General features: G+C 37.2%; 1 protein-coding gene and 3 long non-coding RNA genes across 4 annotated transcripts; 2 read left to right on the top strand and 2 right to left on the bottom strand.

Annotated features, from left to right (window-relative positions):
* Window positions 1–29,911: 29,911 nt before the first annotated feature.
* On the bottom strand, window positions 29,912–39,550 carry LOC129737698 (uncharacterized). The gene is made up of 3 exons (XM_055728859.1): window positions 38,993–39,550; window positions 34,841–35,764; window positions 29,912–34,120 (listed from the first exon to the last, which is right to left on the bottom strand). Exons 1-3 carry the CDS (start codon window positions 39,548–39,550, stop codon window positions 29,912–29,914), a joined length of 5,691 nt encoding a protein of 1,896 aa, XP_055584834.1.
* A 4,941-nt stretch (window positions 39,551–44,491) lies between these two features.
* On the top strand, window positions 44,492–44,966 carry LOC129739439 (uncharacterized). The gene is made up of 3 exons (XR_008735864.1): window positions 44,492–44,611; window positions 44,679–44,750; window positions 44,815–44,966. It is a non-coding gene; the product is annotated as an uncharacterized LOC129739439 (long non-coding RNA).
* Window positions 44,967–48,044: 3,078 nt separating this feature from the next.
* On the top strand, window positions 48,045–48,519 carry LOC129739438 (uncharacterized). Its single transcript, XR_008735863.1, has 3 exons — window positions 48,045–48,164; window positions 48,232–48,303; window positions 48,368–48,519. It is a non-coding gene; the product is annotated as an uncharacterized LOC129739438 (long non-coding RNA).
* A 5,104-nt stretch (window positions 48,520–53,623) lies between these two features.
* Window positions 53,624–55,739, bottom strand: LOC129739437 (uncharacterized). The gene is made up of 3 exons (XR_008735862.1): window positions 55,250–55,739; window positions 53,873–55,189; window positions 53,624–53,811 (listed from the first exon to the last, which is right to left on the bottom strand). It is a non-coding gene; the product is annotated as an uncharacterized LOC129739437 (long non-coding RNA).
* Between the last annotated feature and the right edge of the window lie 16,350 nt (window positions 55,740–72,089).

The raw sequence follows: 72,089 nt of genomic DNA, 5'->3' as shown, positions 1-72,089 counted from the left end.
AAATGTACTGAGGTTAAAGAAAAACACTAGTGAATACAATATGAGTAGAAATAAAACATAAGGTTAAGTGTAGTAAATATAATTAAAAATACGTTTCAATTTTAAATTGAATCATCACATACTTATTGTTATTTCAATTAATTATCAATTATTGAACCATCTGAACTTCTGTGAATCAGCCAATAATCTTCAATACATTCAAAATCAACGAAGTGCCCTACCTGACGCAATGTTATATATGCTTTGCGCTTGGTTAGCTTTTTTTATCGTTTCTGTCAAATCGATGAACTTGGGTTTCAAATGGTCGCAAGTGATTTTACATAAACTATCTCATTTCATTTGAAAAAATTAATCAAGTTAAAAATTACCTTTAATCATGTGACTTGTCATTGTTTTCAGCATAGGGATATTCTCCAAAATATTCTCTTCAAGATTTTATAAATAAAAACATGTAGCATTTGAATTAAAATCCAAACCTCCAATTTTGCAATCTATGAAGAATTGCATTCATTAATTTTTAATAAAAAAAAAGCTCAAAGAATTGTAACGCATATTGGAAAAACCATTTGTTAAATCAAATAAGATGTTTAATGTAAATCACTTACGACCATTTGAAAACCAAATTCATTAATTTGACAAAAACGATAAAAACGCACAAATCGAGACCCGCAAGCGCGAGAACTACACAATAGCTTCGTTCAACGGTTGGTAAAAATCGGTTTCAACTGGTTTCCGTCAACTGGTAGATGTTCAACGAAACAATGTTTTGGTCGAAACTCGTCAGGTCGATGTTCAATGGAGCAAGTTGAAACTAGTGGAAACTAATCCAGCTCGGCAGCAGGATTGGTTTCGACCTGGTAGAAATCGGTCGAAGTCAATTGGAAAGAGACAGGTGATCAACTGTCAATCCATTTCTACTTGTTTCGACCCATTTCGACTAGGTTCCATTGAACAGACTTAATAATAATAATAATGAAAAAAAAATTCTGTGTTAATAATAATAAAACCTACTAGAAGCTGCGAATAAGTCAAGGGAAAAATGTCTGGAAAACTTCCTTAACATTTTTTTTACTTCCTTAATAATTAGTTTATTCTATTCTTAGAATAAAGTGAGAGTGAGCCCAGTGTTTCATTTTGTTTTTCAAATGTACATTAAATCTTATACTTTCAGATGGTTTTTTCATTGATGATATAAATATAATTTTCAATTAAACGCTGGATGAGAAATTCAATATTATTAACAACTGATCTGCTCGTGAGTACCTGTTCTGTTACAAAATAAGAGACGATAAAAACAACCAAAAAGAGCGTTTCTTCATAATAATGAAATAATTCTTTTTCAGTTGCGCTTAGATAGCAAGATGCCAGGAATCACCGTGAAAGATCCCGACCAGGACAAATTTTTTTGGGATATTGCCCACTTTCTGAAGAAACCAAGTAAACTAGGGACCAGATTACACCGAGCAAACACAACAAATTCAAAGAATTAGTCCCGACCGATTGAGTTTGGTCCGTTCCGTTGTGCGTCGCTCGTTTCATCAGAGCTCTATGGGTTGGTTCCAACTGCATTTACAGTGGCTGTCAGGAAGTGCATACGTACCACTTAAATTGACCCTTAAAACCGTCGAGCGGCTCAATATGATCGAAAAACTTTCAAAAGGTTTTTTTTTTAAATAGTTAGCGGGATCTGGACCGTTTACCGCCCAGGTCTCGATTATAATGAAACTGCTAGACTAGAGTTGTCGTAAAACGGAGTTTTGATGGTGCGAATCGTTTAGTGTTCAAATCCACTTTAAGATGGATGTACAATAAGTTTATTAATGACACAAGTGGTAATTACGTGAACAGATACTATTTATAAATCGAAGTCAACATATAGATATCAACTACATCCTCTAGCGGATTTGAAAATGTATCCCAAAATAATCATCCAAATAAGGATATGGTGGTCAGATTTTATCCAGGGTTGGCCGGTGTTAATTCCTGTACACTTGTAAACTTGAAATTTTTCAAAAATAACTTGAATTTACCCACCGCTAAACTTTAATGTTAGGAAAATCTTTTCAATTATTTAAAATTGTGCATCATTAAATTTCTTTTATAATAATGTTATTTTATTTTTATACATAACCATTGTTTAGTCCACGATATTTTTAGAAAAAAAATAGAATTATAATTTATCTTACAGAATTGAGGCCAATTTTACATATCAGATTAATCGAATTATAAAAAACGACTATTAATCGTAAAATGCATCAGGGATGATAACTTTTGAAAAACTAGATGGAAAACTTGGAAATAAAGTCTTGTTACAATATGGCGTAAATAACCAAAATTCTGAATTAGCTGATTAAAAAATAAAAAAATGCAAAATAAAATAAACGTGTGGCTTTAAAACTTTTGAATCCGAAAGCTCGTATCGTCAAACATTTGTACGACGTACTGTTTTTTCTGAAACAATCTAATTTTATGCTAAAAACGATGCTTCGCTTTTGTGCATCAAATTTGATCGAAGTTTACATCATCGATGATGTAATTTTGTGTCCAAATTTACACCAAAAACTTAATAGTGTGTAGTATGTACGATGCAATATTATATCACCAATGATCTAAATTTATGTCAATAACGATGCTACGCTTTTGTGCGTCCTACTTGACGTAAATTTACATCACTGATGATGTAATATTATGTCGAATGTGCTATTCAATTATAGCCAGAAATGTTATGTCTTCAAGCGTTTCTGTATTTTCCAGTGTAATTTTATGTCAAAAGTGATGCTTCTTTTTTGTGCATCCTTTTTGACATAAATTTACACCAAAAAATTAATAGTGTGTAGCTTGTTCTAAAAGTAAAATGGCGAGCGTGAACGTTCAGTCGTGCGTCAAGTGCAAGAAAAATATTAATTCTAGAAATGGAAAACCACTACAGTGCGATGGAAAGTGCAAACAATGGTTCCACAAGGCATGTGCATCTGTCTCCGATGCTGATTATCAGCAAATAATCACAGTTCCGGATAAATTTTGGCTTTGTGCTCCATGCAAAGAAAGCCGAAACAAAAGCAGAAGGAGTACGCTGAACATGGTGGAATGTTCTTTGTCTATACCGATATCAACCTGCAAGTCTGCTGTAGTATCGTCCAATCTGGAGGCCACAATCGATCGTATCGAGTCAAAGCTACACACTATTAATTTTTTGGTGTAAATTTATGTCAAAAAGGATGCACAAAAAAGAAGCATCACTTTTGACATAAAATTACACTGGAAAATACAGAAACGCTTGAAGACATAACATTTCTGGCTATAATTGAATAGCACATTCGACATAATATTACATCATCAGTGATGTAAATTTACGTCAAGTAGGACGCACAAAAGCGTAGCATCGTTATTGACATAAATTTAGATCATTGGTGATATAATATTGCATCGTACATACTACACACTATTAAGTTTTTGGTGTAAATTTGGACACAAAATTACATCATCGATGATGTAAACTTCGATCAAATTTGATGCACAAAAGCGAAGCATCGTTTTTAGCATAAAATTAGATTGTTTCAGAAAAAACAGTACGTCGTACAAATGTTTGACGATACGAGCTTTCGGATTCAAAAGTTTTAAAGCCACACGTTTATTTTATTTTGCATTTTTTTATTTTTTAATCAGCTAATTCAGAATTTTGGTTATTTACGCCATATTGTAACAAGACTTTATTTCCAAGTTTTCCATCTAGTTTTTCAAAAGTTATCATCCCTGATGCATTTTACGATTAATAGTCGTTTTTTATAATTCGATTAATCTGATATGTAAAATTGGCCTCAATTCTGTAAGATAAATTATAATTCTAATTTTTTTCTAAAAATATCGTGGACTAAACAATGGTTATGTATAAAAATAAAATAACATTATTATAAAAGAAATTTAATGATGCACAATTTTAAATAATTGAAAAGATTTTCCTAACATTAAAGTTTAGCGGTGGGTAAATTCAAGTTATTTTTGAAAAATTTCAAGTTTACAAGTGTACAGGAATTAACACCGGCCAACCCTGGATAAAATCTGACCACCATATCCTTATTTGGATGATTATTTTGGGATACATTTTCAAATCCGCTAGAGGATGTAGTTGATATCTATATGTTGACTTCGATTTATAAATAGTATCTGTTCACGTAATTACCACTTGTGTCATTAATAAACTTATTGTACATCCATCTTAAAGTGGATTTGAACACTAAACGATTCGCACCATCAAAACTCCGTTTTACGACAACTCTAGTCTAGCAGTTTCATTATAATCGAGACCTGGGCGGTAAACGGTCCAGATCCCGCTAACTATTTAAAAAAAAACCTTTTGAAAGTTTTTCGATCATATTGAGCCGCTCGACGGTTTTAAGGGTCAATTTAAGTGGTACGTATGCACTTCCTGACAGCCACTGTAAATGCAGTTGGAACCAACCCATAGAGCTCTGATGAAACGAGCGACGCACAACGGAACGGACCAAACTCAATCGGTCGGGACTAATTCTTTGAATTTGTTGTGTTTGCTCGGTGTAATCTGGTCCCTAGTTTACTTGGTTTCTTCAGAAAGTGGGCAATATCCCAAAAAAATTTGTCCTGGTCGGGATCTTTCACGGTGATTCCTGGCATCTTGCTATCTAAGCGCAACTGAAAAAGAATTATTTCATTATTATGAAGAAACGCTCTTTTTGGTTGTTTTTATCGTCTCTTATTTTGTAACAGAACAGGTACTCACGAGCAGATCAGTTGTTAATAATATTGAATTTCTCATCCAGCGTTTAATTGAAAATTATATTTATATCATCAATGAAAAAACCATCTGAAAGTATAAGATTTAATGTACATTTGAAAAACAAAATGAAACACTGGGCTCACTCTCACTTTATTCTAAGAATAGAATAAACTAATTATTAAGGAAGTAAAAAAAATGTTAAGGAAGTTTTCCAGACATTTTTCCCTTGACTTATTCGCAGCTTCTAGTAGGTTTTATTATTATTAACACAGAATTTTTTTTTCATTATTATTATTATTAAGTCTGTTCAATGGAACCTAGTCGAAATGGGTCGAAACAAGTAGAAATGGATTGACAGTTGATCACCTGTCTCTTTCCAATTGACTTCGACCGATTTCTACCAGGTCGAAACCAATCCTGCTGCCGAGCTGGATTAGTTTCCACTAGTTTCAACTTGCTCCATTGAACATCGACCTGACGAGTTTCGACCAAAACATTGTTTCGTTGAACATCTACCAGTTGACGGAAACCAGTTGAAACCGATTTTTACCAACCGTTGAACGAAGCTATTGTGTAGTTCTCGCGCTTGCACTGAACCAAATCTGGAAATAAAATCTACTAGGTCATTCCAATAATTTTTAAAGTTAATCGCTCATATACAAAGTAATGATTTATCCTGTACAAGTTTTTGGAAAATTCAATAAATTCTGCAAGTGTATTTTATCGATGAAAAATATACTAAAAAGTATAGGAAAATCTAATGAATACCATGAGCCTAATAATCTTAATCAAATGTATTAAAAAATTCAGTAATTTTCAAATGTTTATATTTATATAGAATTTATATTTAGCATATCTGATAAATTCACTAACAATTCGCATCGACTCGACCTCGACTGATTTGTAAGATTTGGTTTGATAAGAAAACCTGTAAAGTGGCCAAAAAAGTACTGAAAACTGTACGCACCAAGGCCGAAAAGATCGCTAGCGATGAAGGTAAGTGGAAAAACTGTTTTATTTGGCGATAATTTTAATTTTTTCTAACCCCCGTACAGCTCGCAGTATATGCAAAAAAAAACTCTACCATCCGGCCGGACAAACGCCGGAACAGTTCCAGCGGCGAACGAGGTGAAAACGGGGCAGAAACGACCATGCATTCACATCATGAACAGCAATACTTGGCGGAAAAAAACATCACTCATCCAGTTCCTCAATCATGATTGCAAAAACATAACCAATCACAACATTCCGAAGGCTGGAGGAAGAGATATCAACACCACAGAAGCAGCTACCAGGAGCCAGTTTTTTTCACCTACGGCGGAAGCGCACTAAGCCGTCGCTGATCGTATCACCATCGCCACCACCAGCGGCAACAGCAGCACCACCAGCGGCAACAGCAGCACCACCAGCGACAACAGCAGCACCACCAAATCCAAAAGCTGATATCCGCCGGTAACGTTTCTCGCATCGCATCAACCAAACTCCTGTAAGTTGTAATTTTTTCTTCTCCCACGGTGGAAGTGGAAAGGAGATATAAATAAAATATTATAATGCTTCAAGCCAAGATGTTTTATTTTTCATAACAAATCCATTTAAATATCGAAAGTAGAATTACATACATTCATTTCATTGTCTAGAATAATCATTTTTATCAAATTACGATTAAATTACTTTCATTGGAAATTCCTATAAAATTTATCGGAACGCTAAACTATATGCGCAAAATTTTGCGCTCATATATAAAAAGTATTGGATTTTCTAGTAGTGCAAAAATACTAAAATTTCCGATACTGTTTATAGCCCGATTTTGCTCAGTGTGGGTCTCGATTTGTGCGTTTTTATCGTTTTTGTCAAATTAATGAATTTGGTTTTCAAATGGTCGTAAGTGATTTACATTAAACATCTTATTTGATTTAACAAATGGTTTTTCCAATATGCGTTACAATTCTTTGAGCTTTTTTTTTATTAAAAATTAATGAATGCAATTCTTCATAGATTGCAAAATTGGAGGTTTGGATTTTAATTCAAATGCTACATGTTTTTATTTATAAAATCTTGAAGAGAATATTTTGGAGAATATCCCTATGCTGAAAACAATGACAAGTCACATGATTAAAGGTAATTTTTAACTTGATTAATTTTTTCAAATGAAATGAGATAGTTTATGTAAAATCACTTGCGACCATTTGAAACCCAAGTTCATCGATTTGACAGAAACGATAAAAAAAGCTAACCAAGCGCAAAGCATATATAACATTGCGTCAGGTAGGGCACTTCGTTGATTTTGAATGTATTGAAGATTATTGGCTGATTCACAGAAGTTCAGATGGTTCAATAATTGATAATTAATTGAAATAACAATAAGTATGTGATGATTCAATTTAAAATTGAAACGTATTTTTAATTATATTTACTACACTTAACCTTATGTTTTATTTCTACTCATATTGTATTCACTAGTGTTTTTCTTTAACCTCAGTACATTTTCCAATGAGTTTTTACTGGCGATTTATGGGAACATTTTTCTGAACCAGTCTATGCATTTCCATGTTTTTTTTTTCAAGTTTGTACCAATACATACGTATGCAGCGGAATAGATGACCTGAATATTTCTTGTAAATTATTTCGATTTCATATTTTTTCAATTTTTTTATTTTGATAAATTCAAGCCTAAAAGTAATGTAATTTTGAAGAATCAAACCGTCGCGGTAAGTAACGTATGTATGGTAAATTTATTGAATGCATAAGCTTTATACATTGATGAATTTATTGCAGATTTTGTCTAAAGAGGAAATGAATTTTATAAAAAAACATTTAGAGCTACAGAATTGGTGTTACCAAGTAATTTGAACTGATTTATTCTCATCTTGGAAATCCGAGACGACCATAGAGAAAAAGGTTAGTATATTTCACTATAAGAGAATGGTTTACGCATTAAAAAAAAATCAAGATAATGATTTTATGATTTAAAAAGAAAAATTTTCGGCATACGGTATTTAATTATTTAGATATAAACAAATGCAGTAAATGATGATACCTGACAATGAAGAAACCAGATTTGTAGATTCATTGGTAATTTTTTTTTCACAAATTGTAAAAAAGTAATAAATACTGATAGTCGGCTTCTCATGTTGAAGGAATTGTAATGAGTTTTCATCGTGTAAATATTAGGTTCTTTTTTTGTACAAATCTAACTTCTATCTAACTAAATGGAAGGACGATAATAAGCAGTATTCAAAAGGAAATTTATAAAATATTTTAAATACTTACTGTTGATCAAGCTGGGCGTTCATAAAACCGAAAATTTTGCTGTTGCTTAAGAACGCTTGTATTTAGATGTTGTTGATATCTAAACAGTCCCCGGTGACTTTCGGTTTATTTACTAAACAAAAAAAACACGATTGAGAACAAGTTTTTTATATTTATTCAATAGAACAACTTACGCCATGGATACCTTCCATCGTTGCAATTGTTTTTCATCTCTGTAGCGTATCTTCTTCTAGAACTTTGTTAACAAAAAATGCTAACTTGAACGATTAACCAAACACAACAGTTCTAAATTCACTATGGCACAGTTAAACATATATTTGATACACTTTAGCTAAAGAGTGTTTGAACAATGTAAAGCAAGTTCAAACAAAAGTTAGGGCATAAATTTTACTATTTTAAGCACCATTTTACCAACTAAAATTTCAAAAACTTACGGAATCAATGTTTTTGAATCAGCTCTTACGTTTTGCGCTTTTATTTTTAAAAACATAATTTTACATCTTTATGACATATAATTCTGTTCAAAAATTGAATTTAGATGCAAATTGATGTAGAATTAGATCCTTTCATGATTGGATCAAAAAACCTTTAGGTTTTTAAGCGTTTCTGGCACGTGTAAAATTATAAAATTTTTGGTGTGTAGACCGGCTGATAAGCTGGCAGCAGGAAGTCGTTGCGGAAGTAAGAGGAATCCAAATTACCCTTGAAGAGCTACGTACAACAACAGAAACCCTTATGGATGAACAACAGCAGCTTCGTGACAGCAACGCGTTGTTGCAAAAACAATTGGAAAACAATGAAATTGAAATTGATAGGCTGAAACAGGACAAATTTCGAAAATCCTTTGAAATATCGAATGTTCCAGCCCAGGAAGGGGAAAACTTGCTTGACATAGCAACCAAAATATGTCAGGCAATGGACGTCCCATTGGAAGCTGATGAGGTACAGGAAATCTTGAGGGCACCTAGTAATCTGTCTTTCAAGTCTAAAATTCCCCCCTCAATACAGCTTAAATTGAAGTGCAAGGAAAAAAGAGACGAGATTTTAGCTAGAAGAAGAGAAAAGAAAAATTTAACCACTGCGATATTGAACATGGCAACCGAAAATTCGCAAAATACTAACATCTACATCAACGAGGTGTTAACTAAGCGCAATCGGTACTTGTTCAAACTAGCAAGAGATCTGAAACACAAAGGCAAAATAAAATTTGCTTGGTTTAAAGAAGGCAGACTTCTAGTTAGGAAAATAGAGAAGGGCAAAGTACACGAAATATCATCCGCAATAGCACTAAATGAATTCGCTCAATGATCCTAACTTCCATCTGCCATTTACACCAAGTACCAGATCAATCTCTTCAATAGCTAATTTAAAGTTTAAAAACAACAAAAGTTTGAAGGCATTCTACTTCAACGCTAGAAGCCTTAATGAAAAACTTACCGAGCTTGAGTTCCTTTTGGATGAAACAAAATCTAAAATTGACATTCTGCTTATCTCCGAAACATGGACAAAAAAAGGTATGGAAACCGACTCAACACTACACAACTACAACTGCTATTTTGCCTCAAGGTCAAACCGCAGAGGCGGTGGTTCTGCGATTTTTGTCCATAAAGATTTCTCCAGCACCCTTCTATATTCGGCATGTGATGAGCACAACAGCATTGTCGCAGTGGAAATCAATGATCCCGAAAAAACAACACTCGTCAGCATATATCGTCCACCAGAAACTTTATCACTTCAAATAGATAGTTTCCTACAGCTGTTGGAAACTTTCTTCACGAAATGTCACTCCAAAACCGTTATTATGGTTGGCGATTTCAATTTTGACCTGCGCACATCAAACATCAACGTAGACAGATACAAGAATGCTGTACACTCCAATGGATTCTATTTCTGCAACCAACAACCTACCCGATACGAAGCCTGTTTAGACCACGTCCTCTCGAATAGAACTGACCTTGTTTTCACCATTCAGCAGCTGCAATACAATCTGTTTGACCACGATGCACTTTTTATCGAGGTTGGCCAAATTATTACTCGACCAAGAGTGACCGGTGAGTTCTATACGAGAGTCAACGAAGTTCATCTGCGAGAATACCTCTCCAACAACCCAATCGACACAAGTTCCTACCTGGATGCTGAGTCCATCTACAACTGTTTTCTCTCGCAGCTCAAAGTTGGTGTGGAGCGTTCCTCTAAAAAAGTTAAATTCACCCGAAGCAAAACCAGGAACTCAAAACCTTGGATCGATAGTGAGATGATCGATTGCATTCGCTGCAAAAACTACTGGTACTCCAAACGTCGTCGTAACCCTACCGACGATTTTCTCCGGGACATGTATGTGTCTTGGTCAAACCGGGTCACCAAAATGAAAAGAACAAAAAAGAAAGCTTATTTTGCTGGTAAATTCTCACAAGCTGGGAATGATCTCACCAAAACGTGGAACGTGATAAAGGAGATACTAGGAATAAAAAATAAGCAAACTCAACAGTTGACTTCAGCTCTTAGTACACATTCCGACAAACAACAACTACTGGATGATATCAATACCTTTTTTGTTTCTGCTTGTGAGGATTTAGCGAACAGCATACCGTATACAGCTGTTCCACCCATCGATCTGCAAACAAACTGTATTTTTGCTCTCCGACCAGTTACTATCGACGAGCTACGAAAGACGTTGTACGCAATGAAAAACTCCAATTCATCAGGATACGACGGAATCCCATCACGTATGTTAAAATCATGTTCTTCTCAACTACTTAACGGCATGGTTCATGTTGTTAACAGCTCAATTGTACAAAACTGTGTCCCCAACTCTATGAAAATATCTAAAGTAGTAGCTATACCTAAACAACCAAGAGTGAAACAGTTTGCTGATTATCGACCAATTAACATTCCCAGTGTCATTGACAAAGTTCTACAAAAAATGGTTAATAACCAATTCACAAATTACCTAGAAAACAGAAAACTGATTTCATCTCGTCAATACGGTTTTAGACGCAGTTCAAACACGGAATCAGCACTCTTTGATGTCGTGTCAGAAATACAAACGCAATGCGACAATAGAAACAAAGTTGCGGCATTGTTTTTAGACCTCAGCAAAGCCTTTGATACTTGTGACAGGCGTATTTTGCTCAGAAAACTGAATGAACTGGGTGTGAATGGATCTGCTATGGAATGGTTCAAAAGTTTCTTAAACCATAGAGCACAGTTTGTTCAAGAAGGTGAATTGAAAAGCGAGCAGAGAGAAATCCATTATGGCGTGGTTCAAGGAAGCACCCTAGGACCAACCCTTTTCAACTGTTATGTTAACAGTATTCAGAATCTCCCCTTGCGTGGAACCCTCTACATGTTTGCAGACGATATTGTTCTCGTTTATGCTGGCGCATTCCTCGATCAACTTGAACGCGGAATGAATGAAGACCTGCGAATCCTTCATAGATGGATGAACCAACATAAACTAACAGTGAATGTTTCTAATAGAGAATTCGTTTTCGTGTGGTGGTGCACCGGGGCACTACCGGTAGTGCACTTTTTGCTGTTTTCATGCTCGTTTTCAGGATGGGTAGTCCACTGGTAGTGCACCATAAAGTGGACGGTGGAACACTCTGAAAATATTCGGTGTTGCTTGCGCTCTCACCAATACTATCATGAATTTTGACAGCACATGCTTCCCGATGTAAACACATATCAGCTGGTTGGTTTATTTCTATACCGTATAAATTGCGTTCGAGTTGTTTTTTTCTCTTTATTATCCCGAAGAACGGAAACTTGTTCCGGATTCAATACCAGTGCCGTTTCCAACAGAGGCGAAGAATTTCACCTGGATGGCACGTTCCAAAGCAAACAACGCTTCCAAGAAGAAATGTGCCCAGAAGGCTTGCTGCAATCAGTTCCAGGCGATGCCGAAAAAGAGCAGCAAATCCGAGTGCAAAAAGGCCAACTCAAAGATCTGGTGGAATCGCCCAAATCGAAAAGTTTTCTTGTTCGGAAGGGTCCTCTAAGTTGGTCTCCACAGCAAGAAGCGTTCAGCTGCATCGAAGCTACTCTGCTTCGAGCTGTGCCTTAGGATGATGATGCTCGGTTGCGCCAAGTCCCGGATTCCCACCCGTTGCCCTTCAAAAACGGTAGTTCGAGACTACACCCGCATCGGGAGCTTGAATTTCGTTTCGGTCTGTTAGCTAAATTTTCTCCCCCGATTTCCGCGATCTGAGTTCGCCAATTTGACTTCCAAGAATTTTTCTTTTGTCATCTGAAAACGGAAATAGGTACTCGAGGTATTTGCGAGGAATAAACGTTCAAAATACCGGAACCTTCAAGCTGGGGTAACTGCAGTCTAGCAGCAGCAAACATAGACCACCCAGAATCAGCTGGTATTGCAGTTATCATCAGAGCCAGAGGCGAATCTATCAAGCAAAATAAATCTGAAATCTTCACAATTCAACATAGTATATAAATTCATGCTAAAATTTTCATATTATTTAAAAGATAATGATCAACTTAAGTAAATTTCATTTCAATTTTCGAAGTCAAACGAAAACAAATACCAGCTGTAATGGATTTTTGACAGCTTGATGTTTTCTGTTGACACTGCCGATTTCACGTACACCAACAAAGGTGGGTGCGAAACTCGATGCATGCTCGTTTTCAGCTTGGAAGGTGCAACACTTTCGGGTGGTGAAAACAAATACGGTATAAGACTAAATACATGTTATTTAACACAGTTGAAAATCGTCGATTGGAAATAGTTTACAACGAAAAGCAAGTAGAAAATGTCTCGAGCTACAAATATTTGGGAATTTGGTTAGACTCTGGACTAAGATGGAATGTGCATATACGACATTTATGTACGAAGCTGTCACAAATTGCCGGAATATTTCGTAAGATGTGTGATTCAGTTCCGGAGACCACAAAACGCAGCTTATTCTTCTCGTTATTCCATTCCCATCTTTGCTATGGCATAGCGGTATGGGGTTCAGCCAACAGAACAGCCATGCGACCAGTTCAAATTCTTCAAAATAAGGCCATCAAAAATTTGTTTGGCTATAATCAACGAACGGGCACCGAGTACATTCATAGAAAGCACAATCTGCTTTCTGTAGAGAACGTGTATGCAGTCGCGGCTTGCGAGCAAGTTCACCGAATTTCGAAAGGCACGATACACACGAACACAACACTCAGCAGAGTATCACAAGTGCATCATCATAACACCAGGAGCAGGCACCTTTTAACCGTCAACAGAAGTTATTCGACAGTCTACGGTTTGAATTCGGTTCTGGTACGAGCCTCAACTATGTACAACACGTTACCACCCACCATGAAGGACTTAAGTGATAAACAGTTTAAACAAAAGATAAAGCTACTCAAGCTCAATGAACTATAAATCTTAAAATTTTCCTTGTCTTGTCAAAAAAATAATTCATTTTCCTCTATAAAAATCAAATAGATCAGTTTTTTTTTGCATCTCATTATGAAAATTATGAAATTGTAACATTGAAATGTAAAACTAGTTAGTCTTTAAGAGCCAGCAAGGCTCATAGATAATCAATAAATCAAAATCAAATCAAAATCAAAAGCTCCTGACTGAGAAAACAGCTGTCAAAAAAACTTTATTCATAACAACCGAAGCAATTGCTTTAAGCGACTGCTCGACTGCTCGATTCAGTTTAGCAAAAGCAATTATTAAGTTTTTTTCATACCACCCAGTTAGTGGTATGAATAAGGTTTAGCAATTGCTACGGTAGCTTTTACTTAGCTCGAAATCAAGCAAAGCAAAAGCCAAAAGCATTTGCTTAGTTTGGTATGAATAAACATTTGCTTAGCAGTATGTGTACTAAAGTCTTAGAACATAGCTTTTGCTTCGAAAAATAGAGCTATCCAACCAGCAGAATCTGAAGTTTTCTAAAGTAAAATGAAAGAAGACGATCAGAAAATTGAAAAGTACGACTAAAATTGCCATGAAATCGACGGTGCGGGTGGTGGGTGTAAGAACGATCGGAAAAATTTAAGTCAATACATGCTCGTATGTTGATGTTTAAAGAAAATTGATTATTGTCAAAAAAAAAAAATGGCCTAGCTTTTTAACATTTATCATAAGCTCTCCCACACGTTTTCGGATCGGGATAATCCGATATATAAAAAAAATAGGCAATAGGCGCGCATCTTAACTTAGATGTTTTTTTTAAATCTTTGAATTATAAAAAAATCATATAAATTTGAGAGATCGGAATTATGTTTTAAATTATTACAACTTTCTTACAACTTCAAGCCGATTGGGACTTCTTCAACTGTAGCCGGATTTTTTTTTTTTAATTTTGGGGATTTTGGCAACCCTGCTTAGCGTATGTTGTGTTTCATTGCGGTGAAATTTTGTATGTGAAAATAATGTGGAAATTGATTTTCATATTGTGAAAAGAGCATTTGGTTTTGATTAATAGTGTTTTATCGTCCGAATGATGTTGGAGATCGGTACCCGGAAGTGTTTTGGACGCAGAGAAGTGATAAAAAGGAAATGCAATCCGGAGTTTCTTTTCTTCTTTTTTTTCTTTTCGTTGTGTTTTGGGAGAACATTGCAACCCATAAAGCAAATAAAATCAGCTTCATGCCCATGAATCATATCCCGCAAATATTCATGAATACGAGTGTTACCCACTTTGGGTGATTCCGAATGAGAGTGTTTGCAAGTTGCTGCATACACTGAACCTCGAAAATACCCAAACTTGAGAACTTTCCCCGCCAACCCGAATGAAACTCCCTCCCTACAGGTTTGGCTATTAGAGGCATAACCCAAAGATAAGCTATTAAAGGAGAACTCATCCCCCAAAATCTGATACCGCAATAAAATGGAAATCAAAATAAAAAAAAATCTACAGGTACAGGAATCACACCCATACCTGCAATGGCTTTGCTATTACCATCTCAGGATGCTAACCGCTCGACCACCGGAGAGTTGATGAGAGAGGCAACTACTTCATCGTATATGCGAGACTTTCTGCGAATGAAGCGGGAATAAAAGTTATCCCCCAAAAAAAAAAACAGTTCTTCGCTTTGAACTTACCCCCCAAACCTAAATCGATGGAGGTAACAGAATCAGATGCGCTTACAACAAAAACCCCCCAAAAAACAGTTCTCCGCTTGAAGGACAAGTTTGGCGTATTGGCAAGCTGTGATTTTTCACAAACTTAAGTTGTAAATCTTGAACTTTGGTTTGGCGGGTGGCAGTTCTCAAGTTTGGGTATTTTCGATTTTCAGTGTAGGCTTCAAGGCCTGCTCGCTTTAAGAAGAAAAAGAAGGTTGGCTTAAGGAAAAGAAGAAGAGAGATGTTTCTTCCTCTTTGCCATGCTTCGGCTAGCTCATTAAATTTGGCCAACAAGGGAACTTGTGGTGATTTCAGAATGATATCACGAAAACATGAGATTTTAATGTTCATTTTATAACATAGCCTTTAGCAAATCATTTTATTTTTGGCTCCAATGGTCCATGGTCGAAATCATCGTGGGTGGGTAAGTAAACAAAGCATCAAATCATTGATTTCGACTTACGTACAAAAACTGCATTCTGTCGCACTCGGTGGATGGCTCGCTGACCCGGAGTTTTTCTGTGCGTAGATCTCCTGCTGCCCTGCTGTCATCCTCGGACCAAACATCACGCTCGCCACCAGGAAATGCGCTTCCAGGAACCGGCTAACACACCCCGGTGGCTCACGGAGCAAGCGACCGTCTATCGCTGTTGCTGCTTGAATCGCTACGAGTCTTCGAAACCCGCCACCAGGTGTCGCGATTGCCTCGCCCGATGAACTTTGTGGATTCTGGCCACCAGATGTCGTGCTGGTCACCACTGGCCTTTCCCACACGATACCGATTCTTCCGGAACGGGACTGCTCCCGCTGCCTGCCTGAGATCGATTCAGCACTGCACCCGGCGGGTGCCAAGTGCTCTGTCGACGGATCTACTCGATGCACACAAACTTTCGGCCAGAGAAGCGAAGTTTCTGGAACCACGTGAAAGCCGGTTGACCTTGACTCCCCTCGTTCTTTCCGACGACTCCTGTGTGACCGGGCCTCCGGTTCCAGTCGCTTCCGGAGAGATTTCCCCCGAATGTGGAAGATTCTTCTGTCTGGATCCAGGTTTCGTCCATTCACCGTGCCCTTTGCCAGAACGCTAGTCGAGAAGGAAAAAGAAAAAGAGAACAAGGAAAAAGAGCCCCTTCTTTGGGGGCTCTTTTGCTGTTTTCCTGATTCCGGCCTCTTTTTTCTTGTTTCGCACTGGCGCGTGGCCACGATTGCCTGACCGCAAAACTGCCGTTTGTTAAATCCTCCACCTTCCTCGGTTTTTTCTGCCGTTTGTTTCCGACCGCAGGGCAAAATTGTTCGCGGCGTCACTTTTTCGGACTCGCACGGTTAACAACGCTCCCGGAACTTTGCGGTTTTTTCTATCGCTAGCGTCTGGCTTTGTTTTTTTGTTTTCTCGATGTTGGCAATATGGGTACACGGTGTTTCGGAATTTGTTTACCTCACTGTATTTGGGTTCTCGTTTACCCAATTTATTGCACTGAGAGTAATTTGCGTCGATTATAGTTTGCAATGTTTTGAACATTTATTCCGAATTGGTTTAAGCACAGAATAAACCAAGTATAATATTTAATTGTTACACAGCATTGCCACAACAGAAAATTTTTTTCATGAGACGGTTTAAGGCGGCTCATGAAAAAAATTACAACTTTCTCGGAAAATGGTCGGAGATTATATTGATCAGAAGGCTTGAGCTAAACTCCAAATAAATACTTATCAACTAACTTAGTTGCGTGGCCCTAAAGGCACACCAGAAGTAGTGCACATAGTACAAAACGAAGATACTTATTCTAACCAAAGTAATACCAGCGAATTCTGGCAAATGGTGATCAAGATTGCGTGACTGAAGTGTGACAAAGTCACCGACCAATATCTTAAACTTGCTTCTCTCAAAGAATTTCTGCTGCAGCAAACACGCAGAAACGATCAAAAATCTTTAGTAAGCAAAAGGGTTTAGATCGAACGATGATTACGAAACTAAACGATACTATGTACAAGTATTTACAGAGAAACATGATGGTTTTATTTTCAGGTTCGTGGTAATTCGCAGAGTTCCAGGTAAAGGAGGATTTAGTCTCCTAAATCAGAAAGAGCCCAGAGTAGAGGTTTTACCGCGCCTCCAATTCGCGTTCCTTTTGAATTTTCTTACTGACCCCCGAAAATTTCTACGAATGTTTGTATTTGGATTTTTTGGATAATAAGAGTTATACCGTATTCGTTTTCACCACCCGAAAGTTTTGCACCATCCACGCTGAAAACGAGCATGAATCGAGTTTTGCACTCACCTTTGTAGGTGTGCGTGAAATCGGCAGTGTCAACAAAAAACACCAAGCTGTCAAAAATCCATTACAGCTGGTATTTGTTTTCGTTCTTCTTCGAAAATTGAAATGAAATTTACTTTGGTTGATCATTGTCTTTTAAACAATATGAAAATTTTAGCATGAATTTTTATCTTATGTTGAATGGTTAAGATTTCAGATTTATTTTGCTTAGTAGATTCGCCTCTGGCTCTGATGAACTGCAATACCGGCTGATTCTGGGCGGTCTATGTTTGCTGCTGCTAGACTGCAGTTACCGCAGCTTGAAGGTTCCGGTATTTTGAACGTTTATTTCTCGCAAATCTCATCTTGGTTCGAGTACCTATTTCCATTCTTGGAACTCGGATCGCGGAAGTCGGGGAAGAAAATTTTGCTAACAGACCGAAACGAACGAAATTCTTGCTCCCAATGCGGGTGTAGTATCGAACTACCGTTTTTGAAGGGCAACGGGTGGGAATCCGGGACTTGGCGCAACCGAGCATCGTCACCCTGAGGCACAGCTCGAAGCTGGCTGGTAGCAGAGTAGCTTCGATGCAGCTGAACGCTTCTTGCTGTAAAGACCAACTTATAGGACCCTCCCGAACAAGAATACTTTTCGGTTTGGGCGATTCCACCAGATCTTTGGGTTGGCCTTTTTGCACTCTGGTTTGCTGCTCTTTTTCGGCATCGACTGGAAACGATTGCAGCAAGCCTTCTGGGCACATTTCTTCTTGGGAGCGTTGTTTGCTTTTGAACGTGCCATCCAGGTGAAATTCTCCTCTGTTGGAAACGGCACTTGAATCCGGAACAAGTTTCCGTTCTTCGAGATAATAAAGTGAAAAAAAAACAGCTCGAATGCAATTTTTGCGGTATAGAAATAAACCAACCAGCTGATATTTGTTTACATCGGGAAGCACGTGCTGTCAAAATTCATGATAGTATTGGTGAGAGCGCAAGCAACACCAAATATTTTCAGAGTGTTCCACCGTCCACTTTATGGTGCACTACCAGTGCACTACTCATCGTGAAAACGAGCATGAAAACGATAAAAAGTGCACTACCGGTAGTGCACCGGTGCACCACCACTTGAAAACGAATTCTCTATTAGGCTGATGTCATGCTGAAGCAACTAGCAACGCGACCTACAACGCAACGTTCACACGACTAACCAGCTCTCATTTGATCTCCATGGAAATCGCGCAGACCTGTCATACTGGTCGCTTTGTGTAGCGCGACCAATCTGATGCCAATGTGTTTAGTAGCGCGACTAGTAGGAAATCCAATAGGAACATTGTTTTTTCTCGATTTGAAGCAGTGATTCCGGGTTTTAAGCACAATAGTACGAAGATCTGTCCGAACTTGTGATAATAAACTAAAAACAATCTTAATCGGCGAGAAAATTTTCATGAATTCTTAGTTCCGGCAAAAAAAACAAGGAATTTTGTCGGTTCAAATTTCGGCATTCTTGCAATCCGGGTCGTGATTTGATGAGTTTTTGATGGCTCCGGAAAGAAAGGAGACGATTCGAAGCATTATCAGATGTAGAGAAGTGATGATTTGTAGAGAATTTCAAAGTGACAGGTCGCGCCAGCATGACATACCAATGCAATGCAACGCAATCTTATTGGAACGTTGCGTTGCGTTGCGTTGCTAGTTGTTCCAGCATGACATCAGCCTTATTGATAGAGAAAGTAGCTTCAAATCCTCTACGTAGTACAAATACAAAGAGATTGTGATGGTTGTCGCTTTCGGTATGCACGGTTTGTCTCGTCCGGCGAACGGTTTCTTCTTCTTCAGTACTTTTTTCTATTCGTCATCGGTTTGTAGTCTTCATGGCTGTGTGTCAGTTTGTCACGATCTGAGAACGGCTAAGTGTTGTTGCTCTTGATTTCTTGTTCTGTCAAGCTTGGTTCTTTCCTGTATCAATGATGGTTGTGGTACTTGTTAACATTTTCTGGTGGAGAGGTGATTGCAGAGAATTTTTGTTGCTCATCACACCATTTATGTTGTTTTTGGAGATTTCTCTTAGTTGACCGGCATGGCCGTGTTCACATAGCTTGATTTCTTAGTGCATTGTGCTTTCGGCAGTTTGCGAGAGTCGATATGGAAGTAGCGACCGTCATAATGTCTACAGGGCTGGTAGCGAGTCACTTTTTAGTGACTTGGTCACTTTTCTTGGGTCAGTCACTGAAAAGTCACTTTTTTCATCATTTGGTCACTAAAGTCACTATTTTCCGAAAAATGGTCACTTTTATCACCAAAAGTCACTTTTTTCACCGATAATAAACCAATGAAAGAGTAATTTGAATTACGCGTGTTAATATTGACGGTAGTAACGGTAAATTACTTGATTGTCAGTCAGAAATTTTTTTCGCCTCCGGCGGAATTTCGGCATGAATCACCCTTGGCTTGAGACATTTCGATCTACGACATTATTTGACGTTCGTGAATTGAAACTAACTTTGATTGTAGATTCTAGTTTTTAGTTCAATCAACCTTTTGTATAGGAACTCAAAACTTGATATACAAAAACCCTATCTCGTCTTTAGTTAGAATGGGTTTTTATTAAGAAGTGTAACTAAGATTGAGATTGAAACGAACCATTTTTTTTATGAAAAAAAATCTTATATGTCATAACAAATGTTATGATGATATGAAATATTCTTTAAAAAACAATTTCAGACTCAATTTTATTTCGTGTTTTTTGTTCTTCTAAATACTTAAAAAAGGGTTGTAAAAATTTACACAAGGCCACAAAAATTACTTTTTTTTAGGTGCAATGAATTTAAACGGTAATTTCAACTAATTTGGGTTCCCCGAATCTAAATATGTATGCAATATTTCTATCAGCTTTTATATTTATTATTAACTAGGAAATTCTTCTTAAGTCTATTTTAAAACGACGTTTGCACATATTAAAAATTAAACAAATTATACACTAAATTAAAAAGTTCACAACACTTTTCAATAGGGTGGTTTTGGCCATAGGCAGTTCGGAGGTGAGGAATTGAAAGAAACTGACGTTGTCGAAGTGTTCTCGTTGGTACATAAATGTTAACACGTTGTAGAATGTAAGCACAGTCAATACGGTTGGTCAATGTGTCGAATATAAAACCTTGCTGCAGTTCGACGCGCCGCTTTTCGAGTGAGGTTAGACATATCAGAGCACACCTTTCCTCGTACGGTGGGTTTGTTATTGAAATGAAAATAATTTAAAATCTTTAGAGAAGTTTCTGCACTTTCTTTTTACAAAAACTCAAATCAAAAACATATTATTTAGAAATAAAAGTTTTATATGAATTAATGAGCTTTAAATAGAATCAAGTTTTTTTTACACTTTCTGCTGTGATGTCAAATATACTTGTAATGACATTTTTCCATAATCAGTTATCTATCAATTTTACTAGTAATAAACTCTTTATTACCAAAACTAAATGGCCGAATTTGAAAAAAATTCTAGTTGAGGACACTATTTACCAAATCAATAATTGAAAAAATAAGCACCAAAATGGTTATTATGAAACATGTTTATTGAAAAAACTCTTCCTGAAATGTTTTTAAAAACTAATCTTTTTTATTTCCATACTGTTTTTTCAATTTTTTAAATAAATCTACCGAATTTTATTGTACAGTTTTTTTTTTCAATTTTATAATCAACTTGCCGGATTTTTTTTAATCAAACTTTTTAAATTTTTAAGACATATTTTTAACAATTGTTTCCTTGTTTTTAAATTCTAAATTTTCGTGTTCTTCAACCATAAGCCTTTAACTCCAAATTTTAAATAAAAAAAACATAATTTCTACCTTCTGTTCTTTCAGGATCCAATATTTTAATCAAAAGAGACAAAATACTCAGAGCTATTCAAAGCTTAAAAATCTGCGATTGAAACTTTAAAAACTTTGTATTAATATTTTTTATATGAAATCAAATTTTTGGATCGATCATGATTTTTAAATTAATCTAAAAAGTTTGAAAAATTGTTCTAAGTAGCAACTTTCAAAATCAATTTTAATACGCAGTGTTAATAACGAAAGTTTTGAACTCATTTTTTTTAATTGTTTATCAGTTTTTATCATTCACATAATTACTCATTTTCTAACATTTCTTTGTCAGTGTAGTTGAACATGGAGGATTTTATTTTATTAAAGGTTTTATGTCTGGCTTCTATAACTGGCACTTTTAAAATAATTATAAATATATTCTTCTTTTTATAAAATTAAATTAAAACATCAAACATTGAATAAATTCTGCTCAAAATTCATTTCTTATTCAGTAATCGGTAATTTACATTTTAAATCGTGATTAAATATTTTTTGTTCAAATTTAAAAATTACAGCGGAATTTCTCACTAAACTTCCAGTTAAAAATGAGGAAAAGAATTCCAAATTTAGATGAATAAAAATTAACAATTATTATCATTTTCCTAACATCTATTCATGCTAAGTTTTGTACAAGATTTGACATTTATTTTAGAATTCAGATATTTTTTAATTTTAAATTTGCTAAGAAATTCTTTTGAAACTAATTTATTTGAAAAAACTTTCTTGACTTATCGAAAATTTGAAACATTCATTGTAATATGTTTCCAAAATTTTGTTTATCAGTCATTTTTTTAGTTTTTGTGTTGAACATGAGTGACAAATGGTGTAAGAAAACCCTTTCCTTTTCAATTGTTTATTTTTGGTATTGTTATTAATTTTATCTAAATTTGAATTTTGAAAACCCCTCCGGAAGGGTCCATCGCACGGGCCTGACTGGTCACATTTTTTGTACTTCAAAGTTATTTTTTCGTTCTACATAGTCACTATTTGGTCACTTTTTTCGGTCCTCAAAGTCACTATTTGGTCACTTTTTTTCAAATTTTGGTCACTAAAGTCCCTACTATTTCATTGTCAAACCGCTACCAGCCCTGTGTCTACCCCTCACAACTTCTGCGCAAAACTCCGTAGGTGCTTAACTCTTTCGCCCGTTTTGAAGTCCTGATTATCGTTCCGACAGCAGCGACTTGGTGTTTGGAGCTACTGTACTTGAATTTCCCGTATTCCAATATCCCGAGCCTGAAGGGGCTGGTTCTGCCTTCGAAGTTTCTTTCAGTTCGTATAGGTTGATGGTTGGGTGTTGGTTTAGTTGTCAGTTTGTCACGTTCTGAAAACGGCTGTGTGTTCTTGATTCTTGTGCTTCGATCTATCAAGCTTGGTTGATTGCTGCATTAGCATGATTGTGGTATTCTTGAAACATTTTCAGGTGGAGAGTTGGTTGAGAGATTGTTGTTGCTCGTCACACCTTGAATGTTGTTTTTTGAAGCGTTGCTCGTTGTTGACAGGCTTTGCCTTGTGTACATAGCTTGATTATATGGGCGTGTGGCTTTCGACAGTTAGCGAGAGATAGTCGATATGGTAGTAGCGGCCGTCATGATGTCTACCCGAATAGAAAAACAATGTGAAAAGACATGAATGAATTTCATTTTCACGCAACCATGAATGCTATGGTTGACACTATGCGAATCATGGTACATAAAACCTTGAATGTACTGTCAAATTCATATTTTTTGACAGTGAAATTTATGGTTTCGGCAAATTTTACCATGAAAAAAGGGGGTTGTTAAGCAACTTAACAATGAAAACATTAACTTTTTCCCATACATTTTAGAACACGAAACTATTAAGTTTATGATCATTTCAGCTTCCAATTTTACTCGAAGAAACTATGAAATTAATGGTTTTCCATTGAATTTTTATTGTTTTGGCTATTATGAACTTTAATGTTTATTCATAGTAAGTAAAAATTCCCGTTACTGTGAAATTTCATGGTTCATGGAATTTGTTTTTATCGATTATTCGAAAAGACACAAAGGAAAAGCTATTTTTATATGCTTGAGAATTATTTATTAATTTTGTAAATGTTTTAAATACACATGTTTTCACTCACTTTATCACTTTTTCTTCTGTTCTGTGCCTCCCCCTGAGGAATTCTATCTTGGAGGGCCACATGTTTTAGTCCCAGGCGAGTACTTTTTGATCCGGAACTCCGGACCTCTACTCAATGTAGCCATCGAATTCGATCCACGGCTCGAGCGGCGAAATTCCAGTTCCTGGAAAGACAATTTTCGATTAACTGATGTCTACCATTGGAGTTCAAAAAATGTAATTACCACAACTACCGGGGTTTGTTGTGTCACCGTCTTCCGATCGAATCTCCGCCGTTAAAATTCCGCTTCAGCCCAGAAATTGTCCAGATAATCTGGTTTTATCCGGGGAAATCGAGACAAAATCGTCTGAGAAAATGGCGCGCATCGAATGAAGATTTGTACCTACACGAAAAATAATAAATATGCAAAATTAGCAAAAATTAGCATGGTTTGGATTCTAGCGCAGACACCAGATACCCAGACTGATCAGTGGCGCTTGAATCCATACAACCGCAAGTCGCCCAGAATCATACGCCATCTGTCGGGGCATCGTGAAACTACTGTGCTTCATCAAGAAAAAAAATTACATTTGATAATTAACAAGCCAAATGAAAACCGTCTTGATTCAATCACCTATAAGTATTTGAAATTCTATCTCACATATTTTCATTATCGTTTTTGTCTTCAATGTTAATTGTTTACTTTAATTTACTGTATCATAATAAGAGATAAATTTTATACAAACAATGACTGTTGATCGATTGAGATGAAAAAAAAAATACAAACGCAACGTTATAGCGGTCCTTAGTTCAGAGCCAATTAATTTTGAGATTCAGTTTTGATTTCAAAATTAATTTATCCGGCTGTGTAACAGTATGAAAATTATAATGTCTGTTATAAATAATTCATTGAGTTCGAAATTGTTCGTCTTAATCTGAAAGGTTGACTGCGACCAAAAAGACAAACTGTATATAACTCCATGAAAAACTTGAATTCTTATTTATCTTAACTGTTTCTTGGCTCGTACCTAGATAGGTTTGAGGAGTGAAATAAGTTATTGACATATATTGAATAATATTTAAATGTGATAAATGTATTGATAAGTTCTTAAATCCTTTTTGCCTCTGGAAGGGTTCGTGATATAATGGTGGTAATTTCACTAAAATTAATAAATTTTTGGAAAAATAACTACAGAAACGACCGTGTTTGTCGACCGGGTATTTTTCCCTGCTCAAATGTGCGTGAGAAATGTAAAAAAAAAACAACTATAATGACCATTTCGCGTGAGCTTTCATTACGTCGTATGAAACATCTTGAAAATTCACAGAAAATTGCTGCAAAAGTTATCAAAACAACTTTGAAATTAGTATTTCACATATAGAATATGTTGTCCAGGCTACAAATATTCTAAATGGAAAGAAGTTGCTACTAGTTAAAATCAATTTTTTTTTGTAATAAAACTGTTTGTTAACATTTTGTATCATACGACGTAATGAAAGCTCACGCGAGATTTTGGCATAATTCTGGACTGGACTGAAAAATTAACCTTAAAAGCGACCATGTTTTTAGACTTTTTTCCCCATCTTAATCCGTACACGAGAGCAAGTGCGCGCGAGAAATGTCTAGTTAGAAATCTTTTATTCGAAAAAAAAATTGTTGAAAAATTGCACTGAATTTGGAATATTTCAAAATGTATGTTTCAAATCAATTTCACTTTGCTTCTGAAATTTTTTCACCATTGACATTCAACCAAATTCTTTGATTCAAAATTTTGTTAAAACCATATTTCGAAAGTAATTAGTTTACTAAATGGATCCATTCTTCAAAAAACTATAATTTTGAATAAGGTTCATTTTAATTTTCCTTAACCGATGCCAAGTAAATAAGAAATAATTTCGCAGTAACTAAACTTATATATCGATTTCAATGCTTTTCCATACCACCAAAACGAATTTTGAATGGTAAAAGAACAGTACTATCTTGATGCAAACGAAAGTCATTTTTATTTTCTTGTCGTTTTATGGAATGTCAAATACCGTATGTCTGTGTGAGTGAATTCATTTAATGTTTTGATTTTGATGTGACGAATTCACGTTTGGTTTATTTTACCCATGGATAAAATCAATTACACGTGCGATATTCAAAAAATGGTTCAAAATATAACCAAAAAAATAATAATAAAAAATTAACTTAACAACAGAACAGGAAAAGCTAAGCTATTCTTACTAGACAGACTCGGATAATTGAGATTGTTTGTCAAGAATCATCATTATGTCAACCAACGCTCTTTGTTAGAAATTGCACTAAATTTGCAGGAAAATGCATCATCTCGAAGCCAAAAATATTTTTTCCTCAACTGCCTCTTCCAGTGGGCGGTAAAAGGCCTATTTTGATATCCAAGTTTAGTTAGATATTTCGAAAGGAAGACATTTCTCGAGTGTGACTAAATTTTTCATAGAAAGGGAAGTTTTAGGATTTATTGGAGAAAAAAGTAAATAAAAATCTGACACCGGTTTTTTGTTGTAGATGGTGACTTCTTCAGTTAACAGAACATTGCTTTACAAATTTTGTAAATATCACATCTACTTTTGTTTTATTCAGTTTTCGTAAACCTCTATAAATGCAGCAATTCGGCTAGGTGAAGGGTTTTGAGAAACTCTAACTGAAACAGATTGTTTAATAAAATTTTGTAAGAATCTCGTCCATTCAACTGATTTAACAGTTCTAAATAGTAATATAATTCAAAGCCGCATTCAATGTACTGTACAATTAGTGAAATGTTTTAACGATGTCATTTGTAGTTCTCAACAAGTCATAGATCGTTTTATAACAATTTACAAATAATTGGGTTTGTTACAATATTTTTCTACTCGGGAAACTTGAACTTACCCTTGACGGAGGTTTCGGGGTTAACGAAAACTTGCAGTTGAAAGTGATCTTCACAAATGAAGCCAAAATGGTTATTTTTCAACCACAACGCAATAAGGAAGTGGTGCAGAAAATCTCAAGTTTTCATTAAATTTTCATTTATGTCGAAGTCGATGTATTTTTTTATAAGCTTTATGGTTGAATTCTAACCACATTTTGTTAATACGCTCCAATTAAAAAACGGTTCTTTAGTGGTTTTCGAAATATATCGTGTTATTTTTTTCTATCAAAAGTAGGTAATCAAAAACGACCGTGTTCATAGCTAGATGTAAAAAAACAAATAGCACAATGCAAATGTGTGTGTGATATATCGAGATTTTTCATTTTGTGTATGTGGCCGTTAGTTTCACGATAACCCGTAGATAGCGCTGCGGAACAAGCGCCAAAATCAGCCTTCAGTGGTCAGTCTGGGTATCTGGTGTCTGCGATTCTAGTGTTACCATGAAAAACACTGTTAAACTAAATATTACAATGAAATTACTGTGAAACTGTGATTCCCGTTTATTTGGCAACCTTGAAATATTATGTATCAACTGTATATTTCAAGGTCACCTAAAAAAATGTGGTAATGTTATAATCTTAAGTGGTTCATAAATACTGAGATTTAACGTTGAATTTCATTGTTAAATCGAAAATCAATGTTCGGCCATATTATTATTATGATCTTTGCTATTCGGGTACTCCTCACAACTTCTTCGCCTAACTGTATTCCATAGTGCTGAATCCTTTTCTGATGTCCTGACAATCCTTTCAATTGCAGCGACGTGGTATTTGGAGCTGCTGTACTTGACTTTCCGAACATTCCAATATCCCGAACCTGGATAGGTTCTCTGCGATGGTATGTAGCGCCTGGCTACGGTGGTTCACCAGTGCTACTATCCCCAGCGCTGCTACGCTGCTTCACGATGACAGGATTGCCTTCTGGACTGTAAGTGGCGGCAATCCCACGTTGCCGGCCCTCTCCAAATTCTGAAGAACTTCCTGGCAGAGTTCTTAGAGTCCATCCAGCCGACGCTGGTCCCACGCAAGGCCGTTGTCTCCTTCATAAACGTCTACTTCGTTGTGTTCGTCGGTGTGCTAGCGACGAATTAGCATCAGCTGTGTTCCGTTGAGTTGTTTGAATTGAAGAATTCTGCAAATTTGCTCCGAGTTGTTGGTGGCGAGGTTTCAAAGATGATGTTGGTCCTTCAGCCTTCTCCATTCCGTGTTTTGTGCTCTAAGTGAGCTTGTGGTCAGCGTTGTTGCTTACATAGCTTGAAACTTAATCTGCTTTGATGTCTTTCGCGTGATAGCGTCCGCGTTTCCCGCTCGAGACATCTTCTAACTCATACAGATTCGCACCTAGCACATTTCGAATGACTGCTGGCACGAACTTCGGATTCAGCTTTTGGTTGATATGATCTGTATTCGATGACAGGTTGAACTTCCTTCTCCAGACTACATCACCAACCTTGAAATCTACCGTCCGCTTCCTTAAGTTGTATCGCTGCTTGGAGTCTTCGTGACCTTTCTTGATCCTCTTCGTGATGAACTCTTGGATTCGTTTGATTCCTGATAGTCGTAGATCCTGTGTGCTCTTTGGATCATCAGCGGCGTTCAAGTGTTGTTGTACGTAGAGATCAGTGTGTAGAATCAAATCACGGCCGAAATTCGCGAAGTGCGTGCTGACTCCAGTGACTTCGTGCTTCGCGCTGTTGATTGCTGCGGTGATCGCCGGTAGATTCTCATCCCAGCAAGCGATGATCTTCATCTATTAGCGAGCGGATGCATGTGATCAATACGCGGTTGGTGCGTTCGGCGTTGTTCACTTGAGGACAGTAGAAGGCAGTTCGTATGTTGATGATCTTGTGGCGCGCCAGTAACGATTTGAATGCGGCTGATTCGAACTGCTTGCCATTGTCGGAAAGTATGATCCTGGGTCGTGAAAACTTTAGAAACACCTGTTCTTCCAAGAAACGTACCATACGGACTGAATCTGCTGCTCTCATCGGTTGCACTATAACGTACTTCGTTATCCAATCTACTACGACAAACATGACAGTGTTTCCCTGCTTTGAACGCGTCAGAGGGCCCACGAAATCCACCGAGATCAGCTCCCATGGAACTTTGGCTGGTTTGGCATTCCCCATTTGCGGCATCATCTTTGTGTTCGGCGCCTTGCTAGCTTTGCAGGTATCACAGCTTCGAACAAAACGGCTAACATCGTCCTGCATCTTGGGCCAATAGAAGTGGGTTTGGATTTTTTTCAGCGTCTTGTAGAATCCCAGGTGAGCTCCTGTTGTGGAATCGTGAAACCTTTTGATTACAGGGCTGGTAGCGAGTCACTTTTTAGTGACTTGGTCACTTTTTTTGGGTCAGTCACTAAAAAGTCACTTTTTTCATCATTTGGTCACTAAAGTCACTATTTTCCGAAAAATGGTCACTTTTATCACCAAAAGTCACTTTTTTCACCGATAATAAACCAATGAAAGAGTAATTTGAATTGCGCGTGTTAATATTGACGGTAGTAACGGTAAATTACTTGATCAGTCAGTCAGAAATTTTTCGGCATGTATCACCCTTGGCTTGAGACATTTCGATCTACGACATTATTTGACGTTCGTGAATTGAAACTAACTTTGATTGTAGATTCTAGTTTTTAGTTCAATCAACCTATTGTATTGGAACTCAAAACTTGATATACAAAAACCCTATCTCGTCTTAAGTTAGAATGGGTTTTTATTAAGAAGTGTAACTAAGATTGAGATTGAAACGAACCATTTTTTTTATGAAAAAAAAATTTTTTATGTCATAACAAATGTTATGATGATATGAAATATTCTTTAAAAAACAATTTCAGATTCAATTTTATTTCGTGTTTTTTGTTCTTCTAAATACTTAAAAAAAAGTGTTGTAAAAATTTACACAAGGCCACAAAAATTACATTTTTTTAGGTGCAATGAATTTAAACGGTAATTTCAACTAATTTGGGTTCGCCGAATCTAAATATGTATGCAATATTTCTATCAGCTTTTATATTTATTATTATTTATTTCGTCTTTGGTTTAATTACCGTACAGACTGATGACTTAAAAACTAAGAAATTCTTCTTAAGCCTATTTTAAAACGACGTTTGCACATATTAAAATTAAACAAATTATACACTAAATTAAAAAGTTCACAACACTTGTCAATAGGGTGGTTTTGGCCATAGGCAGTACGGTGGTGAGGAATTGAAAGAAACTGACGTTGTCGAAGTGTTCTCGTTGGTACATAAATGTTAACACGTTGTAGAATGTAAGCACAGTCAATACGGTTGGTCAATGTGTCTGTTTCTCCGGAACTCAGTGGTCGCAAGTGGACTGTAATTTTTCGGGATAAAAATGCAAACGCGTCCGTACTAGTTGGCGATACAAATTTATTTGACAAAACGGTTTCAAGAAAAAACAAGAATACAAACTTTAGGGTAAAAAGAGTTACGTCAAAACTACACACTTGTTTCGGTCTACTCAAAGTTAATGTAGAAGTTCACTCTATCGATTTTCGATTAACATCCACCCCCCGGAGCCGGACGGCTCAATTCAGCAGGAACATCCGAAGATTCTTCAACAGGGAGCACAGCTATCTTGGTCGTCGGTCGAGTGTAAACCGCTCCGGAACTCGTACGCAACGACACCACACGAACTACAGCATCCGCGCCGGGATGCACCTAGACAATCCGAGCCAATCTCCACTGCTGGGGCGGCACTCCATCTTCCTTGATTACCACCAGTAAACCTTCTCGTAGTTGTGTGGGAGTATCGCACCATTTACCACGCCTTTGCAACTCGGTTATATATTCAGCTGACCAGCGCCGCCAAAAGGATTGCTTGCGAACTTGGATTTGCTGATATCTTGATAACTTCGACTGCTTGAGGTCACAGTAAACTGGCTCGGCAACAGCAGTAAGTTCACGACCGATTAAAAAATGCCCTGGACTTAATGCGACGTAATCCATCGGATCATCCGACTGGGGTATCAGGGGTCGCGAATTCAATATAGCCTCTATTTGTACTAGCAAGGTGTACATCTCTTCGTAGGTAAGATACGATTCGTTCAGTACCTTACACAAGTGCGATTTCATACTCTTTACTCCGGCCTCCCATAGGCCGCCTTGGTGTGGAGCTCTAGGTGCTATAAAACTCCATCGTATTCCTCGGGACTGGCAGAATTCCTCCAGCTTACATTCGAACATCTGCGATTTAAACAATTCGTCTAGTTCTGCCAGTTGCCGCTTGGCACCTTGAAAGTTTGTGCCATGGTCTGAGTACATCTCAGAAACATTCCCACGACGTCCAACGAAGCGATGAAAGGCACCCAAGAACGATTCAGTTGACAGCGATCCAACCAGCTCCAAGTGGATGGCCTTGGTGCTCATGCAGACAAATACACTCACATAGCATTTAATCGGTGACCTCATTCGACCCTGCTTCAGAAGAAATGGACCGGCATAATCCACGCCAGTGCGGGTGAAGGGGTTGGTCTCGGTAACCCGGGACTTCGGCAAGTCTCCCATGAAGTGCTTCATTTCCTTCGGCCTCATACGGAAACATTTGATACACCTTCGAATCACACGATGTATGGTGCGCTTTGCGTTGACCGGCCAAAATTGTTGTCTGATCTTGGCAAGCAATCCATTCAATCCAACGTGCAACTGTTCTCGATGAATAGATTCGACCAGCATGTCTGTAAAGTGGTTGTTTTCTGGCAATATCATGGGGTGTTTCTGATCACGTGGTAAGTCTGCGTTTCGGATTCTTCCACCAACTCTAAGCACACCTTCTTCTTCGTCGTAAAAGGGGTTCAAGTTTCGTAGCTTCCCTGTCACAGGGCAGTTTCGTCTCAGGGTCTTGATTTCTTCGCGGTAAAAAACATGTTGCGTGATCCTCACCATCGTCAACAGTGAGTCACGGTAATCGATGCTGTCTAGCTTACCGCTACGTCGTTCAACCTTTCTCTTCCTGGATCTACAGTTGTAGATAAATCGGGTCACATACCCGAACACACGTTCAAGTTTGCGAAATCTGCTGCAATCGGCTATCTCGTCGTAGAGGATACGCTCACGAACTGCAACTGCGACCATTTCAACTGGATGCTGTCCGAACTCTTCTTCTTCATTTAAAACACTCTCGTACACTAAATCGGTCGCATGTAGAAAGTTCGGACCGTCCCACCACATTGCACTATTCACTAATTCGATCGGGTAAACACCACGCGACACTAAGTCCGCTGGATTGTCCTTAGTTCCAACATGCATCCACTTCATACCCGCGGTAAGTTTTCGAATTGTCTTAACTCGGTTATGCACAAAGGATGATTGTTCTGGTTTTACTCTGTTTAGCCAATCTAACACTATTTTCGAATCGGACCTTAGGATGACATTTTCAATGCCTATCTCTAAGGTTTCGCGCACTTTTTGAACTTGTTCGGACAGCAGCAGTGCTGCACACAGCTCCAATCTTGGTATGGTCATCTCGGTGGTATCCGCATTCTCCTTTCGGTTCAGCTCCTTGAGCGGCGCAACTCTGGATTTGCCGCACAGCAATCTTACTTCGACCGATCCCGCAGCCGATACACTTCGCAGATAGACGCAGCAGCCGTAGGCGTACTTCGAGGCATCCGAAAAACCGTGCAATTCTAAGGTTATCGGGTCGTCTATTGTGGTTCGCCTGGGGATTCTCATATCGTTGATTTGGCACAATTCAAGTCGTAGTTTCTTCCACATTTCGTGGTCTTCATCGGGGATGAGGTCGTCCCAACCAATCTGCTTCTGCCACAATCGCTGCATAACCAATTTGGCGAGTACCACAGTTGGACCAAGTACTCCGAGTGGGTCAAACAATCTAGCGATCTCGGAAAGTACTTGTCGTTTGGTCGGCGGGTCTTCGTTTTTCATCGGCTGAACTTGAAACAGGAAATCGTCGTGAACTGGGTCCCAGAGGAGACCAAGTGTCTTTATCACTCCGTTGATGTCGTTGTCTTCGAAGTTCAACTGTTTCTCTTGATCTCCGGATGGTATGTCTTTCAGCAAAGCAGGATCATTGGCGCAAAACTTATGGAGCTTGAAGCCGCCTTCTCGGAGTAGCGCTGTCAATTCGTTCATCTGCAATTTCGTTTCAGCAAGGGTACCACCTCCGGAGAGTACATCATCTACGTAAAACGCTCTTCGCACGACCTCACTGGCTGCGGGATATCGGTGTTGTTCGTCGTTCGCTAACTGGACCATCGCTCTTGTTGCCAGGAACCCTGCTGGACCTATGCCATAGGTAACTCGGACTATTTCAAGATCTCGGATCGGCTGCGTCTTATCATCTCTCCACACACATCGCTGGTACTTAGTGTGGGAATCATCAACTATCACCTGTCTATACATGCGTTGCACATCGGCAGTGTAAACGTATTTGTGCGAACGCCACTTCAGAATAATATCAAACAGGGAGCTCTGGATAGTTGGAGGGCTCATCAACACGTCATTCAAGGAATAGTTCGTTGTCGTCTTAGCTGAGGCGTCAAACACCACTCTCAGCTTGGTTGTCGAGCTGTCGGGTTTAATCACGCAGTGGTGCGGAAGGTAGTAGGTGTTGTGTTCAATCGCTTCTTCCGCGTTCAGATATCTTGCGTGGCCAAGCTCGATGTATTCCTTGATGAAGTCCGAGTACATTTGCTTCGTATTGGGGTATGCCTCCAATCTCTTCTCGAGTGCCTTGAATCGTTTGACCGCTTGGTTTCTGGATTCTCCTAATAATTCGGCATCGACACGGAACGGGAGTTGAACTACGTACCGTCCGTCCTTTCTGCGAGCATGGGTCGTCTGGAAATGTTGCTCGCAATCGTTGTCAACCTTTTCGTCAGGGAACTGTTCTTCAATGCACCAGAAGCGTTTCATCAGCTCGTCAAGACGCTCATCAGCAGGTTCAACTGGCATTACTTGGTGGACACGAACACAGGCGATACCTTCAGAAGAATGAACTGGTCCCGCAACTAGCCAACCAAGTCGGCTTTCTTGTAGTAACGGGAGTTCGGCGGACATTCGGATCTTGCCAGCCTCCATCAAGTCGTAAAACATTTCGGATCCGATGAGCATGTCAATGCGATTGGGTTCGAAGAATTTGGGGTCAGCCAATCGGATATCCTTCGGTAACGGCCAGTTGGAAACATCCAACTTCCGCGACGGCAGCGAACCGGTGACTCGGGGAACAACAAGGAAGTCAAGCGAGAAAGTACAATCAGTCTCGCTGGATTTGACGGTGGCATGAATTCGGGATTTCACTATCGATTTCGATCCGTTCACACCCACGATCGGGATGTTAACACACTTCTTGGGTAGACACAGCACATCACTCAATCGCTCCGACACGAAGTTGGCCATCGCACCGGAATCCATCAGTGCACGACACTTAAACGCCACTCCAGATGAATCAACAACGTCGACTAGTGCTGTTGCTAACAGCACCTGCTTCTTCACTTCCCCGGTACGTAACAGTGGTGTTTCACATTTTGCCACGGTTTCTGGCAAATCCCTCGACGTCCCTGGTTGCTCAGCAGTCCTGCCCGTCGCCCTCTCTATTGCCTCAGGTTTTTCCTCCGCGTGCATCAATGGATGGTGCTTCTTCTTGCATTCGCACAGCTTCTTCTTATCAACCTTGCAGGACAAGGTCCGATGTCCTCTTCTCAAGCATGCGAAGCACAATCCTAATTGCCTTGCCTTGGTGTACCGACTGTTAACGTTGAGCTTCTTAAATATATCACAATCATCGATCAGGTGATCATCCTTGCAGATCGGACAGCAGTTCGCCTGTTGGACTGTGGCTGCATACACCTTGGTTGCAACTGCGGGTGCAGTCGTCTTAATAGTCGGGTTTTTCAATCGATGGGCCGTCTGCTCACATCGTTCTAGCATGTAACAATGCTCTCTCAAAAATCTCATCACGTCTTCAAATCAGAGATGTTAAAATCGCGAGTCTACATACTCGCACTTTGCCCTTCTTTGCAGAACGATTTTATTTCGTTAAACTCAATCTGCAATGATGCTATCTAAAGTTCAACTCGGAAAGCATCAGGAAGTAAGCTTCGGGTTAACTCGGCAGGAGTAAACAGCAATCGGGGGAGAAACATCAGCGAAGCAAACGAACAGTTCAGCGAATTAAAGAAAAAATCGTTTTCGTTCGGCAGCCGAACACATCAATCGGACAACGCATGGGGGCGTGGCTAAAAGTGATAGATACAAGGGAACGGGAAACGAGCGAGAGAAGGGTGCGAGGAATGTTAACTCGGTCCGTCGGGCAACGATCGCTCGTGAGCATTCGTGTACGGTAAGCTTCGTTCTGTTGTTTCATTGGTGTGATTTTATTCCTGCGAGGAGGGGAAAACATCAACTCGGAACTGTTCTCTTTGTTTTGTGTGCAATCACGTCATGATTGGAACGAAGATAAAATCAATCTGCACACAACAAGTTAAACTCGGAAAAAATCAGCCGAATGATTCTTTCCGAGGCGAGTTTAAACACCGCTGCTTCAAATGCGGGCAGTTGACCATGTTCAACTGTGGGCTCCCACGCTCTTCGAGTGTCAGGATCAAGTCGCGATATCACGAGATTCACTAGGATGGCTTCAGACAAGGCATCTTCCATTTTCAGGCCATGGAAATCTAGAGATTCTAAGCGCTTTTCAACGAGATCTATCAGCGCTCTCAATTCAGCATGCGTTCCTTTCGTCATGGCCTTCATCGACAACAACTGTGTAATATGACCTTGGACCACCATTCGAAGGTTCTCATATTTCTTGGTCAAGATTCTCCATGCGCCTTCATAGTTGTTGTCGTTCAGAGTCTGTTGATCAATGGATCCCTTGGCTTTCCCTACTAAAGCTTTGTCCAGATAATGGAGTTTCGTGGCTGGGGAATCTCTGGTACATTTTTCTACGATGTCAATAAATCGATCTCTAAACTTGTACCAGTTTTCGTACTGTCCATCAAACGTCGGTAAGGGAGCTTGCTGCATCAATAAGGATGGAACCATCTGAATAGGAAATTGGTTCTGTTGGCCACTGCCGCCAGGTTGGCAAATGGCTTGTTTCTGCTCTTCGCGCGCTGCAACAGCAGCGAGTTTCTGATCCTCATGGTACTGAGTTATTTCGGAAAGCGCAATACTAACAGACTCGTATAGTTCTTCGAACTCAAGGAACATCGGTTCGAATTCGTCTCTTGCAGAGGGATCGGAGATGTAAATCTGATTCAGGAATCCATTGAATTCATCGTATGCGGCATCTACAGTTTTAACATATAACTTGATGGCATGTATGTTAAACTTGGTACGATCTCCTTGTGAAGCTAGAATAGTCTGTTGGATTCGATAGATCTTACCTTGGGATGTACGCATGCATTGCGTAAGGGCAGCTATCGATTGAGCCATCTTCTTCCGTTCCCGGCGTGCGTCTTGCTGTGCGCACTGCTCGCTCACACTTACTTCAGCAAGCTGATTCACTTCGTTTATTTCAGCTGACGGTGTGCTGAATCCTGGGCTACGCTGTAGAGAGGCAACGGGCGTTGAAAACAGCACTCGATTCAATTTTGCAGATCGTAGCTGCATCACTTTGTATGCGGCCCTTGGCTCGCAATCACTTTTAGGCTTCTTTTAGGCCTTCACTTTTTTAAGCAGCCTTTGGCTTGCTATCACTTTCTTAGCGGCCCTTGGCTCGCTATCACTTTTAGGCTTCTTTTTGGCCTTCACTTTTTAGCAGCCTTTGGCTTGCTATCACTTTTAGGCTTTTCTTATTCAGCCTTCACTTTTTTCTAGCGCAAAGCGCTCAGCACTTTACACTTCTTCTTCTTATACGACCTCTTCGAACTGGTCGTTTCTTCCGACCGCAGTCGAATCACTTTAATGCCCTCCCACGACAGGGACTCAATGGAGACGTGCCCTCCCACGACAGGGACAAAATGGAGACGTGCCTTCCCACAGATTCACTTTTTGGTCGTGCGATTACCCCAAATCGGTAGCGGGTTTTTTCTTTGCTGGTTCAATTTGACGTCAATAAATCAAACACAACTTCGACCAAAATCGAACACGTCACCAAAAACACAATCGGAAATGCGGTTTTCCTATACTAGCTCAACCGTTCACGACACAAATACTAATTTGTGTTCCTCAGTCGAAGCTAAAAACCCCAACACAAACGCAATCGTGCTCTTCTTTATCGACCGATCAAAGATGGCCGTCAATCTTCACAAAAACCACTCGTGGAATCAATTTTCTGACCAAATCAAAATGGCCGACAGATTTAACACGCGGTGCCGAACCGAGAATTTCTCAAAATTTCCTCTTCACGTCGACACAACCATCAATAAATCTTCAACCAATAATGGTCTCTTCCGGCTGCGTACAGCCTATCGATTAATTTCACGGGAACTGAATAAATCTTTGCCGCCCCTGTGGCAGGCTTAAATGCACCCGGGTTTTCAAAAAACCGGAAACACTTTTTATTCACTCCACAATCATTCGACGGGAGTATCGCGGGAATCGAATAATCTTCGCCGCCCCTGTGGCAGGCATAAATGCACCCGGCAATCAAAACCGAAAACACTTTTTATTCTTTCCGCGAGACTAGCGATCGATCAAAATTTCGTAATATCCACGTCACTCCGCGAGAATCGACATCCGGATCGATTCGGACCAAATGTTTCTCCGGAATTCAGTGGTCGCAAGTGGACTGTAATTTTTCGGGATAAAAATGCAAACGCGTCCGTACTAGTTGGCGATACAAATTTATTTGACAAAACGGTTTCAAGAAAAAACAAGAATACAAACTTTAGGGTAAAAAGAGTTACGTCAAAACTACACACTTGTTTCGGTCTACTCAAAGTTAATGTAGAAGTTCACTCTATCGATTTTCGATTAACAGTGTCGAATATAAAACCTTGCTGTAGTTCGACGCGTCGCTTTTCGAGTGAGGTTAGACATATCAGAGCACACCTTTCATCGTACGGTGGGTTTGTTATTGAAATGAAAATAATTTAAAATCTTAAGAGAAGTTTCTGCACTTTCTTTTTACAAAAACTCAAATGAAAAACATATTATTTAGAAATAAAAGTTTTATATGAATTAATGAGCTTTAAATAGAATCAACTTTTTTTTACACTTTCTGCTGTGATGTCAAAAATACTTGTAATTACATTTTTCCATAATCAGTTATCTATCAATTTTACTAGTAATAAACTCTTTATTACCAAAACTAAATGGCCGAATTTGACAAAATTTCTAGTTGAGGACACTATTTACCAAATCAATAATTGAAAAAATAAGCACCAAAATGGTTATGATGAAACATGTTTATTGAAAAAACTCTTCCTGAAATGTTTTTAAAAACTAATCTTTTTTATTTCCATACTGTATTTTTCAATTTTTTAAATAAATCTACCGAATTTTATGGTACAGTTTTTTTTTTCAATTTTATAATCAACTTGCCGGATTTTTTTAATCAAACTTTTTAAATTTTTAAGACATCTTTTTAACAATTGTTTCCTTGTTTTAAATTCTAAATTTTCGTGTTCTTCAGCCATAAGCCTTTAACTCCAAATTTTAAATTAAAAAAAACATAATTTCAACCTTCTGTTCTTTCAGGACCCAATATTTTAATCAAAAGAGACAAAATACTCAGAGCTTGTAATTCAAAGCTTAAAAACCTGCGATTGAAACTTTAAAAACTTTTTATTAATATTTTTTATATGAAATCATATTTTTGGATCGATCATGATTTATAAAATTAATCTAAAAAGTTTGAAAAATTGTTCTAAGCAGCAACTTTCAAAATAAATGTTAATACGCAGTGTTAATAACAAAAGTTTAGAACTCATTATTTTTAATTGTTTATCAGTTTTTATCATTCACATATGTAATTACTCATTTTCTAACATTTCTTTGTCATTGTAGTTGAACATGGAGGATTTTACTTTATTAAAGGTTTTATGTCTGGCTTCTATAACTGGCACTTTTAAAATAATTATAAATATATTCTACTTTTTGTAAAATTAAATTAAAACATCAAACATTGAATAAATTCTGTTCAAAATTCATTTCTTATTCAGTAATCGGTAATTTACATTTTAAATCGTGATTAAATATTTTTTGTTCAGATTAAAAAATTACAGCGAAATTTCTCACTAAACTTCCAGTTAAAAATGAGGAAAAGAATTCCAAATTTAGATGAATAAAAATTAACAAATATTATCATTTTCCTAACATCTATTCATGCTAAGTTTTGTACAAGATTTGACATTTATTTTAGAATTCAGATATTTTTTAATTTTAAATTTGCTAAGAAATTCTTCTGAAACTAATTTATTTCTTACTTTCTTGACTTATCGAAAATTTGAAACATTCATAGTAATATGTTTCCAAAATTTAGTTTATCAGTCATTTTTTTAGTTTTTGTGTTGAACATGAGTGACAAATGGTGTAAGAAAACCCTTTCCTTTTCAATTGTTTATTTTTGGTATTGTTATTAATTTTATCTAAATTTGAATTTTGAAAACCCCCCCGGAAGGGTCCATCGCACGGGCCTGACTGGTCACATTTTTTGTACTTCAAAGTTATTTTTTCGTTCTACATAGTCACTATTTGGTCACTTTTTTCGGTCCTCAAAGTCACTATTTGGTCACTTTTTTTCAAATTTTGGTCACTAAAGTCCCTACTATTTCATTATCAAACCGCTACCAGCCCTGTGATTACTTCCTGCCGACTTTCAAGTGGAATTACCTTCTTCCATGTGTGCGTAGTGACTCCGGTTTCGTCGCGACATCGACAGTTCTTGTACAGCTCTCCGTCGATCGTTCTGAAGTCTGGATACTTATCCTGTTCTTTTGTAATCCGCAATACAAGTTCTTTGTACCAGGTGTCCTTCGTGTCGTCCTTGGTGAGCGTAATTGTGGCGACTGCTCTCGACAAGGCGTCCGGAACCACGTTAATTGTACCCTTTCGGTAGCGAATCTCGAAATCGAATGCATTCAATCTGAGTATCCAGCGACTAAGGAGTGCCGTCGGATTCTTCATCGACTTTAAATAGTTCAATGCAGCGTGATCGCAATGCACGATGAACCTAACTCCTTCTACGTAGCCGCGAAACTTTTCTATGGACCTTATCACCGCCAAACATTCCCTTTCTGTGGTCGAATACTTGCTCTCCGATGCTGACAACTTTTGGGAGAAGTAGCATATTGGATGTTCTCCGTCGTCCAACTCTTGGGTAAGTACAGCTCCGATGGCAACGTCACTTGCATCGCACGCAATTGAAAAGGGTTTAGAATAATCCGGCATGGCGAGAACTGGAGCGGATACTAACATTGACTTCAGCTTCAAGAAAGCTTCGTCAGCTTCTTTCGTCCAACGAAATTTGACCTTGATCCTTGTCAGCTCTGTTAATGGCGTTGCAATCCTAGCGAAGTCGCAGATAAAGCGCCTGTACCAGTTACAGAGGCCTAGAAATCGTTGTAACTCCTTGCGCTGCTTCGGTACCGGGAATTTGACAATGCTGTCGATCTTCTCATTGTCCGTTCTCCACCCTTGCTCATTGAGCACGTAGCCTACACACTACCAAAATAATCTGTAAAATTACATCACATATGATGTAAATAAAAAGAAGCATCATATATGACGGAATATTCAGTGCTAGTTGGAAATTATATCATATCATATGTAAAATTTTGCAACGTGTAAAATAAAAAAAGATGTAAAATTTAGCAACGTGTAAAATAAAAATGATGTAAATTATAAAATCACTGAATGTTGGAAGAAAAACTTTCCAATTGGAATTTGTTTTGTTTTATTTATTGTTAATATGATTCAATACTGGAATTTTCGCGTCTCTTAATAAAAATAAAACTCATCTATAATTAATATGATTCATTTTATTAAGCGGCAAAAAATTTTTTAACACACATTATATTTTATTTCTTTTATTTTTTCCGCGAAGTACCGGATCCAATGTTGAACACCGTGGATCCGCTTCCAGAACAGCATCCCTGTTTTTCGGATATCTCCGGGAACCATCAACACCGATTAACTTACTCGCGCGCGGGGAAAATTCTTTGGCACACGACTTGACTTAACCGTTTTTGTCACATTTGTCTGGTCTTGTTCTTCACAGTTTATAATTTTACATGACATTATCACGTTCAGTGTATTGTAATATTTCATGTCGTGTAATTTTGAGAAATTTCCAATTCAGTGTTGTTGAGAATTTCGTGTGACCAAAAAAAATTGTAAAATTACATCACATATGATGTAACGAAAAAGAAGCATCGCATATGATGGAATTTTCAGTGCGAGTTGAATCTTACACGTCTGCAATCTTCAACAGACGAGTAAAATTTGAAAGACATGTAAAATATTAAGACGTGTAATATTTAATTCGCACTGAAAATTCCGTCGTATGTGATGCTTCTTTTTATTTACATCATATGTGATGTAAATTTACATCAAATAATCGCGTTCCGTGTCAAGTAATACACAGCAAAAAAAATTTGAATCCTTAATAGCACTGAAATTGATACCCTTTGATATCACATGACAGAGAACGCGATTTTGTAATGTAAATTTACAAAATCAAAAATAATTGAACCATAATCAGCACTGAAATTGAATCACACTAATATTACATGACACGGAACAGGATTTCGTAATGTAAAATTCCGTCATTTATGATGCTTCTTTTTATTTACATCATATATGATGTAATTTTCCAGAACACAGAAAAACAATCTGAATACTTAACAGCACTGAGTTAGAGCACAATAAAATTAAATGACACGGAACACCATTTTGTGACGTAAATTTACAAGCCTATAAAAACATTAATCCCAAACAACACTCAAATCGAAATTCAATGTAATATTACTAGACACTGAGTGCATTCATCAGATGTAAATTTAAAATACTTTTAAATTCGAATTTCGTGTAAATAATGAATTTCTGTCGTTGAAGTAAATCATTTGAAAAAAAACGCGATTTTAGTTTCATTTGCAATATTTTAATATTTAATATCATGTAATTTGCCTTAAGTAAAACTGTTCGTGTATGTGGATTATTTTGGATACAGCGGCACCGTCTATAGAAAAATAAACACAAAACAACTGCTATTTTTGGTTTCTTTTTCTCCCGTATTTTCAAAATCAAAGGATTGTACGGAGCTGTACGGAGTATGAAAAATATTTTGATCGGTAAGTACTATTGGTGCTGCTAGTACCTTAATAGTAAACGTTCCGTAGAACATGCCTCAGTAAAAAACGCTTTTTATTCTAGGTTAGCTGAGTTGGCGTATGAACGAGCGCTCCAAATCTCTGCGCGAGCTGGGGGAGTCATACGAAAATAATGGCGTATTTTTTTTTGATTCAGGATTTGGCTCTGGAACCGTCAGAATAAAAAAGCAAGTTTCGGGTTTCGAGTTATTCCATACGTAGGTGTGCGTGAGAACGAGCGCAATGTTTACATGCAGCTGTCATTTTGTTCTCCCTTCTGGATTTCTTCATTCGGTTCTTCACATCCGGATTGCCGTTTTTCGTGTCCGGATTGCACTGGACTGCAGATAGTACGATTTTGCTTGGCTGAGAGGTTCAAAATCGCGGCAATAATTATTTGCCCGTTCATTATTTCAACTGTTTTGTTTTCAGCCAAAAACAGCTGTTTAATGTTTTGACAACAACGTTGAGAGTATTGGTGAACTTCTCGCAAAACTGACTTTTTTCTCAGGGCGACTCCGTCCCTTTTTCGAGCGAACCTAGGTTGCCTCTCGAGCAATAAATGAGCACGATGACAGCAGTTAGAGCGAACCTAGGTTGCCTCTACACAGAAAAAAAATTTGAATCCTTAACAACACTGAAATTGAAAAACCTTTAATATTACATGACGTTGAACGCAATTTATTGATGTAAATTTATAGATTGAAAAAAGTTGAAACCATAATAGCACTGAATTCGAATGACATGAATTTTACTTGACACGGAACGCGATTATTTGATGTAAATTTACATCACATATGATGTAAATAAAAAGAAGCATCACATATGACGGAATTTTCAGTGCGAATTAAATATTACACGTCTTAAATATTTACATGTCTTTCAAATTTTACACGTCTTTTGAAATTCATAGTCGTGTGATATTCAACTCGCTCTGAAAATTCCATAATATGTGTTACTTCTTTTTCGTTACATCATATGTGATGTAATTTTACAAATGTTTTTGGTCGCACACAATTCTTAACAACACTGAATAAGAAGTTTATTAAAATTACACGTCATGGAATGTGATAACGACATTGAATTTGTGTTTAATCAATATTACATATCCATCAGCCGAATTCCGGTACTTGAAGAAAATCACGAAAAATCTCTTCTAGAAAAGAAATTCTAAAATTGTCGTTCTCTTCATAAAAATGTCTTTTCTTCTTGGCTGATTCCGAAAAAGTAAAGAGAAAGAAAAAAAAACAAATGTAAGAGAAGAAAAAAGTATAGTTCACCTATTCACCGCTAGACGTCTTTGACGTTTGTTGTCGATGAGACTTTTCAAAATGACTTATTGTTGGCACCGTCTTTCTCCCATGTTAGTTTGTTGTCCGATATTGAGCATGGTAATTTGATAAAAATTATATTTTTAGTACTGAAAACTATTTATAACAGCAATATTAAATATTGCTAGATAAAATACTTCAAATCTTGCTCGCAACCGTGCATGCAAATAAATATAAAAAAAACATATCGTTGAGTGTTGAAGGTATAATTGGACATTTTGAAAATGAAGATAGAAAGTTACGTGTTTGTAAACAATCAAATCTTTCGGAGGGCTCAAAATAGTTACATGTGTACAGTCAAGAGCTGCAATCACTCCGGGGATATTAAATAGCTGGAAGAACTTTTGCTTAATAAGAGCTAGTTCTGCATCTTTTGTTGGAAAAAACGACAAATTTCTCCCAGCATTCTTCAAAATACGATGACATGTCGGTTGTGAAACTACCAGTAGGTTGTCTTGTCCATTATTTTCAAGTTTTAATAGGTATTAACGTTTGATTCAATAAAATCCTCACTGAAAAGAAATGTCTTTTCAAATTTCCGAAGCAAAAATGCCGAAGAAATTAAAAATCTCGTTTTCTATTTCAAACGTCAAAAAATGTCTTCTTTGAATTGACCGGAATGTCAATCTAAGAAAATTTTGCAACGAAAAAAATACGAAGAAATTGAAAATAGTATTTTCTTTTTTTAACGTCAAAAAATGTCTTCTTTAAATTCACCGGAATTGCAAGATAAGAAAATTTTAAAAATGTCTTCAATAATTTCTTTTCTTTCACGACATTTTTTGCCCGGAATTCGGTTGCATGTCATGTAAAATTATAAACTGTCATGAACAGGACTATAGACAAAAGTAAACAAAGTGTCAAGTCAAGTTGTGCACCAAAGTATTTGTTTTAAGCAGTTTTCCCGCGAGTGAGGTTCCCGGAGATCTTCGTGAAGCAGGGATGCGGTTCCGTAAGCGGCTCCACGTTACTGAACTTAGGATCCGGGGAAGAAAATGAAAGGGTGAAGTGAATTCTAATAAAAAAAAATTGCGTGCTAATGCTTAACAAATTTTTGTTGCTAAATAAAATAAATTAAATAAGTTATAAAAAGGTTTAATTTTTATGAAGAGATGAGAAAATTTTATTATTGAATCATATAAACAAAAATAAAACAAAACAAATTCCAATTGGAAAGTTTCTCTTCCAATATTCAGTGAGATTATAATTTACATCATTTTTATTTTACACGTTGCAAAATTTTACATCTTTTCTATTTTACACGTTGCAAAATTTCACTGGCGTGTAATTTCCAACTAGCACTGAAAATTCCGTCATATATGATGCTTCTTTTTATTTACATCACATGTGATGTGATTTTACAGATTTTTTTCGTTGTGTGTAGTTTGCCTCCAGGTGAAAAAAAATACGGTATAAGTTGTTCAAGCGCTATGTTAGTATGCACTCTTTCCAGTTACCAAAAAAGATAAGGCTCAAACCCATCAGCAGATAAAATGCAGATTCCGGAGTCAGAAGTCCTGACTTATGTGACCGGAAACATGAATCAGGCGCGAGCAAAGTGTTGTTTTAAAAAATCAACATTCTGCCTTGGATTCAAGTTCCTGCAGTGAATCGTGACAAATAGCATAGCCGCCGTGTCTAATTTGTCTTCGATAAGATCGGCATGGAAAATATTTATATAAGTTGGATAACAACCATGAAAAAACTTGCCCTCAGAAGACTCCAGAGCTACCGGAACATAATGTACGCGGTATCGGCAGTCAGCCGATTGAAAACTTTGGCTGGAATGGTGGCTCGACTTATGCCAGAAGGTAGCACTGACAAAAAGGGGAATTTCCAGGACAATAAATGCAGTTTTTTTAAATTTGTTTCAGCAAGACTGCTGCGGGAATCAGCCGTTTCATGCCTTGATTATGCATCTCCACACACCGGCATAAAGAGTTTTTGCAGGTAAGAATAAAATGATAATTTAGACACCTTAACACAGTGGAATAAATTATAAAACAAATTTCAGAATATTCTTAAACATACTCAAAGGAGCTGGTGCTCGGAAGTTTTCTCTATCTGGAAAGCGAAATAGGTTGCTTCGAAAAAAGTGTCTGATCAAGGTCATAATCGGATTGAACTTGTTCCCAGGAGTGCTGATTCTTCGTTGTGGCTGAGTTGATAAAAGTAATATACATATATATTCTTCTTTCCTATCATACTCGCTTTATTTACATTTAATGAATTAATTCCAGGTATGTTAACAATAATTAACTTGAATCCAGCGAAAATATCTTTGGTTGACGTGATACCAAACTGATGTAGGTCCCGGAAGTTATCGGTTAATATCCAAAGAAGCCCGATGAAGTATTTTCCGACGTCTTATATTCACAGCTTCAAACTGATGGCGAGCAATCACCACAAATTTTGGCCTAATACTATTATCTCTACCTCTTTGAGTGCAAAACTTTCCGGCCAATGATTTGACCACCTCGTGTATATATTAATCTAAACAGCCTTGCATCCGCAGTAAAATGGATAATAAATAATTATATAGACAATTTTTGTTGTTATTTTTAAGAAATATTGCCGAATACGCTTTTCAACGCAATACGGGGAAAAAATGTAGAATTACATCAGAAATGATGAAAATTAAAAGAGGCCGACAAAATTACGTAATCTTCAGTGCTAGTAAAATATTACACGTCAGGGAAATTTTACACGTCATTGAATTTTACAGACACGTAATATTTAACTCGCACTGAAAATTCCGTCATATATGATGCTTCTTTTTCTTTACATCATATATGATGTAATTTTACAAATATTTTTGGTTGTGTGTAGAAGAGATTTTTCGTGATTTTCTTCAAGTACCGGAATTCGGCTGATGGATATGTAATATTGATTAAACACAAATTCAATGTCGTTATCACATTCCATGACGTGTAATTTTAATAAACTTCTTATTCAGTGTTGTTAAGAATTGTGTGCGACCAAAAACATTTGTAAAATTACATCACATATGATGTAACGAAAAAGAAGTAACACATATTATGGAATTTTCAGAGCGAGTTGAATATCACACGACTATGAATTTCAAAAGACGTGTAAAATTTGAAAGACATGTAAATATTTAAGACGTGTAATATTTAATTCGCACTGAAAATTCCGTCATATGTGATGCTTCTTTTTATTTACATCATATGTGATGTAAATTTACATCAAATAATCGCGTTCCGTGTCAAGTAAAATTCATGTCATTCGAATTCAGTGCTATTATGGTTTCAACTTTTTTCAATCTATAAATTTACATCAATAAATTGCGTTCAACGTCATGTAATATTAAAGGTTTTTCAATTTCAGTGTTGTTAAGGATTCAAATTTTTTTTCTGTGTAGAAAAGAAATTCTAAAATTGTCGTTCTCTTCATAAAAATGTCTTTTCTTCTTGGCTGATTCCGAAAAAGTAAAGAGAAAGAAAAAAAAACAAATGTAAGAGAAGAAAAAAGTATAGTTCACCTATTCACCGCTAGACGTCTTTGACGTTTGTTGTCGATGAGACTTTTCAAAATGACTTATTGTTGGCACCGTCTTTCTCCCATGTTAGTTTGTTGTCCGATATTGAGCATGGTAATTTGATAAAAATTATATTTTTAGTACTGAAAACTATTTATAACAGCAATATTAAATATTGCTAGATAAAATACTTCAAATCTTGCTCGCAACCGTGCATGCAAATAAATATAAAAAAAACATATCGTTGAGTGTTGAAGGTATAATTGGACATTTTGAAAATGAAGATAGAAAGTTACGTGTTTGTAAACAATCAAATCTTTCGGAGGGCTCAAAATAGTTACATGTGTACAGTCAAGAGCTGCAATCACTCCGGGGATATTAAATAGCTGGAAGAACTTTTGCTTAATAAGAGCTAGTTCTGCATCTTTTGTTGGAAAAAACGACAAATTTCTCCCAGCATTCTTCAAAATACGATGACATGTCGGTTGTGAAACTACCAGTAGGTTGTCTTGTCCATTATTTTCAAGTTTTAATAGGTATTAACGTTTGATTCAATAAAATCCTCACTGAAAAGAAATGTCTTTTCAAATTTCCGAAGCAAAAATGCCGAAGAAATTAAAAATCTCGTTTTCTATTTCAAACGTCAAAAAATGTCTTCTTTGAATTGACCGGAATGTCAATCTAAGAAAATTTTGCAACGAAAAAAATACGAAGAAATTGAAAATAGTATTTTCTTTTTTTAACGTCAAAAAATGTCTTCTTTAAATTCACCGGAATTGCAAGATAAGAAAATTTTAAAAATGTCTTCAATAATTTCTTTTCTTTCACGACATTTTTTGCCCGGAATTCGGTTGCATGTCATGTAAAATTATAAACTGTCATGAACAGGACTATAGACAAAAGTAAACAAAGTGTCAAGTCAAGTTGTGCACCAAAGTATTTGTTTTAAGCAGTTTTCCCGCGAGTGAGGTTCCCGGAGATCTTCGTGAAGCAGGGATGCGGTTCCGTAAGCGGCTCCACGTTACTGAACTTAGGATCCGGGGAAGAAAATGAAAGGGTGAAGTGAATTCTAATAAAAAAAAATTGCGTGCTAATGCTTAACAAATTTTTGTTGCTAAATAAAATAAATTAAATAAGTTATAAAAAGGTTTAATTTTTATGAAGAGATGAGAAAATTTTATTATTGAATCATATAAACAAAAATAAAACAAAACAAATTCCAATTGGAAAGTTTCTCTTCCAATATTCAGTGAGATTATAATTTACATCATTTTTATTTTACACGTTGCAAAATTTTACATCTTTTCTATTTTACACGTTGCAAAATTTCACTGGCGTGTAATTTCCAACTAGCACTGAAAATTCCGTCATATATGATGCTTCTTTTTATTTACATCACATGTGATGTGATTTTACAGATTTTTTTCGTTGTGTGTAGTTTGCCTCCAGGTGAAAAAAAATACGGTATAAGTTGTTCAAGCGCTATGTTAGTATGCACTCTTTCCAGTTACCAAAAAAGATAAGGCTCAAACCCATCAGCAGATAAAATGCAGATTCCGGAGTCAGAAGTCCTGACTTATGTGACCGGAAACATGAATCAGGCGCGAGCAAAGTGTTGTTTTAAAAAATCAACATTCTGCCTTGGATTCAAGTTCCTGCAGTGAATCGTGACAAATAGCATAGCCGCCGTGTCTAATTTGTCTTCGATAAGATCGGCATGGAAAATATTTATATAAGTTGGATAACAACCATGAAAAAACTTGCCCTCAGAAGACTCCAGAGCTACCGGAACATAATGTACGCGGTATCGGCAGTCAGCCGATTGAAAACTTTGGCTGGAATGGTGGCTCGACTTATGCCAGAAGGTAGCACTGACAAAAAGGGGAATTTCCAGGACAATAAATGCAGTTTTTTTAAATTTGTTTCAGCAAGACTGCTGCGGGAATCAGCCGTTTCATGCCTTGATTATGCATCTCCACACACCGGCATAAAGAGTTTTTGCAGGTAAGAATAAAATGATAATTTAGACACCTTAACACAGTGGAATAAATTATAAAACAAATTTCAGAATATTCTTAAACATACTCAAAGGAGCTGGTGCTCGGAAGTTTTCTCTATCTGGAAAGCGAAATAGGTTGCTTCGAAAAAAGTGTCTGATCAAGGTCATAATCGGATTGAACTTGTTCCCAGGAGTGCTGATTCTTCGTTGTGGCTGAGTTGATAAAAGTAATATACATATATATTCTTCTTTCCTATCATACTCGCTTTATTTACATTTAATGAATTAATTCCAGGTATGTTAACAATAATTAACTTGAATCCAGCGAAAATATCTTTGGTTGACGTGATACCAAACTGATGTAGGTCCCGGAAGTTATCGGTTAATATCCAAAGAAGCCCGATGAAGTATTTTCCGACGTCTTATATTCACAGCTTCAAACTGATGGCGAGCAATCACCACAAATTTTGGCCTAATACTATTATCTCTACCTCTTTGAGTGCAAAACTTTCCGGCCAATGATTTGACCACCTCGTGTATATATTAATCTAAACAGCCTTGCATCCGCAGTAAAATGGATAATAAATAATTATATAGACAATTTTTGTTGTTATTTTTAAGAAATATTGCCGAATACGCTTTTCAACGCAATACGGGGAAAAAATGTAGAATTACATCAGAAATGATGAAAATTAAAAGAGGCCGACAAAATTACGTAATCTTCAGTGCTAGTAAAATATTACACGTCAGGGAAATTTTACACGTCATTGAATTTTACAGACACGTAATATTTAACTCGCACTGAAAATTCCGTCATATATGATGCTTCTTTTTCTTTACATCATATATGATGTAATTTTACAAATATTTTTGGTTGTGTGTAGTTGTGTCATTAGAATTCAGTGCTGTTAAGGATTCAATTGTTTTTATTTTGTAAATTTACATCAATAAATCGCGTTCCATGTCATGTAATAATGAAGGTTTTCAATTTCAGTGTCGTTTAGGATTCAGATTTTTTTTCTGTGAAGGCGACCATCCTCGGCCACCTTGAACAACGACTTAACCCTTTTCTAAAAGTCTTAGCTGCTTTTCATTCAAATAATTATTTTCTAGAACCGTTTGCATTTCCTCAACGTGCAGTGCTTGCACTGTTGGGGTTATGTTAAATGCTTCCCAGAAATCTGTCCCTAGAATTAATTTCCGTTTCAGTTCTGGTGCAATCAAGGTCTCGATAATTTTGGTGCTTCCGTTGAACGTTACAGGAAGGTTAACCACTCCTTCAATCACGAGTTTTTGACCGTTTGGCCGTTCGGAGTTCTAGTTCGGAAGGAAATATTTTTAACCTTAACTTCTTCACGAAACCTCTCGCCCCTATCCCCAGTATGCTTCGATGTGCTCCACTGTCAAGAAGGCCGATAATTGGACAGTCAAAAATAGTAATTTCTGCAAAAGGACGATCATCGCCTTGCAACTGAATGAACAGTTCATCTACTTCCGGTTCTTTCGGTCCATATTCGTCCTTTTTAATGGGACGAAGACCATATTGACTCAAATCGGGATATAATTGTTGTTTGCTTGCAGGGATTTCTGAATTCTTCTGACAAACCTGCCCCTTCAGGTTGTCTAATGGTAGTTTTTTTTACAGAATGGACAATTGGTAGTATCGAAATTGAGAAAACCACACCTATGACAGAATTTGTGAGGCAAACCCTCACATTCTTCAAAGTGATGGCCTCTCAACCGACAATTGAAACATATTCCTTTCTCTGGAGGAACATATTTCCTTACTATCATTTCTAGTCCTGTATCTTTCTCCTTTCTAGTCCTATTTTCTTGACCTACGACTTCTTTCAAACCTCTTATTTTACTTCGCTCATCTTCTGATGTAACTTCCGGTCTTGTTCTAGTGAAGGTTCGTGATTTTTCTTTCTTTGAATCGTGCGGAGGCGGATATTTTGGTATAGCTCCCGTTTTAATCTCATTAACCTCACGACGAGTTCGTGGATTATTGTCAATAGGATTCGCGTATTTGAACCAGTAAGTGGCATCTAGTTGTCTACCGAATTTCTTCAAATCCGCTAAATTATCGATATTTGACGCGACGGCATGACCTTTATAATCCGAACGTAAATTTCTCCAGACAATTTCAAATTTCTTGCCCTCTGACAACGGTTTTGTTAATGAATTGAAAATTTTCTGCATTTCAGCGAGAAACTCTTGAAAACTTTCCTTTGGTCCTTGTTTTCGCGCGATGGCCTTTACTTCATTCCGGTGATCATGATCGGGGCTCAAAAATTCCCTCTTCATCTCGTGAACCAGTTCCTTCCAGTTTGTAAACTCTTCAGTTTCCATTCCAGAAAGGAACCATACCTTTGCTTGATCTTTAAAAAGATATATGGCCGAACGAAATAGTTCACGTTCCGAAACGTTTTCCGAATTTGCGTAATATTCGACTTCTTTGATGAATTTGATAAGATTTTGGCCGTTATCTTTACCGTCGTAGCGAAGATTCCATTCCCAAACCGGACGTCTACTTCGATGACGACGCCTCCGACTTTGAGAAGGGGATCTACGACTTCTTGGTTCCGATGCCGAACTCGATCTTGCCGATTCATCTCCGTTTGAATCCGATGATTCAACCGGTGGCGGAGCAGAAACTTTCTGCTTCCTCGATTCGCGATTCTTCTTTTTAGGCATTATGTCCACTTCTTGCCTCCTTCCATCCCTCTTAGACAAACTCGGATTCCTGCTACCTTGCTGATCAAACGGTGTACTATGTCCCGGCGGCGGTAAGTGGAAAGGGTACCAATAAGGATACGCGGGATACCCATACGAATTCCATCTCGCGAGAGGGGGAAATGGAGGGCCAACGTTCTCATTTTTCCGAATCGATCCTAATTTTCTTCTGCTCGGTTCTCTATTTCGCGGCTCGACTTCACGATCTGTTTCAGTATCAGAATCTCTACTCTGATTCCTGACATTCTCTGGTAAACTTCCGGCATCCGAACCGGACCATGCAATCGATAATTTATTAATCGATTCTGCTATTTGCTTAGCTACTTCATCCCTAATTGACCTTTCCGAGGACACCAATGAGAAATGAAACGTGATAAGCCCACGAATCGTACTTAACATCATATCTAGATCGTTCAAATCAGTTTCAATCTCCGCAACTTCCTGTAAACGTCTGGCCCTAGCGTAATAGTGTACCAATCGTGTTTTCAAACTTTCCTTCAACCCGTCGTATTTTCGTTTTTTCTCCAAAAAATCACGTATTTCCGTTAGATTTTCATCAATCGTTTTGATTTCCTGGTCCACCGTAATTTCATTTTCCGTCATACATTTACCCAGATCAATCGCGGGGGGATTTCCGTTATTTTCCCTCTCAGACTTAAACATTTCCCTAAGACTTCGTGTTAAAGCGGCACGGTTGTCTTTTTCCTGGAATTGGACAGATCTTATGAGCAGCTCATGTCGAATCTCCAGATTAGTCAGGTGATGTACCAACAAATTCCTGTATAGTCGTTCACAATCCGCATCCATCGCGAAATCTAACCGTTTTCCTGAAAACAAATATTAATTATTCCGATATCTATATCAATAAGCTTTTTTCTTATCCAAATTTCGTTTGGAGAACGAAATGAATCCAACAACACGTAGTGTTTTCTACCCCTTTCGAGGGAGGATGAAAATCAGTCTGCTTGTGTATATAAAAAAAGTAGTTGGGCGCCAATTTGTAACTTTACTCCTACTGGAATGTCATTCTAGCTTTATGCTTAATGGGAACTCAGGGTCGCTAACGCATTTCAGACTGACTCTGCTTGTCGCAAATGCACTCAGGTGCGTGGGAGTAGTGGTGACAAAAGTTCTACCTGTCAAATCCCGTAACGCCTATCTGAGGGATAGGAAAACGAAATCTCCCAAGTCAGGGGTCAATCTCAAAAGCCGACTTCCTTCCTCTTTTCAGTCAGAAACTCGAGGACGAGGCCTGAACTCTCCTTTAGAGAACGATACTTGCGACACGACAATAATTATGGGAGTTAATAATCTTTAATTATGAAAAAGGTGTGCGTTTAACATTATTAATTAGGGTGATTTTTTTCTAATTACAATTAGTTTTTAGCATATGCATTTCAATTCTAACGACCGTTTTAAGTTGTACTCACTCATTTGGTAGCTTTCTAGTGACTACTTGATGTGGTTTATCCGTGTGCACCCGGATAACCTATTTTGAGGTTAGGTTTTGAATGGTTGGTGAATAGTGCCTGATGGTGACACAAATCAGACCAGCAATGGTATCGTTTGCCGGCCTTTCCGTTTCAGGTTCGATCCGTCGGGTTGCCGATCCTTTGACCAATCAGCTCCGAAGTTACGACAGTTGACGATCGTTCGTAACTTGCGGTATCGTTGCAGATGACCCTTTGCTGGATGTCGTGATCACCTCCGATTCGTCCGACCTGATCAAAACCGTCTCGGATAAGCAATTGATTTTGGTGTGAATTGCTATGCCTTCTTCTCTGCTGGAGTTGTAGTGTTGTCCGTACTAGCAAAAGTATACAAAAAGGTCCTCTAGGACCTCCCGCATGAATCAGTATTATACAGTGACTATTCCTATTATCTTCTTCCCAAGACACCCAAAAGATAACCTCTATAGTTTTGGATTATTAATGTAAGATAAGGTTTATCATTTTTTCATGGAATGGAATCGTTTGGACGCACTTTACGATACAGTGAACGGGTCGTTAAGTAGAGTAACCATTCATTTTTTTGCCTTTTTTTACTGTTCCAAAAGGTATTTCATGATAACACGTATCGTTACTTTATGATCCACCTATCAAATGAGGATGATATAAATTATCGTCGGTTAACAATGGAACCATTGTAGCCCATACTGGGGTATTGAATTTCTTAACTTAATTTTGTTTTTCAGAAATAATATGAGAAAAGATTCATGGAACTAATTTTTTTATTACTAATGCTTTCATACAAATAATCATTTTCGTGTTCACACAATAATCAAATTACGCCTTCCATATGGTGCAGAACTGGTTGTTTTACGCTGCATTATTTCAATTTTAAGGTACATTTATAAATGGTTCACTTTTATTATTATAATAATATATTGATTTAGATCTCCTAAAACTCTGACGTCTGACAAGTCTCGGAATTGATCCCTAAGTAGTACATATAATGAAATGGATATACCTACTAGGCAAAATGAAACTTTCAAAGTAAAATGTCTTAATAAATATAGATATGATTAAACAAAATCTTCTTTAAATGAGCAAAATTAGAATTGTTTACGGTATTTCTTTTTTCACGTTTGGGTACAATCGCCAGCCTGTTTAAGAAATGTTCGATCATAAATTCTTTTGGAAAGCTAATCTGCGCCATCAAATCCGATAGCTGCCGTTTGGCTTCTGGAATTACTCCCTGTGTCGACATCTGCAGACCTTCCATTCGCAGAATGGAAATTCTGCCTGTTTACCATGTTCGAGTTTATCGGAACACATCTGCCAAAAAAAAACTTTTTGAAATAAAGGAATAACATACATATTGTGTTTGGAAGCTTACCCTAAAAGCATTCAACATAGCTACATTTTTTTTCTCCGTTGAGTGGTGCGCCATCAGGTGATGTTGGTGCGGTGCGGTGGTGCGCCATCAGGCGATGTTGACCGACATCTGTAAAATTTCCGAAACGGTACCGGAATATGCAGCTACATCTGCTACATGATAGTTTGAGGATTGCAATGCACGTAATCGTCCGGATGAAGCAAACTTATTGGATCAGACCCATTCGACTTCGTTTATATTCATTGTTCGGTTACATTCCAATTTCCTGCAGACTTTGTATAGTTTTTGCTCATGCTGTGGCGATACCGAATAAAATGGCAGACGCTGAGACCGTCTCGAGACAAATCGTCTCCTAGTGTGGACTAGCCTTTAAGACAACCACAAATTTAAAAAAAAATATATTTAAAAAAAAACAGAGAACATACCTTGCCGATTTCATGGAACCATTTTTTGTTTTTCGCATCCGGGTCCAAAACTGTAAGGTGGTGATGGTCTCATCCACCGGAAAGCGGGCTGTGATGCCAGAAACGCTTCCAGCGATTGTCTGCTGTTGCCTCTGCTGGTGGTGATGGTGATACAATCAGTGACGGATTTTGTCGCAATCGTGGCAGAGGAACTGGACGATTGAAATGATTTTCCTCCACACACTGCTGTTACTATTGGTGATGTCGTGGTGGTTGCTTTTTCTACGCCGGCTCACACTACGCTTCTGACTCGGGAAGAAATATTCCGAGCCATTCTGCTGCCTATAATATAATATCTGTTCTGGAAAATTTCCCTTCCGGATCACCACGAATCAACAAATTAGCAGCTGCCTTCAGTTGCTCAATTTTGCCTTAAGAGGTCCGGCACTGTTTAAAATACAAAAAAAATGTGAGGGGATTGGGGAGAAGGTGAAATAAAACTGGATACTTACAGCAGGGAAATCGAGCGTAGGAATTCTCTATACAGTGCTCGTTGGATTCCGTTCATTAGCCACGGGAGCCACCATCATATCTACTCAGTCCCATTGTGACCACCGCTGAGTCACATCCGCGCCTGGTGCGCTTCCACCGTGGGAGAAAAAAAACAGCCACCTACTAGCTAAACGGTACTAAACTGGCCGCTGCTGTACCTAAACTAACTCGTTTCTTCTGTCGATGATGGGAATGGTGCTGTGATGATGATTTTTCCAAAGTTATACTACTGCTGCTGGGGATGATGTGAATGCTGGTTGTTCCAGCCCAGTTTTCACGTCATTTGGTGCTGGAACTGCTCAGGCGTTTGTCCAGTTCGATGGTGGAGTTTTTTTCTTGCATCCACTTCGATTTTGTAGAACTGTGTAGAAGTGTAGAAAAAAAATAAAATTATTGATTTACAAAGCAGATTTCCACTTACCTTCATCGATTGCGCTGTTGTCGACCGGTGCGCTGAGATCCGTTTTTACTGCGGCACTTTTTTCCCGGAGAACATACATTGCTGATGAGCTCTTCCACCGGAAAGCGGGTAGTGATACGAGGTAACGTTTCCGACTGATGTTGGATTTGGTGGTGCTGCTTTTGCCACTGATGGTGGTGATTGCTGTACAATCGGTAGCGGATGGTGTATGTGGTCGCAATCATGGGTGAGCGACCAAACAAGTGAATGTTTTTATCGCCAGAGTAATGCGTACTACTGCTGCTGTTGCCGAAGTGGTGCTAGTTGTCCCGGGCCATCGTTCACCTTGTTTAGCGCTGGAACTGCTCCAGTGTTAGTCCGATCGGATAAAGCTGTACGGAGACAAAAAACAATGCAATTTTCGCTAAACAAAAAAATTCTTTTACTTACCTTCACCGCTTAAATTGTTGCTGGCCTCGGAGCGATTATTTTTCAGTTCTGTTGAGGCCAATTATAGATTTTCTTCCCAAATTTAGGAGGTTTTCCGGAAGCGTACCGATCCACATGCCTCGTGTTTTTTTTCTTAACTTGATGACAGCAGCAGCGAAGACACACCACACTCAGATGCGCGAAAAATTATTTTTCCTATAGATTATTAAACGTATCTTTCGGACATCGTTTTTTTATAATCCCCAGCAAAGACGCCATAAGCAAAGTCGCAAAATTAACCGTGATTATTCATGTAATCAGAACCAAATAATTCAGACGATTAAGTGTACGGTATTTGATTATGCGGGCTGGCCAACCCATTAACCATTCCCTTTTTACCTCTTACATAATTTTACATTTTTATGTCTTTGACATTTACCTTTTTTCAGCTGTTTTTAATCTTCCACAAACTTTCGGTAAGTACTATTATATGTGTGTATACTCTATATAAAACACGTGCAATAATTAATTAACTAAATTTTCTTTTTCGTTTCAGGTTTTTTTTACCTTACTATTCACAAGATACATTTAAATAACGACTATATCTTGCCGGTCTTATCGATTTAATCGACCCTCTGCAACACAAAAACACAATTAAAAATAATGAACTCCACATGGTTCTTACTTTGTGAACCTCACTTTTAATTACAACGGACACGACGCGCACTACTTGCTTCCTTGAGCCTCCGAACAGAAAAGAAAGAGGAAGTTTAACGCGGAACAATCAAAGTTAAAGAGCAGGAGATGAGGCGAAGAGAGAAAATCAAAATTTACATTGTATTACATTATTCGCCTGCTTTCGCTTTGCCGATCGCGCTCACTGAGGCGTACGAGACTTGAACAGTACTAATTTACATAGTTAAGACTCAAACCACCTCCTAAGCGTTTGCTGCCGGCAAACACCACCCTGAAATGTATTTTCGACTATTCGAACTTCAATTGAGTGCTCAATCAATATGCACACTCAATTGATGTTGTAATGAGATCCCATCATCATTGATTCTTCTGTATTCACTTGGGCAGAAGGCCCAAAACTAGATTTGGAACTTTTGGTTACAGAATAATACCAGTAGTGTTGGTTTTGCTCCTGAACTTTATTTGATCCATTTTAAAAAGGATCAGGTTAATAATTTGAAAATTTTGGAAAAGGCTCGTCTTATATTTCATTGTCGAGTAAAATTTGAACCTTTTCGTAAATCCCATACCAATTTTTTACAAAATATTACGCAATGTCGTCGTTGTCAAGCTTTTTGTCATGGCACTAAAAATTGTAGAATGAATGCCAGATGCATGTTTTGCGGCTCATTCGATCATGAAAAATCTAAATGCCTTTTTGGTGGTGATAAGCCAAAAACAGAATTTTTTAAGTGTGCGAATTGCGCAGGTAATCATTCCTCGAATTCTCTAGATTGTCCCGTTAGGGCAAAAATTGTTGCTTCTAGGAAAAACCCCAAAGTTTCCAGAAAAGTTTCTTCTCCTCCTTCCTCTTTTTCGTCTACACACGTCAGACCGGCAAACAACCTGCCTGTTCGCAGTCAGCCTCGGCCTACATTGGAATCACGGCTGGGTAATACCCGAAGTGATTTTAATGTTACTGTCGTAACCGATCCATTTCTTTAACCATATTTTTCAACTTTTTCTTCCTAATTCTTAAATTTATAATTCTTTTCGCAAATCTATCCTTCTTTCTCAAGCTCTCTCTGTCAACTGACTTCCGAAAATTTCCTCATCGCCCCAGCTTTCTAAAGCCCTTTCCTTCTCTCCTCGAGTAGTCATGCTAATTATGAGCTCTCACTCTCTCGTTTGCACATTTTCTTTCCTGAACGGATCCTACGTCAATCCTTCAACTGTGAACGAACCAATTAATTATTGCTTCAGTGTTGCTAGAATAGTAATCTACACTTGTACTCTCAATATTCTCTACATTCGCCTTCACCTCTATACCTTTTTCAATAAACCAAAACTAAAAATTTAATAAACTTTCTATATATAATTCGATCAGCTTTAATCTTGTTCTCAAATATCAAGTTCTATACCATTTAATAAATATCAATAAAAGCAACCTGATTCGAAAATCAGTTACTTTAACATTCTTATAACAAGACAAGAAAACAAATTTTGAAATATCAAATAATATTCTGCATATTCTATAGCTCATTACAAAGTTTGATCAACAATTGAGTAATTTGCATACGATACAACTAAACTCAACTATAACATTTAAGCTAGAATTGATTACCAACATATATTTTCCACACGCACTCAAGATACAAAACATTTAGAAATTGAAATTATAATTTTAACGACATCAATGACAACCTGTTTGTAATTAACCTGCCTAATTTCATTTAAATACTGTGACATTTTATATCGGATACCAAACTTAATTTTCTTCTTTCAATTTTTTTTTTTACTTACATATTATCAATTCAATAATCAATTGAAGATTCTGTTTAACTGCAAACAATGTTAATGAAACTAATTGCGAATAGAATGTCAAAACATATAATATTTAAAAAAAAGATTCAATCTGTTTGTTGTAAGCCACAGTCTCTAGCTCCAAGATTATACTAAGAACTTTCAGAAAAGCATTCTTTTGTTGCACAAGTATACGTAAACAAAATGTTTTCACACATATGTACACTGCAAAAAATCCACATATTGGGGATATGTGTTAGCCTTATAGATTTTTGCAATGTGATTCCCATTTGAAAATAACGTGTCCACACATATAGAATACAAAATTATGATTTTTATATGCGTCACATAAAAGTAAAATCCCACACATAAATATTATAAGCCTACATTTCACTCAAACATCTGCCTACATCTTGGCGTTTACGTGCATGCCTACTTGAAAACGTTTTATTTTGTGCGAATTGGTTTTCGGAGGGAAATAAAACAATGTAAGATTATGGTTAGAAACATTTTTAAACTTTTTATTTTAAATAAAAATAAATGTAAAAACGCTAAGCCTAATACTTACATGTCTCGCGTTCGTATTCCATTGGCACAGAAACGCGAATTCCGCACCGAAAAATCAGCAGCTAAAACGATTGTTCCAGTCGAATGGAACAATATCGATGGCTTCGATCAACACCAGGCCGACGTCCTTGCCTCAGTAGTCAGGGCTTGGTTTCCTGTGGGGGAGATTAGAAGAGATCAATAATCGATGTTTTTTTTATAATAGAGTAATACCCGAATAGAACAGAACCATGGTATCACATTCTTTTTCCATTGAATTTCAATGTGACCATGAACTTCATGGTAAAAACAACATCCGGCGAGCGTAAATTTTTCAAGAGTTCACAATTCCAAGTTTTTCGTGTAGGGCGATTTTTTGACAGCCGCAGCTCGTGGGACGTTTTTTTTCTCTCCGCAATCATTCTCGGTCGGGAGAAGGGTTTTCGAAAGTTTTTTTATATGTTTTAGAAGGTTTTTTTAATATGTTTATTCAAAGTGTTTGGAGATTGGCGCAACGGTAAGTTAAAGTTAAAGTTAACAGGAGACAATCATTAATAATATTTTATATTCTAGCAACAAACACTCTGCGGATGGCACAGGTTCCGGTAGCCAATGGATGACGGGATGCGAGCCTCAAAGCAGTCCAGTGAATAATTAATTGTAAGTAATGTGTCAGGATTATTAGAATAAATAATAAATGTCAAGAAATTTATTGTTTTTTTTTTGCTAAAACAAACATGAAAAAATGATGACAGAAAAAAACCGAGTACAAAAAACCCACCATAAGCAAAAATTTTTATTACAGCGGTTTAACAATGAAAATCATCGGATTTTCATGATTTTACTATGAAAAATTGGAAGATGCTACAACAATGAACTTCATATTTTTGGGCTTCTCAATGTATGGAAAATCGCCATTTTTTTCATGGTCACGCTGCATAACAATACCCCTTTTTCATGGTTATTTTCGGCAAAACGATGAAATGTACGGTCGTAAACTATGAATTCCAATGTGTATTCACGGTATCGTGGACGATTATAATCATGGTGTAAACCATACAATTTATGGTTTGTGAATATGGAATTCATGGTGTTTTCACGGTGCAATCCTATTCGGGTATTTATGAAATGTTTGAATTGAAAGGGCACACCAACTTTTTCTTCAGGGTGGCCATTTTGAAAACACGGAAATTTTCAAAGACGAAAATCATAGAATGTATGAGTCAATATCATAAACTTTATGTTATGGATATACAATTTATGTGTGACATATGATGATAATATGAAGTATATGAAATATATGCGTAGAGCAGTTTTGAAGACCTTATGTGTGAGGAAACATACATTCAAAGGGTGGATTTTTTGCAGTGTATAAGCACATTGCAAATTTGATTAACAACATCGCCTGGCAACACTAATTAATCTAATTAATGGGGCTTATTCTGCGAGGCGAATGACGTGAAGTGACTACGATTTTTAGAGTCACCGTATTCTAGCAGGCGAATGCCGTGACTTGAATGAACTTTAGGTGACTCGAATGAACTTTTTTTTACTGTCACCGTATTCCCAGAGGCGAATGGCGTGACTCAAGTCGGTGGCAAGTGACTTTTGCAGTCGTAACCTATTTTGCAAGTGACTCGGTAGGAAATAAGGAGAAAGCAGCTGAATTCCATAAAAAAATCGATAGTGGTTTTTTATTTTGACAAAATAAAAATGAAAAAGGACCAAATTTGAAAACTAATCATAGAGGGAAGCAATAAAAGCAGTTTTTTAAATTCTTTGATTTCATTTTTGTATTCTTGAGTAAATGTTTTTAAGAAATAAATACTCAAAATTGAACTCTTCGGTTGAAAAACAGAAAGGTCTTCAAGAGGGTCGTGCAGAATTATAGATTTTAATTTTATTCAAATTATTCCTTCAATTTTATTGTTTTATTTCTCCCCAGTAGAATGATTTTACAGCCATTATTAAAGGGAGCATGCACACACATAGGAAAGAGATTTCGGATACAATTTTACAAAATTATATTTTTTTAAATACTTTATTAATATAAATTTAACGAACTTACATTTGCTTGCTGTTCTTCATTTTCCACAAAGCATTTCCTTGTTGGCTTCTCCACTGTGTTTCTCGATACCAGCACGATTCGAGTCGGGAGAGTTTGATGCGGCCTGGAGTGCTGACAAAAGCACCAGTTCATGTTATTCCGGTGGTCCGGAGTGCCGCTTGGTCTGAGGAAGACCACACTGTTGCGCTCGCTGACCAAACGACCAAACCGCGCTGACAATCACCTTCTAGCCTGTTGGAAGTTCCTACTTGGAATCCAGTCGCATCTAATGAAGTAGAGTTGATTCGGAATTATAGTTCCGTCCGTCCGTACAGTCGTTGATGGAAACTTACCTTTTTCTATTTGGCTAGATTTTTTTTTCCGATGTATTCCGGTGCTGGCTCCGGAGGCAGGAGTCAAATTGGTGGTCATATTCCCCGTACGGCTCCAGGAACTCGACGCGAAAACGCGGATAGATTTGAAGCGCTAATTTAAATGTTTTTGTTTGTTTTGTTCTTCCTCTTGTTTTCCTTACGTTTGATTCATCGAAAATGAATATGGCGGTAAATACCAATGCAATGTCAAGGGAGGTGAAGCATATATTTTTTGTTAAAAATTAGTTTGAACTAGTGAACCTTCATATAAGAGAAACGACATCTGATCCCTCTTAAAATGAAATATGTGGCAACATCGCCGAAATCTTGGACAAAAAAATTCCCAGCACTGTTTTCTGGCTCAATGTTCAAGCTCTAAAGTGAACGCTCCTTCAATTCAACAAAATAACATTGAACTCGATGACCGAAGGATCGCGATAAACGGTATGAATGACTTGAATTTCGTTAATAATCAGTTAGCTTTCTAACTAGAAACATGATTCACCAAAGCATTAAAAAAAAAATTGCACCTAATCATAAATTCATATGACCAGCTAAAAAATTATCTGTTTAAACTATAACAACAATCGCAATACCTTCCTTGGTTGAGTTTTCAATAAGAAAGGTAAAAGCTCTGCGACAAAATGCTCGGATCGATTGGAATCGATTTTGACAGTTCTTTTGCTCGATTGGAATTTTGTGTTTCAGATGTCACTTCTCTTATATACAGGTTCACTAGTTTGAACCTAAACATACAAAAAATCAACTTTTTTGCTGATAAGAGTGTTATAGCTCATTGTAAATACAAAATTAAAATATTCAGCATAAAATTTACACTTAAAATTTTGAAACTAGAGTGAAAAATTTTGCATGAAAATAATTTGATTTACATCACCTTGGAATGTACGTAAGTTGGGCGAAAGTCATTTCGAATGAACTTCAACGAACTGTTTTTTTAGGTTGGACATTTTTGGTTTTGCATATGTATGAGTACATGGACTGAAAATTAATAACTTAAAAAAAATATTAGTGTGTATATAACTATGTTCATATATGTTCAATTCTTTATTCAGTCAATTTGTAATTTAAATCCAAACTACAGGTAGAAACAATTCAAAGAAAAACATATTCCTGACATTACTCAAATATTTAAATAAAAATTTGAGATTGTTTCAAAGCTTATGATAAACATATCTTGGTTTCTGAATTTTAGATCATTTAGATTGCAACTGCCATAGGGTTTATCAGGCACAATTTTTTTTTTATCAATTATGACATCCGTTCAATACAGTATTGTTCCGATTTTGTCAGCTCCCGATTTTGTCTACCCCCGATTTTGTCTATCCCCGATTTTGTCAGCATTTTATCCCGATTTTGTCAGCCTTTAAATTTAGTTGAAATTTTCTGCTTTTGAACTAAAATTGCCAGTCATTTAATACTGTATGTTTTTTGGGGGTTGTCCTGACCCACGTAGAGGGCCACCTATTAACCACTTGGTATTTTAAGGGTTGGTATTTTAAGGGTTGGGGGTGATTGAAGGTTCATAAGAGTTTCCATTGATGACGAATGGAAGGAGGTTGAAACTTGACCACATTTTGATCACATGGTTTATGGATAGCCCTTAGGGATCATCCATAAACCACGTAGACTTCAGGGAGGAGGGGGGGGGGTGCTTGGGTCTACGCTCCATACAAATTTTCGAAATTTTATATGGACAAAAGTATACGAGTGGGAAGGCAGGGGTTTGAAATGACCAAAAATGAGTCTACGTGGTTTATGGATAGTCCCTTAGGGAACTATCCACAAACCACGTGGATTTGTCGTTTTGCATGAAACATATTTTTTTCTCTTTTAAATTCAGAAAAATAAAGGACGGTTCAAAATAAAACACTTATTTTTGTAAGTCCATAAAAAAGTACCATTACATACTTCAAATTTAAACGCTCCATTGTTGTGGTTTAACATAAATTTCCCAGAGATTTTACCATAGCTACCTGACGAATCCAAAAGGATGATTCTTCTGCCCAATCGATGATTTATCGAACATTCCCACCGCTTCTACATGGCTGGTTGTCCCTTCGTACGATGATTCAACCATTTTAGTGGTGGAGATGTACTCTGGTCTGGTTCCTCAGGATGCTCTGCTTCTTCATTTGTTTGACGTTCTGGGATTCCTCTGGGATTCCGAGATTTTTCGATTACGACAAGAGGGAGCTTATGGTCTGCTGTGACATTGGCGCATGGCATAAAAGTGATGCGCTCTTTAATAATTTTACGCCCTGGAGCACTTGCTTCTTTCGAACCAACAAGTGATTTTGTTGGCAACATTTTAAAAAACAATCCCGATTCGTCCGCATTATATACCATCTGAGCAGTAAGCTCTCGATGAAGTATTTGCTCGTGAAAGTTCTCCAAAAAACCCTCAACATTTCCTATATCGCTCGACAACGCTTCGCCACATATCTTAAGCTTGCGGATACCGTAGCGCTTTTTGAAGTTATGTATTCAGTGCGGTGAAAATTTAAATGAATCTGGGACGTTGCAACTTTCAGCAAATGTTTGAGCTTTGACTATATGAGCATGGTCGAAGAAACTGTTTTGTTCAGGCGTCGTTGGTTAAGAAACCAAAGAAACAAAACATCCTCCAAATTTTTATACGCACCTGTGGAAACGTATTTGAAAGTCTTACCAAGACGTCACGAGGTGTTGGATGCCGCACGAAGTATGGAGTCAGCATTTTTTGAATTTTTCTGACGGTTGTTGGATGGATGTTGTACTTCTTCGTGATGTCTGCTTTCTTCACAGCCTTTTCCTCAAGATTCCGAAGGATTTTGACTTTTTCCTTAAGGCTGAGCGAGTTTCGTTTTTTTTCCTCAATAACCACTATTTTTGGAGACAGTTCTTGAACAGGTCCTCCATTTTGCTATTTGCAAGACCTTTTATTTGAAGCCTCAAGAACTCAAATCGGTCAAGCGGTCATCGAGAAACGTGTGTGACATTATTTTGTAACATACACACACATACACACATGCATACACACATACATACACACATACACACATACATGCTCTGCGACGTAGTTCCACCTCCCCGTGGTGCAGAGTGGAAACGTGTCTGCAAGTCCGGCGTATTGCAGATGTACGGCCAAGAGAACTACACCAAACCCACTAGAGGCCGTCGACGGGTCCCGCCAAACCCGCGCGGAAGAAGTGGTGCACCCGGGTACTTAGGTACCAGTACTTGGGTGTGAGTGTGATGGTCCAACACGCTGTCGGGGGGTCATGACCCTGATATGCGGATGCGACCGGAGGGAGAGCGATCGCCAACTTGTTTTGCGCTTCGGTGGGTATAGACCCGTCTCGCAAAATGAGTAGATGCGCAAAGTGGTGGCCAATGGTGGGCCGATCACTTAGGGACGTGTTTACACGTCAGTGTCCGAGAGGCACATTCTGCCGGAGGTGTCAGGGTTCGACACGCGTTTCGGGAATTGATGCGCCCAAATCGCGAGTGTGACCTGATGAGGGCGTTCTATAGCCCGATCTGCGCTTCGGGTGGTGAAGCGCCCGACTTGAAGATCGGGTAGTTGCGCTGGGTGGTGACTTAAGTCAACACTATTTGTGAGTTCGGAGGAGTCTGAGTCCTACACGTGGCCTAGGGGGCTTACCCCCCCTACCCGCGTGTTTGAACAGAGAAAGTGCCGTCGACAACTCGCTTTGTGTTTCTGGATCTTGGACTGGATTCACAAAGTTAGTAGTTGCGCTACGTGGGGACCTCATTCACACGATGAGATGTCGGGTCCTAACTCGTCAGAGGAGGGGTCGCGCATCGAGTTGTGTTAGAATGAGGCTATGCTATCAGAGGGTTCGGAAACGAGTATTGCCTTGGAGCGCACTAGCGCGAAATGACCTCCCACTATTGAAGCAAAGTGTGTCAAACAGTTCGAGGTGGGAACAAAGGTCAGTGGCCCCAGGTGGACTTTATGGCGTAGGGGGTACAGTGTTCCTTAGCATTGTATCATGAGTCGTCCAATTGCACCCATGGACCCAGAGTAGCAAACTGGGGGGACGCGGTGGCTCGCCGTGCCTTGGAATGCAATCCGTAAAATGGATTTACCACCTGGGTTAACAACTAATAAAAAAAAACATACACACATACATACACACATACACACATACATACACACATACAGACATGTTCCGATCTCGACGAACTGAGTCGAATGGTATATGAAACTTGGCCCTCCGGGCCTCGGATCGGTAGTTGTTTTTTCAAGCGACATGTATACCCTTCTTTGTAAGAAGGGTAAAAAATAAAGGAAAGGGGTCAATGTCACCCCTTATCATGGTATTGACATAAAATATCGAAATAACAAGTAAACGGACAATTATCAAATCAAAATTGAAATTATTTTCAAGAAATTTTTTTTTCCCGATTTTGTCAGGTACCCTGTTTTGTCAGCCCTAAATTCAAGATGGGGCTGACAAAATCGGCACTATACTGTATATGAAATAGATTTTTTTTAAATGTTCAACTAAAATCGTTTAATAATGGGTAACAAATGTTTTTTAAAATTCGAGAACATATTTGAAATATAGTGATGATTAAGTATGCTACGTTTGCATTATAGAACTTTGAAAAAAGGAGCTAAAAAATTGAAACTTAACTAAAATTTTCCATAAATGATCAAAATTGACGATATCAACTGAAAACAACTAGAATTGGAAAAAAAGTTGCGAATCATTGCAAAATGAATCCTTTTTATAACTTTAAAATAACATTTGAATTATTTTTCATTTGATTAATTAAATTAAATTTAATTTAATTAAATCAAGGAACATGACTAATATGGGGTATATATTATGAAGAACTTTGAAACCTGAATCTGAAAAATTATATGATAAGAAATCTGAAATTCTAGTTTGAAATATGCAGAAATCATAAAATTTGGTTTGATGATGCAAATCGATTCCGCATAAACTTATCTTAATCTAATGTTAATTTAAGGATTTTTAAAGAATTTTTTAAATCATACATTTTTGATTGACCGGAAAAAAAACTTTCCGAAAAGTAAACGGAAAACGAACAAAACGAAATCTTTGAAGCGCGTTTTTTCTTTAATAACTTAACCCCTCTGCCAGAGAGCCTCTGGTTTCATGTGCCTAAGATGTAATCTGAAGTCTGTAGATCTGAATTATGTGTCTAGTTCAGATGTTTAGATATATCTGAATTCAAATTTGAAATATGAATCTGAAATATTGTTGTATAAAACTGTCTCACTTTTGAATTACAATGAACGTTAATCGCAAAACTTTCAATTGATCCGAAAATGTTAAATTTTGATTCGCGTCTGAGATTTCAATCTGATCTTCAATTTGGAAATTATGCAGCTATTTAAATTTCGATTTTAATTGAATTGAATACTAAATGCAGAAAATTAATACGGAATTCAGAAGAAAAATTTTGATCTAGATTTCCAATATGAACTTTCGATCTTAATCTTAGATTTTATTACGTATAAAAATGCAAATCCCAATCTTCACTAGAACAATAGACCATTTGAATTCCACTGAGCATATTTGAAAAAAAAAACTTATATAGAATTAATTCCTACTTTGAGTCAGATGCTGGATGCATAACAAATGCATAAAATCAGTATCAATTTTAAAATACTTCAGGATAGTGACGTCATCCAAGAAATTGAATATCACACTACCTGCTTTGAATGTTTCTTACATGTTTGACAGATCGCATGGTGAACCCGATGAAACTGGTTCATTGCCTCTGGAACGTCAAAATGAACATCAAGCCACCGAGGCAATGAACTTGTCACCGTGAGTGAGTCGCCTCTCGGAATACCCCGACTAGAGTCACGTGACTACGACTAATGTGACTCCGAGTCACTTCATTCGCGTCGCAGAATAAGGCTCAATAACTACACAATAAGTTATTCATAATTGTAATAATAAATCATGATCATATAGATAATTTTTGCCTAAATTTCTAAGGATTGAACTGTACGATCAATTTACTCATTTATTACTCATCGACGGGATGATTTTGTTCAATTTCGATTGTTTGTGTATAATCGTGTATACAGAAGTGTAACGCCCGTAACGCCGGTAACGTATTTTTGTCGACCCAAAAATCATAGCTGAAATTCTACACGCTCGTTTTTGTTTAACCATTTTTGGTTCAAAAATAACCATTTTTCGGCTTTGGCCCGAAAATTGCCAATATGGTTATTTTTTAAGAATTTTTCCTTCACAAATTTAAACCATTTTTGTAGTTCTAGAGCATTAACCAAAAAATGTTTGAAAAATGTTGTTTTTTCATCGTAGCCATTTTGAAAATAATCGATGTGCAGACGAACGCGTTTTTTTTAAATTCATAATGCCGCGTAACTGAACCGAGTTCTCATTCAAATCGGTCCTTGTAATTCTGGAACATCAAATCTATTGACAATAAAAGGTAAACAATTTAATATAAATTATTTTCGAATAAAAACTCCAACCTAAAAAAATTTTTCAGGACACGGATTAGAAGGCCCCGCTTGTAATTGAACCGCTTGCTACCGGTTCATCGAAATCAGCCACAACAAATGAAAGCTGAAAAAGCTAAGGAAAACGCGAGCAATTTGAACAGTAGTCCTCGCACTATCTGGAAGCGGTCTTCGCACAATGCCCCGGTAAGTTTTTATTTTCCATGGATAAATAAGGTTGGTTACTGAATTCTTGTTTTAGGTTTTCTATCAATTATTGCGGGATGCGAGATATTCCAACGACCATTTTTTCACCATCCTGAAGGAGCTGGAACTGGCTGAACCGCATGAAATACATCATCCGACGGTCATAAAAGAACCATTCAAACCCCCGTGAACGAAAAGCACTGGTGTGGTAATACTGATTTGGCCATTTGCTGAAGCTACGGTTCTACAAAATGTCACCGAGGCATATGGGATCACCACTCCCGGTATTGTTCGGAACCGACGTTAGGTTAGTTTTCTCATTTAAATTCGGTGGTAATCGTGGGGGAATAAATTTTGCTGCTTCAAATGCTGCTGGGTGTTTCGGCTGCTGTTGGTGTTCGCCTAGCGCTAAGCACCACAGATACAAGGAATAAAATAAACAACATACATATTTGTAAATCGTGTTTTTGCTTAATTTAGTCGATAAGTCTATGATACCGTTCAATCCCTCAATATTGCTCTTTAAATATCGGTTGAAAAATAACCGTTTTCTTACTTCTAGGATGCTACCCTTTACGGTTGAAAAATAACCATATTCGAACTTCTCCCCCAGAAGTCATTTTATGACTTCTCAAGGAGAACTCATAAAATGACATTTCCCGGGAAAAGGTCAAAAATGGTTATTTTTGAATCGTAAATGGTTTAATAATTTCTAGCGTGTACACGCTCATTTTTATTTAACCATTTTTGGTTCAAAAATAACCATTTTATGGCTTTGGCCCAAAAACTGGCAATATGGTTATTTTTTAAGAATTTTTCCTTCATGAATTTTAACCATTTTTGTAGATCTCGTGCGTTAACCAGAAAATGTTTGAATAATTTGGTGTTTTTATCGTAGCCATTTTGAATACAATCGATGTGCAGACGAACGCGTTTAAGAAAATTCCATTAAACCGCGTAATTGAATCGAGTTCTCAATTAAATTGGTCCATGTAATCCGGAAAACATCAAATCTGATGGTATGATAAAGGGTAAATAGTTTTATATTGATTATCTTTAAATAAAAATTCTAACCTAACAAAAAATATTTCAGGACACGGATTAGAAGACCCCACTTGAAATTTTTATAAAAACGTAAAAACACAAATATTATCATAAAGTCAATGCTACCGGTTCATAGTAATCAGCCACAACAAACGAAAGCTGAAAAAGCACAAGCGGTCCTCGCACAATCTGCCGGTAAGTTTTTATTTTCCTTTGAATAATTTGAAATATAGCCTCCCAAGGAAAAAAAGTTTGTTACTGAATCAAGCATTCTTTTTTCAGATTTTTTATCATTTCGGTGCGAAATGCGAGATACTACAACGACCGTTTTTTTCACCATCCGGAAGGAGCTGGAGCCGGCTGGACTACTTGAAAAACATCACCCGCCGGTAGTAAATAAATTATTCAACCCCCCGTAAACGAACAGCCCTGGTGTTGTGGCACTGATATGTTGGCCATTTGCTGAAGCTACGGATCTACAAAATGGCACCCAGGCATATGGGATCAACACTTCCGGAGTTATTCGGCACCGACGTTAGGTTATAACTATATAGTTTTCTCATTTAAACTCGGTGGAGGTCGTGGGGGAAAAATCACTTTTGCTGCTTTAAAAGTTATCGGGTGTTCCGGCTGCTGTTGGTGTTCGCCTAGCGCTAGCCACTAAATTAAACACTATGATGAATTGAAAATAAGAACAGAAATACAGATAAAATATTTGAAAAACGTGTTTTTGCTTAATTTTGTCGATAATTTTTTAATATAGTTCAATATAGCTATTGCCGTTACTTGCTAGTTACGGTTCAATAATAACCATTTTTTACTTCTCCGCTCTTTCCGATTACGTTTGAAAAATAACCATATTTCTACTTCTCCCCGAAAAGTCATTTTATGAGTTCTCATGGAGAACTCATAAAATGGCATTTCCCGGGAAAAGGTCAAAAATGGTTATTTTTGAAACATAAATGGTTTAATAGTTTCTAGCGTGTACATCTACTTCAGGAACATTCTCCAATTGTAAGAGCACCTGCAACGGTTCAGGCGTAAATATTGGTTTTAAGTATACCAGTTTTAGCACAATTTGAAATTTTAGAATCGGCTAAAACACCCACTCCCCACCCGTTTTCTTTTCGTTTATTTTTTTTTCAAATTTTAGAACGCTGACTGGATTCACTAATACGTCGAACCCAAATGAAAAGCTTTTTATTCAATTATATTAAATCGAGAATAATGTGACATCTATTATTTATACTTGATATGGTTTTTATTAACATCTATTCTCAATTTATGTTACGTATAGGGTGGTTGAAGCGAAAAAAAACATTCAAATAATATCTTAAAAAGAAACTATTATCACCAATGGTACCCAAACATGTGTGAAAGAAATCATTGTTGGCTAAAATTTTCTCACCGTGAACTAAATCGGTCTGTCGTATATTTTGAAATCCTGTTCCAAATTTGCATGAATTTGGAACAAAGGCGTATAACTGTTGGGAATTTCGAAATCGATAACTGTGCTAAAACAGCAATATACGACACCGGTGCCAGCCGAAATGTTTTAGCGTGGTCGAAAACCGTGTTTTGCATCTACCGTTGGGACAGCCCTAAGAGCACCTGCAACGGTTCAGGCGTAAATATTGGTTTTAAGTATACCAGTTTTAGCAAAATTTGAAATTTTAGAATCGGCTAAAACACCCACTCCCCACCGGTGTAGAAGCAAATATAAAACGGAAACACTTTCATTGCAGACACTCAATAATTGAGAAGGAAAAACCCATTTTATTAGAAAAATTGCATAAGTTTTGAGTTTCACGGTTAATTGTTTTAAAATTATTTCTACGAATTTTCTTTTTGACAGAACAATGATTTCAAATATTCTACCAGGATTTCATTAATTTAAAAGCAAAAATGACTACACAACGAGGAAAAAAGGTCAATTGAAACAATTCTTCAATTTATTCAATCAAATTTCTTTGAATCAATGGAATAAAATTTCGTTAAAATGAAATGATAAAGCAATTTTTTTTAAGTTATTGCTGGCATTTATAAGGAAACGAGAAATGTTTATCCCAAAGTCAAAGGAAATTTTCCTTTGATTTGTCGACATTTTTGTTTGACAAAAACTTGTTTCACTATTTGCAAATTTATGTATGGATACAGAAAAATATGTCGGGTCGGGAGCACCATTTTTTTCGATATGGGACTGTTATGCGAGCATATTTCAAACCTTTTTTAAATCTACTCGCATAACAGTCCCATACAGAATATGTTTTTTTCACCAAGCTTTTTCCTAAGACTTAAATTTGATCATTTTTGAACCTTTCAATACAATTTTCATTAAAAGAAACATACTTTTGGAAAAAATATCGTGAATTCCGCATTGTAAGTTGAATCTTTTTACGATTTTTGATTACATCTGATAGTTTTTCGCTTAGGAAGACATTCCTTCCTTCTAACTGACCTGGCTTCGAAAACTAGGGTGTATAACTCGACATCGAGTGAGTGAAATCTTTTTTAAATGATTCAAAGCAATAAATCAAAGACTATTTCGCCGAAAGAAGCATTGAAAAGTAACCAAATTCGTGGTATTTCACATATGGGACTGTTATGCGGATATATTCCGTATGGGACAGTCACAAGTTGATATTTTTTTTCGAAATTTCTAGAACAAAATCTCTTTTTTTATTGTTTTATATTGAAGCCCTATATTCAAAATGACGAACTGTCAGGTTAAATGAAAATTGACGAAAATTCATATGGGACTGTTATGCGAGTAGGGGCAGTAAAAATCTCTCAATATCTCAAATAATACAAAAATTATAGATCAAACAATAAACATTTATTTTACCTCATCGAAAAAGTATTAAAATTTTCTTTTTGTTTATTTTTTTCAAATTTTAGAACGCTGGCTGGATTAACTAATTCGTCGAGCCCTAATGAAAAGCTTCTTATTTATTTATAAAATCGAGAATAATGTGACATCTATTATTTATACTTGATATGGTTTTTATTAACATCTTTTCTCAATTTATGTTACGTATAGGGTGGTTGAAGCGAAAAAAAAAACATTCAAATAATATCTCAAAAAGAAATTATTATCACACCCAATGTTACCCAAACATGTGTGAAAGAAATCATTGTTGGCTAAAATTTTCTCACCGTGAACTTAATCGGTCTGTCGTATATTTTGAAATCCTGTTCCAAATTTGCATGAATTTGGAACAAAGGCGTATAACTGTTGGGAATTTGGAAATCGATAAC

This window comes from Uranotaenia lowii, chromosome 1 (assembly GCF_029784155.1).
Source record: "Uranotaenia lowii strain MFRU-FL chromosome 1, ASM2978415v1, whole genome shotgun sequence".
NCBI lineage: Eukaryota > Metazoa > Arthropoda > Insecta > Diptera > Culicidae > Uranotaenia > Uranotaenia lowii.
The sequence above is the reverse complement of the archived record's forward strand: the minus strand, read 5'-3'. Positions and strand labels throughout refer to the sequence as shown.

What these genes read in the sequence shown, in the direction of transcription:
- LOC129737698 (XM_055728859.1), bottom strand. Translation starts at nt 39,550, where the DNA reads ATGCCGGATTATTCTAAACCCTTTTCAATTGCGTGCGATGCAAGTGAC. An exon ending in CTACGCACACATGGAAGAAG is followed by an intron (nt 35,765 to 38,992) that starts GTAATTCCACTT and finishes GCCTCTCTACAG; the next exon opens with CGTAGCCCAGGATTCAGCAC. An exon ending in CCTTGTCTGAAGCCATCCTA is followed by an intron (nt 34,121 to 34,840) that starts GTGAATCTCGTG and finishes CGATGTGAGCAG; the next exon opens with ACGGCCCATCGATTGAAAAA.